Consider the following 72089-nt stretch of genomic DNA (forward strand, 5'->3'; position numbering starts at 1 on the left):
CTGAATCGATTTATCGCAGGCACAAACTTGTTTCCTGATGAAGCCCCCTTAGAGTGAAACGGGGCCCGTTGAACAGATAGTGAAGCAGTGTGAAGTGGTGCTTACGAGTGCTGTTTCCAACTCAATGTTCGTTTGAGTGACTTCAAGAGCACTTTACCAGTCTTTAGCTTCCTTTTGAGATAAGTGCTGTTTTTTTGCTAATCTGATGTGTTAAGCCTCAGCAGCTTTGAGCATTTGCACTTTACGGTTTTTCTAATGTGCAATATTTTTCAACTTAGGCATTCAGCACTTTACTTTGGAGCACCTTAAACTGAAGCACTTTCATCTACAGCACTCAAGCACTTTAATTGTGTGTTCACAGACGTTTCCATAAATGCAAAGAGGCAGATAAGTAACTTTTCCTGCACTTTATTAAGTCTTTTTAGAAAAATTTAATGTTATTAGTAAGTCTCATTCCACTTTTTGGGTTAAAGATTAAAAGATAAAAAAACGATATAAAAATTAAAAATATTAGTACTTTTCACAGGAGGTTTTTGATCAATGAAAGAAACCATATGCCACAATATTATAAGGAGAAAACATATATGTTCCCTATGTGGTAAATCTGAGATCTTTTCTTCCTTTAAGGTAGTTTTCTTATTATCAACTTGTTGTAGTTCATGAGCTAGATTCCCCATTAGCCTGTGGCCGATAGCATGTGAGCCCCTAATGCCACCTGTTTTGTAGGCAGTAAGGGCTCATGTACTAGCCATGTTGCAATTGGTTAGTATGTGGCAAAGCAGATGCGCTAACAGGTTAGTGCAGAACATGCCTATTCCCTGTCCTCAGGCCTGACCCTAGTGCAAAAAAATAAATTCTATTTTTTTAGCATGTTGGTAGTGCACGCCAGTCCCCAAACTATCATGGGATGCCTGAGCACATCCCGCTGTAGTGCTTTTTAGCCTGCGGTAAGAACATGTTAGTGTTCCTTTGTTTCCAAAACTTTTTTTTTTTTTAAACAGCTTTGGCTGGTGCTCCCCTCAAACAGGTTTGAGAACTATCCTAGTCTGTTAATTTTCTCATATTATGTCGAGTTCAGCTTGGGACTGATATGAATAGTAGTTGCATGGAAAGCATTGCAGAATTAGCTTAAAGACATGGAAAGAGGATGTGGAAATGGCTCTGAGCTGCATATGGGTATACAGTATCTTTTTAAGAACCAGAAGACTTGATGGACCAATTTGATCATTTTCTGCTGTTAACATAAGAACATAAGCAGTGCCTCCGCCGGGTCAGACCATAGGTCCATCATGCCCAGCAGTCTGCTCCCGCGGCGGCCCAAACAGGTCACCTGTCTGAATCATCAGAAGGGGCCCCCTTGCCACCCTGGTTTCCCATTGAAGTCCTATCTTCCCATCGAAGTCCTAACCCTCCGGTTTTGCACATGCACGACCTGGTCGGGTTTCTATACTTATTTCCTGGATACTTCTCTCAGTATCCCACGATCCCTTTATCCCTCAGGAATCCGTCCAATCCCTGTTTGAATCCCTGTACCGTACTCTGCCCGACCACCTCCTCCGGCAGCGCATTCCAAGTGTCCACGACCCTCTGGGTGAAAAAAAACTTCCTTGCATTTGTTTTGAACCTATCTCCCTTCAGTTTCTCCGAGTGCCCCCTCGTACCTGTTGTCCCCTTCAGTCTGAAGAATCTGTCCCTATCCACCCTCTCTATGCCCCTCATGATCTTGAAGGTCTCTATCATATCTCCCCTGAGCCTCCTTTTTTCCAGGGAGAAGAGCCCCAGCTTATCCAACCTCTCGGCGTATGGGCAGTGTTCCAGCCCTCTTACCAGTTTCGTCGCTCTCCTCTGGACTCTCTCAAGCACCGCCATGTCCTTCTTGAGGTATGGCGACCAATACTGCACGCAGTATTCCAGATGCGGACGCACCATCGCTCGATACAATGGCATGATGACTTCCCGCGTCCTGGTTGTGATGCCCCTCTTTATGATGCCCAGCATCCTGTTGGCTTTTTTCGAGGCTGCTGCGCACTGTGCAGATGGCTTCAGTGATGCATCCACTGAAGCCATCTGCACAGTGCGCAGCAGCCTCGAAAAAAGCCAACAGGATGCTGGGCATCATAAAGAGGGGCATCACAACCACTTGTTATGTCATAAGAATTGGAGACATCAAATTTCAGAGATTTGAAGAACTTAGGTATCTTAGGAACTGCTAATACATATAAATCAATCTCCACTGGAGAGATCAGAGTGAGCACTATAGGGAAATGGCTAACAGAGAGGGGCATAACTGGTGTTCCCTGTAATAAGAGCATCTTAACAAGGATAAAAAGAAAGATGCGAGATGGTAATTGGATCAGTACTAGTCATGGAGAAGAGTGTTGAATATGAGAAAGAGTGAAGAGCAGGGAATGGGTGGCAGCTGTTCTTGATACTTGGGGTGACATGTAGTGCAAGATTAGTAATGAAGATTTTAGCAAAATGTAGACGGAGGCTGTTGCTAAAGAAAAGAAGGAAGAAAGAACACTGGTGTGGTTTAGACACAGAGAAAGAAGAGATTAAAATTCCATGAGCATGAATATACCGGAAATTCAGAGGGAAAGACCCAGAGGAAAGTGAAAAAAGAATGGGGACCCATACTATGTATCGAAGTATTGAAGTCTGGCTCAGGCATAAGAACTGTGCTTGACCAGATAACATAGTGGAGGGTGGCTGGAACCGCAGACCCACAGGAGTGAGAAATAACAAAGTGTAGAAAAACAAATGAATTAAAACTTTTGCTAGTTAAACAACACAGGATAGAGTAGTACCTGGGAAAAATGACTCAGCCATATTAATTGAGGTATTTGAAGGGTTTGTCTAGCTAACCTATGAAGTTAGGTCCAGATACACTAAAGTCAGCAATCATCGCTAAACCAGTTTTGACTGCTTTTGCCGACCCGGTGCACAAAACGTCTCACCACATGTTTTTCTCCTCAATTGCCCATTTTCCAATCCAGCCATGCAAATTAGCTAAAACTCTATGCAAACTAGCTAAGCAATTGATGCACTAACATTGCTTGGCTATGCACAAAAAACCCCCAGGGGTTTTGCAATCCAAAAAAATGCAACAGGTCAAAACCAATCGCTTACAAGTCTAACCATAGTGTAGCAGATGCTGTGCGTGTTTCAAACACACAATATCTGTCCCATTTTTAAGAAAAAAAAGCCACCCCACCTCCCTCGCCAACGATGACCCTCTCCGATGTCCCCCTAACGAACCGGCACCGGCATGTGTGGCAGGGCAGGAATGGAGGGGGGACAGGGTGCAGAGCCTGGCAGGGCAGGGCACTTGAATATAAACTCCCTGGTTTATATTCAACTGTTTTTCCTCCTTTTGAGGAGGAAAAAAGTTACCTTGGTTTATATCCAGGTCAGTTTATATTTGAGTATTAGCCTAAAAGTAAGGAAATAGGAAATGTCAAAGCCTTAGCACCTTCCTTGTATTGACCTCTTTCTGGCAGATGAAAATCTCTTCTGTGTAGCTTTGTAAAGTACATACTGTAAATTGTATCTGACATCTCTGTGGCTCCTTCAATGGGGAACAATGGAGAGCTGATAAGAGTGAGGGATATTTCCAAATCCAGATGCCTTAGGGGTCAAGTCAATGTCCTTTGGATCGAGATGACATTTCAAAGTGAAGTTTTGAAGAATAGTAGTGAGATAGAGAAACAGCTGCATCCGAGCCAGACCCTCTCCTAGGCAAATTCTTTTCCCTAAGAAAGTGTAAAAAGTCATAGAAGGTCAGTGGGTTTTTTTTTTTCCTTTCAGTTATGATTAAAATAATACAAATTTACAACTCATTCTAAACCCTAGGTTTTGCTCTAGTGGATTAATGGAAGGCTGCTATACCATTGGTAGCCTCAAGGAGTCATTGTTACCAGTTTGTCATTTTCATAGTAACATAGCATATGGTATGATGCAATATTCCATATGCATACTTGACCTTGTTTTGTCCTTGCCATTTTCAGGTCATAGACCATATAAGTCTGACTTGCACTGGTGCCTTGATCCCCAACTACTGGAGCTGCCATCAAAGCCCTACTCCAGCCCATACAGGTCAGTCCAGCCACGCAGGGAACAGACCATAGAAGTCTGCCTGCTACTGACATTATTTCTGAATTATTGGAATTCCCATCTAAGCACTGCCCAATTTGTTTGGTTCTATTCTTTTCCCATACAGGATGCTTGTGGGTTTATCCCATGCATTTTTGAATTCCATAACTGTTTTCATCTCCACCACTTCCCGGGGGAGGGCATTCCAGGTATCAACCACTCGCTCCAGCACTCATATTACTATTCTCCATTCTGAAAAAAAATCTTTCACACTGCATATTGATTTTGAGGCTTTTCTGCTAATCAGATAAAAAGAGAGCCATATAAAGAAAGAGTTACTAAGTGGAAGAAATTAACATATTATTGCCCATGTTTTCATGTTCTAGCTTATCTGATCACTGCTTCATTTACTGTGAATACTGACAACCTTGTGCAAGCTGTCTCGTAATTTGAGCACAATAGAGGTGGTACCTACCTGCAGAAAATGGCATGAATGCATCATTCTTCTTAATGCCACCATTCTCATCCAAGAAATGTCCAGGGTTGAAGCTGTCTGGCTTGCTAAATTGTGTAGGGTCCCTTAGCACCGAAGTTAACATGGGGAACACATTTGTACCCTGAAACAGATAAGCAGCAGACATCGGTAGTGCTATCTTCGAGACTCTATTTTCTTGTGTGCCACGATTGATGGTATCTACTACTACTTCTAATACTACTTATCACTTATATAGCGCTGAAAGGCGTACGCAGTGCTGGACATTTTGACATTTATAGACGGTCCCTGCTCGGAAGAGCTTACAATCTAACTTGTACAGACAAGACATGACATAGAGGGTAGGGGATGCAGGTGAGAGGAGTTAGGAGTCGAAAGCACTCTCAAAGAGATGGGCTTTTAAATGGGCCTTGAACACTGCCAGAGATGGAGCCCACCGTAGGGATTCGGGCAGCTTGTTCCAAGCATATAGTGCAGCAAGGCAGAAGGGACGGAGTCTGGAGTTGGCAGTTGAAGAGAAGAGCACGGATAGGACAGACTTACCAGCAGAGTGGTGCTCACGGGGGAGGGGGGATCATGGGGGAAATAAATGAAGAGAGATAGTGAGGGACAGTTGAGTGAGTGCATTTGTAGGTCAGTAAGAGGAGTTTGAATTGTATTGGTAACTTCAGCCTACCAGTTAAACGCTGCTGTTGGGAAAAGCTGTAATGAGGGCTGTCAACACATACTGGCTCATCAGTGTTCACCAGTCTTCATTTTGATGCTGTCACCCAAGGAGATGTAAAAGCTACAGTGCTAAATATGCACTTATATTCCCAGAAGTCCAATGTTGGAGAACATTGATGTCTTGCTCTTGGGAGAACAGAACACTGTTAGCACTCAAAAACTCAATTGTGGACTTAAAGTTTCTGCTCCTTTCAACTTCCAGATTAATCAGAACCAGGGCCAATATGCTTGTTGCAAGAGCTTTCACTGAAAAGTACACTGAAAGATATTTTTTCACTATTTTATGAGCTCTCTTTATTGCAGTGGCAGTGCATTAAGCACTAGGGTTCAGTATAGAATGCTGTAATCATAGTGGCTGAATTCAGCCAGTAGATGTCACCCTTGGGTGTTGACCATGTCTCCTATGTCAGACACTGTGTGAATGGAGCCTTGGCCTCAAAACAGAAATTTTCCAAATGATAGGGCATAGTGTTTGACACCAGAGTCACCAAGCCAGACTCAGAATTCACTTCTTGATACAAATTGTTTTTCAGTGTTTGATCTTCAAGTTGGGTTTTCTGCTTCTCAGATCAGGACTAAAAGTACAATCTGAAGAACCACTGGGGGGAGGAAGGCATTGTCATTGCTAAAGGATGACACCCAGTGGCTTAATTTATGGGCCATGATTGCAGGATTCCGGAAAAAGTCCTGGTGCTTTGTTCACGACCCTGGACTATGACCACAATGACCAGGCTAGCTATGTTGGAAGAGGGGTAGTGATGTAAAATAAGCTGTAGTTTTGCAAATAAAAGCTTGACTTGAGGCACCTATTTCTAACCCTTGTTCTAGCTGTGCTGGGAGCTGGATATATACTTCTTCTTTTTTTTTCTTTTTTACTTGAAATGAATAGCCACATATATTGCGAACAGGTACCTTAGGAATGGTGTATCCCCTGAAATGGGTGTCTCGAATCACTGAGTGGCAAATATTCAGTGGAAGAAGGTTACTGAATCGCTGGAGCTCATGGACCACAGCATCCGTGTAAGGCATCTTGCTTCTGTCCTCCATGGCTGGGCTGCGGTTTTGACCAATCACATGGTCAATCTCCTCATGCATCTTTCCTGTCAAAAACATTTTGGGAAAAAGGGTTGTAAGAAAAGTCATTAGCCATATTTCTGAACCCCTGCCACTGTCACAAGATTTCAGCATGGCTCTGAGTTTGTGATTCCCAGATAATATTTGAATATTATGAATTAAATAAAATATATATATTTGATGTTATATTAGAAAGAAATTCAAGTGATGTATTTAATTTCAAATGTTTTATTATTTGTACACTTGATGTAAGATTAAAAATGAATAAAGAATTAAAAAAAATTTTTTTTTTTAAATAGCTAGGATAAAATTGAATTTAAACTTCCTTTAAAATATACTTTAAAAGTAGAATGCAAAGAAGACTAGTAAACTGACAACCCCCCCTCCCCCCACCCACAGAACAGTCACAAAAACATCCAAAGAGAATTGGGACTGACCAACTCAAATGCAAATAGTATGGTACCAAGCTCAAAGGGTGCTTTGTTGGGCATGTTCTGCTACTCATGTGGGTTTCTGCCAGGTCCTCGTGACTTGGATTGACCACTGTTGGAAACAGGATATTGGGCTAGATGGACCATTGGTCTGACCCAGTATGGCTCTTCTTATGTCCTTAGTTTATAGAATGTTATAAATTATGCACTTAGACTCACTAACTTATACCTGCCATTGACATGGCATACAAAGGGCACACCTAAATATGGCCTTGGCAATGGCAATGTACGCTAGTATTCCATAATGAAAATGTGGTGCCAAGATGTAATTATAGAATTAAGCCCTGGTTCTAATAAAGGTGCTGCAAGTTAAGCAACTGTAGGCACTCTTCTGCCACCTAACAATGGTTTTAATTGATTTAATTGGTGCAGGAATTGACTGCACTGATTAAAAACCAATTAAAACACTGTGTGCGACAGCCTCAAAGAAAGCGAACAGAATGCTGGGTATTATTAAAAAGGGTATCACAACCAGGACGAAGGAAGTCATCATGCCGCTGTATCGTGCAATGGTGCACCTACATCTGGAGTACTGTGTCCAGTACTGGTCACCGTACCTCAAGAAGGACATGGCAGTACTTGAGAGGGTCCAGAGAAGAGCGACTAAACTGATAAAAGGTATGGAAAACTTTTTATACGCTGACAGGTTGAAAATGCTGGGGCTGTTCTCCCTGGAAAAGCGGAGACTTAGAGGAGACATGATAGAAACCTTCAAAACCCTGAAGGACATAGAGAAGGTGGACAGGGACAGATTCTTCAGACTGTGGGGAACCACAAGTACAAGGGGTCACTCGGAGAAATTGAGAGGGGACAGGTTTAGAACAAATGCGAGGAAGTTCTTTTTTACCCAGAGGGTGGTTGACACATGGAACGCGCTTCCGGAGGTTGTGATAGGCCAGAGCACATTACAGGGGTTCAAGGAAGGTTTAGATAGGTTCCTAAAGGATAAGGGGATTGAGGGGTACAGATAGAAGTAGAGGTAGGTTATAGAAATGGGCAGGAACCACTTCACAGGTCATAGACCTGATGGGCCGCCGCGGGAGCGGACCACTGGGCGCGATGGACCTCTGGTCTGACCCAGTGGAGGCAACTTCTTATGTTCTTAAAAAAATTTGAGACACCCATAGGTGCCTCCAAAAATGGTGCCATTGTCCCAACTAAGTAAGCGCCTTGTGGCACCTAAGGCCACTGTAGGCGTGATTAATGCCAGAAGTGAACTTAGGCACCTCTGTAGACATGATTCTCATTGAAAGTAAGGCCTTTAAAACCCTGGCCTACATTTCCAGCGCCTGCCTTTCACATAGCCATGATTCTCCAAACGGTGCCGTTGCATGATTGACTTTGGAGAATCTGGCCCCTAATGTATCTTATTACTTACTTATAATTATATCTCATTTTAAATTGTTTGTATCTTCCCACTGTAAGCTTCTAACTTTGCTGAAATTTTAGATGATTTCAATTTTAAATATTTATTTGTACTGTATGTATAATGATTGATTGATGTGAACCGCCTAGAACTCCCGGGTATGATGGTATATAAAAATAAACTATTATTATTATTAGTGCAAAGTGTGTCTACATTGAAGCACCAAATTACAAAATTGACACTATGGGACTCATATTCAAAACTTAAACACATCTAAAAACCCACCCAAGTCGGCACTTGGATGACCTAAAAGACCATGTCGTCCAAGTGCCAATATTCAAACCGACTTTCTGGACATGGTGGACTTATTATGCCTCTGAATGCCACTGTGCACCCAGAGCTGAAAGGGGCATATTTGGAGGAGTGGTTAGGGCAGGATGTGGGCCGACATAGACTTAGTCGTCCTGCAAGGATAATCGAATGTTTTACTAGACGAAACTTAAACGTTGTGAGTTAGACGATGTAAAACCACTCCTTCCAGCTATCGCCCAATAGCTAACATTCCTCTCCTGACCAAGATGCTAGAGTCCATCATAGCCACCCAACTCTCATCCTATCTTGAGAGATTCTCCATTCTCCTACCCTACCAACATGGCTTCAGACCCAACTTCAGCACCGAATCCCTTTTAGCCTCTTTAATTTCAAAGGTCCAACAACTTCATTCCTGCAACAAGTTTGCTGTCCTTCTTCAATTTGACCTTTCTGCAGCTTTCGACATTGTCCATCATGACATACTAATCCTCCAACTTTCTGAAATTGTCATAAACTCCACAGTCTTAGATTGGTTCTCAAAATTCTTACGTTCCCGCACCTACTTCGTTAACATGAAATGCACCTCATCCTCCCCTTGGAAACCGATCTGCAGAGTTCCTCAGGGTTTACCTCTATCCCCGATTCTTTTCAATGTTTATATGTCCTCCCTGAAACTCCTCCAACTATCCACCTCGGAGACACTTTACACCTACGCCGACGACATCCTTGTCCTCCTCGAGACCGACTCTAACCTCACCAACCTCTCTGATAACATCTCTTCTTGTATAACAAATCTCCAATCCTGGGCTCTCACCGTTCAAATGAAACTAAATGAGACCAAAACAAAACTACTTTGGCTCGGCCCAAAATTAGATCAGCTACCCACCCTCATCCCACTATCCTCTGGCACCAATCTTCAGCTTGAGCACTCTAGCAAAGTTCTGGGAATCATCATTGACTCTACACTGTCCTTCAACGACCACATCAACTCCCTAGTAAAAAAATGCTTTTTCAATCTTCACATACTAAGAAAAGTCAGATCCTGCTTCCACCAACAACATTTCGCTGTCCTCGTTCAATCCATTATTCTATCCAGACTAGATTACTGCAACTCCATCTACTTAAGCCTAACAAAGAAAAGTCTTCTCAGACTTCAGCGGATTCAGAACACCGCAGCTAAACTAATCTTCGCAAAAAGCAAATTCGACCATGTCTCCCCGCTTCTGTCTAAGCTTCACTGGCTCCCAGTCATCCTCAGGGTTCACTACAAATGCGCATGTCTAGCCTTCAAATCCCTTCACGGCATCCTTCCTCCCCTCTTTCCACTATCTTGGCTCTCCTCGAATCCTAACTCCACCAGATCCACTCAAAAATTCAAACTATCCTTCCCCTCTTTAAAAGGCATATCCCATACAGGAAAACTTGGAACATCCCTCCTCTTCAGGATCACCGAGCTGTGGAACAGCTTTACTGCCCATCTTCGGAGTTCGACCTTCCTCCAACGCTTCAGAAAACATTTGAAAACTTGGCTTTTCTCCAAAATGTAACTACTCCCTCCCTCTCCATTATACTAAGTCCCCTCTTTCCTTCCTTTTTACCAAGCCCTTCTTCTTTCCATTGGAGTTCCTTTCTTTATTAATTCCTGTAAACCGTGTCGAGCTCCACTTCTGTGGAGATGATGCGGCATATAAACTTAAGGTTTAGTTTAGTTTAGTTTAGTATAAGTGTTGAAAGGTATCCAAAGTGACTGCAGAGACAAAGTAAAGACTCCCTCACACCCCCACAAAGATAAGTGTTGTTGCTCTTGTATTAAGCAAATATTTAGAATGACACATAATTGAAAGAAAAACTGTACTCCCCATTGATTTAGTTAGTTATAGATTTTTCATATCTTTCATTTTTATTAATAAATTAACAATAAAGACTTTAGGGTAGGAAGGAGGTTTTGAAGTAGATGATTACATCACATGCATTTAGAATGAAGACTTGAAATAACATCCAGGTTATAAGAGGTCTCTTTACTGAGAATCATGCATATCTAAGATACTTCAACCTCATTATTAATTATAGGGATGAGTCCTATTTTTAAAATCAGGTGATGGTTCATATGTTTAAAATAAATGAATCAAAATATTAAATCTTGAACAATTTAAAGCACTATATGTGCAAAAGTAAAATTGTTGAATATAGGTATTTATAAGTTATCCTCTAAAAGCCCCCTATTTGGTTAGTTTATATACATTTAAGTGTGGTTTGGATAATCTATAAATTGATCCGTGTATTTAGTTTGATGTATAATTGCTATAGCTTGCAACTGCAAGTGGATGTAGATTAGTGCTGCCCGATTCGCCGATTCACTTTGGTGAATTGATTCAAATCGATTTGCTTTGTAGAAAAATCAGACTCACCAATTCAGTGAGTCCTGACTTTTTTCCAGGCCTCTTAAAGCAACAGCAGCGGTGATGGTGGTCGGTGGGAAAAGGCAGCACTTCAAACAGGCAGCTTTTGGCCTGCCCTGCTAGAGCTTCCCTCTTCCATGTCACTGATGACATCACTGATGATGCGGCAGGAGGAAGCCCAGAAGCTGTCTGTTTGGAATGCTGCCTTTTCCCGGCAGCCACTGTCACCGCTGCTGCTGCTTTTTTGGGAGGCTCGAATGGGGTGAGGGTGGGGGGTTAGTCAGTCAGTGCTGCTCAGGAGTATAGGAGGGAGGAAAGCTGCTGCACAGGTGGATGGGAGGAAAGAATGAAAAGCTGAACAGGGGGATAGGAGGGAGGAAAGCTGCTGCACATGGGGGGACAGACTGCAGAGGAGAGAAGAAGAATTGTTGGACATGGGGTGGAGGAGAGGAAGGGAGAGATGCAACAGATATGGAAAGGGGTGAGAGGGAGAAATGCTGCATATGGTGGAGGGGAGGGAGAAGTGCATGGAGAAGAGAGAGGGAGAAATGTTGGACATAGGGTGGAGGGTAGGGAAAGATGGTGCATGGGGAGAGAGAAAGAAATGTTGCATGTGATATAGGAGGGGGAGGAAGAGAGATGAGGGAAATAGAAAGGTTTGATCCAGGGTACAAGACAGAGGGGGAGAGAGAGAGAGATGGTAGACAGTGGGAAAGAGATGTTGGATATGGCACTGGAAGGGAAGGTACAGAGATAGAAAATGGATGGTGAGCACAAAGAAAGAAGAAAATGTCAAATGGGCAGGAGACCCTGGTGAGTGAGTTAACAGAAGACAAACAGAAACCAAAGCCTGGGACCAACATGATCTGAATAATACAATGACCAGACAACAAAAGGTAGAAAAAATAATTTTATTTTCTATTTTGTGATTACTATATGTCAGATTTGAAATGTGTATCCTGTCAGAGCTGGTATTAGATAGAGAGCATGAACTAGGACTTAACAGTGAGAGGAAAAGTCTTTTTTTGTGTATTTTGTTTACACCACAGCACCGGTGTGGGGTTGGAGAGGGCAAAGGGGGGTGAGGTGTTAAAAAAGCTACAAAATAAACGTGCCAGGATGTTTGAAAAAAATGCCCAGTTGGGTGGGAAAAGTGAATTGAATCGAAAAATCAATTCAATGGGCCAAATCAAATTGAATTTTTAAAAATTTCCTGAATTGGATAGCACTAATGTAGATGTGGGTGGATTATGGGTGAGGCATGGGTAGACAATGGGCAGAATATGGGTAGAGAACAGGTAGAGTATGGGTGGAGCATGAGCGGGGCATGGGTGGGGACTGCAAGTTACATAGTGTGGTATTCAGCATATGCCTGCTAGGTCTGTCCCCAGAGCAGTGCACAGATCAAGAGAAGATGCACTACAAACAGCTAAATTTAAACCCCAAACTGAACATTTTGGGGACTTTTCTTCTTTGGTCTCTAGAGGGAGCAGGAGAGCAGATTTGCCTGTTCTACAACCCCCCCACAACTCTAGTTTAGTTCCCAGCAGTCACCTGCAGGCTGGAAGCAGAACCAGCCGGAAAGCCTTTTCACCTGAGAGTTTTTTGGCATGGCTGCAGGCTATTACATCAGAGAGCAGAACAGTTAGAGAGGGAAAAGGAAAAGCAGGAGCAAAAGAGAAGGCAGGGAGACTCAGGGTTGAGAGCTCTGGATGGCAGTAAACAGCCTGAATGTATGGAGCTGACAGAGGCTGGTCTGGAGCCACCAAACTTAATGCCTCAGGATTTTCAGATCATGGAGCTGGAGCCATATGCTGAACCACTGAATGGAACCCTGCCAATGGAAGTTTGCTGGACTGAAGGCAAGTAAATTAAACTGCCTAAATGTTTAACCTGGACACTGTTTGGCTAAGCTTACTAAATGCCTTTTGTGGAGTAACCCTGCAGAAGGTGTGGTGCTTGGAGGCACCTCAAAGAACTTTAAAGAACTGTTTTTGGATTTTGTGGGGGGTTTTCTTCCCTCTGGGGGGGAAGGGCTGTTACCAGTCCTAGGAAGTGAGGACTGCTCTGCGCTTTCTGTGGTGGGTTTGAGGGCATATTATTTGCAAATTGTGACCACCCAGAGCACACTCCCTGGCCAGCAAGTCGCACTAGCGCAGGCTGAAGTAGTGATATCAGCTCAAAAGACTGTTGTTGAAATATTTGAAAGTTTGAACCATTAATCGGCTGGAGAACCAGCGGCAGCTTTGAAAATCCTGAATTATGATTGTTTTGGAACTTAATTAGATGGCACTAATCCAGAGACTGTTTGGAATTACAGTTTGTTTGATTTGGACTATACTTTATATTTTTGAACATCTTGACAAGATTGATTTTCTTTCTTTCAATATGGAACTGAGCTCTGAGAAAGCAGGCTGGTTTTAATGTTTTTGTTTTGTGAATAAACCCAGAACTTGCTTGATATAATACACTTACCTGGTGTTGTGGTGTTCCCTTATAGTGGCCTTTTTTTCTTTCCTTGTGCAGCCCGTAGCAGCTCACAAGAGTTTTCTTTTGTTACTGGTGCCCTAGGACCCATTGCCCAGAGGCTGCCGGTGACAATATGTAACTTACAGAATGCTGTGCATTACTTGCTTCCTTGTAACTGAAGGTAAACTGTAAGGTGTGCTAATACTGGGTTAAACTAGGGTTCTATGACAGCATCTTGGTGCCTAGGTGCTGTTATAGAATAGTGATTTACTGTGCGGCATCAGGGTGCCTAAAAAGAGATGCACACTTATAGAATGGCCACCATAGTGTGAGCAGAACATATATAAGCCCCAATGTTCAGCGGCACCTATCCAGACAGGAATGGCTCTTTCTACTACTACTGCTACTAATTATTTCTATAGCACTGATAGACATAAGAACATAAGAAGTTGCCTCCGCTGAGGCAGACCAGAGGTCCATCTCGCCCAGCGGTCCGCTCACGCGGCGGCCCATCAGGCCCACTGCCTGAGCAGTGGTCCCTGACTAGCTCTATAACCTATCTCTACTCCTATTCCTATACTTACCTCTACTCCTATCCCTACAACCCATATCTACACCTATCTACACCCATACCTCTACTCCTATCCCTACAACCCATATCTACACCTATCTATACCCCTCAATCCCATTGTCCTCTAGGAACCTATCCAAACCTTCTTTGAAGCCCTGTACAGTGCTCCTGTCTACCATGGCCTCTGGAAGCACATTCCATGTATCCACCACCCTCTGGGTGAAAAAGAACTTCCTAGCGTTTGTTCTAAACCTGTCCCCTTTCAATTTCTCCGAGTGCCCCCTTGTACTTGTGGTTCCCCTTAGATTGAAAAATCTGTCCCTGTCTACTTTCTCTATGCCTTTCAGGATCTTGAAGGTTTCTATCATGTCTCCCCTAAGTCTCCGCTTCTCCAGGGAGAACAGTCCTAACTGTTTCAATCTGTCAGTATATGAGAGATTTTCCATACCCTTTATCAGCTTTGTTGCTCTTCTCTGGACTCTCTCAAGTACTGCCATGTCCTTCTTGAGGTACGGCGACCAGTACTGGACACAGTATTCAAGATGCGGCCGCACCATTGCACGATACAGTGGCAGGATGACTTCCTTCGACCTGGTCGTGATACCCTTTTTAATGATACCCATCATTTTATTTGCTTTCCTTGAGGCTGTGGCGCACTGCGCCGACGCCTTCAGTGTTGTGTCTACCATCACTCCCAGGTCTCTTTCCAGGTTACTTACCTCTAGTAGTGCTCCCCCCATTTTGTAGCTGAACATCGGGTTCTTTTTCTCCACATGCATGACCTTGCATTTCCCTATGTTGAAGCTCATTTGCCACTTTTTGGCCCACTCTTCCAGTGTCGTTAGATCCTTTTGGAGATCTTCGCAGTCTTCCATGGTTTTAACCCTGCTGTATAGTTTGGTGTCATCCGCAAATTTAATGACCTCACATTTTGTTCCCACCTCTAGGTCGTTTATGTAGATATTGAACTGGAGCGGTCCCAGCACTGACCCCTGTGGTACTCCGCTTGTGACCCATTTCCAGTCTGAGTAATGTCCCTTTATTCCAACCCTCTGCTTCCTGTCCGCCAGCCAGTTTTTGATCCATCAGTGGACCTCCCCTTGCACCCCGTGGTTCCATATCTTCTTAAGCAGTCTTTCGTGTGGTACCTTGTCGAAGGCTTTCTGGAAGTCTAGGTAAACGATGTCTATAGATTCCCCTTTATCTACCTGGCTGTTTACCCCCTCAAAGAAGTACAATAAGTTTGTAAGGCATGACCTACCCTTACAGAAGCCATGCTGACTCGACCCTAGCTGCCCATTGTTTTCAATGTGTTCACAGATGCTGTCCTTAACCAGCGTTTCCATCATCTTTCCTGGGACCAAGGTCAAGCTCACCGGCCTGTAGTTTCCTGGGTCACCCCTTGAACCCTTCTTGAAGATGGGCATGACATTTGCTATTTTCCAGTCCTCCGGGATCTCTCCAGTTTTTAAGGATAGGTTGCATATTTGTCGAAGTGGCTCTGCTATTTCGTTCCGTAGTTCCTTGAGTACCCTTGGGTGAATGCCGTCTGGACCCGGCGATTTGTCACTCTTTAGCCTGTCTATCTGCCTGAGGACATCCTCTTGGCTTACCTCTAATTTGACCAGCTTAACGTCTTGGTCTCCATTTACGATCTCCTCAGGTTCCGGAATGTTGGTTGTGTCTTCTCTCGTGAAGACTGACGTGAAAAACTCATTTAACTTGTCCGCTATCTCTTTTTCATCTTTTACCACTCCCTTTCTGTCTCCATCATCTAAGGGTCCCACTTCCTCCCTTGCCGGTTGCTTCCCCTTAACGTACCTGAAGAATGATTTGAAGTTTTTTGCTTCCCCCGCCAGTCTCTCTTCGTATTCTCTTTTTGCTTTTCTAACCCCTCGGTGACACTCTCTGGTGTTCTTTGTGCTCCTTTTGGCTTTCCTTTGTTCGGTCTCTTTTCCATTTGTTGAACGATGTTTTCTTGTCACTTATCGCCTTCTTCACTGCATGTGTTATCCACACTGGGTTTTTAGTTCTATTTTTTTTTGCACCCTTTCCAGCACTGTACATAGAAACATTCAAGGGACAGTCTCTGCTCAGTAGAGTCTATAATCCAATCAAACAGGCAAACAGGACAAGTAGGGGCTAGGGAGTTTCTCAGGCATTGGTACTTTAGAAGCAAGTGGGGGTTAGGAGTTAAAAGCAACCACGAAAAAGTGGGCTTTTAGCCTGCATATGAATACTACCAGGGATGGACCTTGACATACTAACTCAGGCAGTCTTTTCCTGGTATACAGTATGGTGCTGCAACAGAGAAGGAATCTGGAGTTGGCAGCAGAAGAGAAGAATACAGATAAGAGAGACTTGCTTGATGAATGGAGTTCCTAGGGAGGAGTATAGGGAGAGATAAGAGGAGAGATATTGAGGAACTGCAGAGTAAATACACTTGTAAGTGAATACATAGTAATGTGATAACATAGTAGATGACGGCAGATAAAGACCCGAATGGTCCATCCAGTCTGCCCAACCTGATTCAATTAAAAAATATATATATTTTTCTTCTTAGCTATTTCTGGGCAAGAATCCAAAGCTCTGCCCAGTACTGTTCTTAGGTTCCAACTGCTGAAGTCTCCGTCAAAGTTCACTCCAGCCCATCTACACCCTCCCAGCCACTGAAGCCCTCCCCAACCCATCCTCCCCCAAACGGCCATATACAGACATAGACCGTGCAAGTCTGCCCAGAACTGGCCTTAGTTCTTCAATATTTACTATTATTTTCTGATTCTAGATTCTCTGTGTTCATCGCACGCTTCTTTGAACTCGGTCACTGTTTTCCTCTCCGCCACCTCAGAGGAATCCTTGCTTTCAGCACAAAAACCTGATATAAAGACTATACAGTCTATACAGCTGTATAGTATGATTTAGTCAGCACAGATACAATTGAGGAAGGGAATTTTCATCTAGAATTTTTTATCTGAGGGAGTGCAACCTTCACAGAATGCATCTTGGAATAGGAAGGTTTTGAGTTTGGACTTGAATAGGGATAGGGATGATTCTTGTCTGAGTGTGTTAGGCATTGCGTTCCATAGTGTTAGAGCCGTGACAGGGAATATTGATACCAACCCACACGCTAGTTGTAACAGCTGACCACACATTTGATCTGTCCATATCACTCCCAATTTCCTACCCTCATGTGTATTAAGCAGCTAATATGGGTATGTTATTCACATGAGTAGGTAATATGTCATTTAGTGAACACTATTTCACACAGCAGGTATTATTTCATTTAGCACATGTTATTTTGATGTGAATTTGTATTGTTTGTTTTAATTATGTATGTTCGTTGTAATCCACTTTGTCATAAGGAGGAATAGAAATTATAAATTATAAACTATACATGGTAGATGTTAGGGTGGATCCATGCTTACATCTAACATGTATAAAGCCCACACTAACTATTTAATGCAGCTTAGTAAAAGAGCCCCATAATTTCACATTAGCTGGTACTATTTCATTTAGCATACACTATTTCACATTGGCAGGTATTATTTCATTTTTCATATGCAATTTCATATTAGCATGTACTATTTCATGTAGCACACTCTCACATTAGAAAATGCTACTTCATATTAGCATGTGCTATTTCATTTAGGGCACACTCTCACATTTGCAGTTGCTATTTCATTTAGCAAATACTATCTCATATTGGCAGGTGTTATTTCATTTAGCAAATACTATCTCATATTGGCAGGTGTTATTTCATTTACCACCTGCAATTTCATATTAGCATGTGCTATTTCATTTAGTGCATGCTATTTCATATTAGCAAGTGCTATTTCATTTAGAGCATACTCACATTTGGAGTTGCTTATTCATTTAGCAGATGCTATTTCATATTAGCAAGTGCTATTTCATTTAGAGCATACTCACATTTGGAGTTGCTAATTCATTTAGCAGATGCTATTTCATATTAGCAGGTATTATTTCATTTAGAGCATACTCACATTTGGAGTTGCTAATTCATTTAGCAGATGCTATTTCATATTAGCAGGTATTATTTCATTTAGAGCATACTCACATTTGGAGTTGCTAATTCATTTAGCACATGCTATTTCATATTAGCAGGTATTATTTCATTTAGCACCTGCAATTTCACATTAGCATGTACGATTTAATTTAAGGCACTGTTTTGTTCAGCACATGTTACAGTATTTCACTTAAGAATGTACCAAAATGAGAAAGCACACACTGAAATGGAACAAAACAAAAGAATTGAAAAGTAAAATGGAATCTTTTGTCCTCTATACTCTGACATATTTTACCCGAGTTAATTTGTTATGTGCATGGGCCATTTTAAGTCAAAAAGTTACCTTCAATGTCTGGGTGCTTTAAAAGAATCAGGAGTCCATATCTCAGGGTGGTACTGATGGTCTCTGTTCCTCCAAAGAACACACTGAGAGCAGTTATAACCAGATCCTTTATGTTTATTTCACACAAGGGATTTTGTTTTTCCTATGGAGAAATAAAGGGGAAAATGTATTCCCATTACCAAATCTTACTTACTTTTTGTAACAAATGAAGAAGGGTCTAAAGAAAAGTAAGAAAGCGCTTTTTTTACTGAAAGATGATGGATTTATTGGTTTTGGGTTCTTCCTGATTTAAATTGTAAGGACCTGATATTCAAACAAAGCTGCTCCTAAATTAATGCTCCTAAAATTAATGCTCCTATGTTAGCCTCTTAAATTTGAGCCCTATTCAGCTGAAAAGTCATCTTAATCTAGGAGGTTAAATGTTATGCTTATGAGGTTCATTTTCAAAAGGGTTGAACTTTGCTGAGCTAGCCAGTCCTCGATATTCAGCGAGTTAACCAAGTAATGCCACTGAATATCCTCGTTAACTAGCCATCCCCTAACTGGCTAGGTTAGGGGTGGGCTAGGAGTGGAGTGTGGTAGGAGCATCAACTCAGCTTGTTAGCGGTGATCTTCAGTTTGCTAACTGGCTCAGTAACTGCAAAGTGATAGGACAGCAAAATAGGCACTGGTCTGAATATCAGCCGGTGCCCAATTAACTTCCGTGGCAGTGGACATACCTGAACATTCAATACCAGGAGCTGTGCATGCCCCAGTATTGAATATCCAGAGCTAGCTCAGCCCATGGCTTGGCGTGAGAGCCCAAATGTGGCAAGGATGAACATAACTCGCTGTATTATGTAAATTGCATAGTGTCTGGCAGCCTCTCTCATGCTCTACCCATATAAACACCTGCTTTGCATTTATGCGGTATGCCACTTATGTAAACCATTACAGAATATTGCTTAAAGCCCAGATTCTCGAACTGGCGCTGATATCGGCGGCCGCTTTAAAAGCGACCGCCGATCGCATTTCAATCAAGCATCGACGCCGGTTTGGGAATTTTTAAAAAAAATTATTTTATTATTTATATACCATTTATATCCTAAGTGGTTTACATTCAGGTACTTTATCATATTTCCCGGTGAATTCAAACTCTAACTAGTTTACCTGAGGCAATGAGGGGATTAAGTGATTTGCCCAGGGTCACAAGGAGCGGCAAGGGATTTGAACCCACATGCACCCACGTGAAAGATAGGCACTGGAAATGTAGGCCAGGGTTTTCCAGGCCTACATTTCCAGTGCCTATCTTCAAGTGAATAGTGCCTACGTATTTTATTTATTTATTTATTTGTTCATTTTTATAGCCCATCCTCCCCAGAAGCTCAGAACGGGTTACAATAAAATAAAAATAAAAATTAGGTACTTGGAAGTTCCCTAACTGTCCCGAAGGCTCATAATCTAGCTAAAGTACCTGAGAACACAATTATTAAATAGTAAAGATATAATAATTCAAACAATAAAAATAAAATCCATTAAACATATTCAGATAGGAAAGATAGAGATAGAGACAAGATAGGTATATCCCAACAAGTATTCAGTGAGTAAATTAAATTAAAATTAAACTTAGACTTAAAAAATGAAATATAGAAAATAAAGTAAATTCCAGTCAGACAATAGTATCTGCTATTAGAAGTTTGAAAGATGACATGCCAAGGAGCAAAAGCTGGTATGCTCATTAAGCCCTGAAATATGAAGTCACCACACAATGTGTCAGCCATGAGGTTTCCCAGGATGTAGTCTTGAGTGCCAAAATGCAGGCATGTCATTTAGATCAGATGCACTCCGCATCAGCCGGACAACCGCCACTATCATCCCGGTGCATCAGCTGCCTCAAAACGGCCACCCATCACCATCACCAGACCCGACGTAGGTACTTTAGGTCGCCTAACTGCATTGTTAATGCAGGCATGTGCGCCCACCGGTGCCTAGAAAATTGGTGCCAGTTCAAGAATCCGAGGCTAGGTGTTTTGCTACCAGTTACCCACAAAAGTGATAGTATTATATATGCTTAGATACTCAAATAGGCCCTGATTCTATAAACGGTGTCTAAAACATAGGCACCAAGGAACACGGCGCTGTTTAATGAATCACACCTAAATTGAAATTAAGCACCAGTAGGTGTCAAACCCCCCTTATTTATGTTAGGATTTTCTTGGCCTAAATACCAGTGCCTAAGTCTAATTTAGGTGCCTACATGCATAACATGCCCACGATCTGCCCTTACCCACTTCCACTTTCTGGTAGGCACTTTGGACTAGGCGCGTAGCTGAAAGTGGTAGGCACCTATCGAGTTAGGCGCCTAGAAAGCAATTAATTTTAATTTAATCCAATTATGAGTTGTTAATTGCTTGTTATCGGCACCGATTAAGCTTTTTAAATAATTTTAAAAAACCCTCCCCCCATGAGCATCAGAGCAGCGCACAGCATTCAGTGCACCTGCCAGTGCTAAAAACCGCTTTCTCGGTTTTGAAAAAGCGGGGGGGGGGAGGGGGGAGGGTAAGTTAGGAGCCTGGATCGACTAGGCATGCCAATCTAGGTGCCTAACTTTAGGCATCTTTTATAGAATCTGGGCATAGTATTTAACTGTAAGTATCCGAAGCAAGACTTTTGAGCACTGCCATTTGCGATTTGGGTTCCCCTGTTTGGGGTTTTATTAGATTTGAACTTCTATTTGACAACTGAGGAGCACTATGGTGTTAAAATTGCTTACAATAAATTGCTTTGGATAAGGGGCTTGAAACCTTATTTGTCATTTCAGACTATGACTAATGTGATTGTATCCTTTGTTTTACCTGTCTTGGATTATTATTGTAATGCAGTTTTGCTGAGCTGCCCCAAAATTTGATTAGACAAATTCAAACTGTAGAAAATGCAACAGGAAGATTTTTTTGTTGGCAAGCAAGTGCCTCCCCACCGCTAAAAGAGCTGAACTGGCTCTTGATTGTGTGTAGGGTGAAGGTGAGATCCTTCTACTGACCTTTAAGTCCTTACAGTCTCTTGATTAAAGAAATATGTGCCAAACTGGTCATTGAGTTCTATTCAACACTTTCTGTTGGAGATACCTTCTATTAAAGAAATTAGACATGAACATATTAGGCTCATATAATCTTTAAATTAGGCTGTATGTATTATAAAGTTGCCTTTGGTCAGACTTAGTCGATATATTCTCAATAGCTTCTCAAAGAAATAGTAGATCTCATGCCCTTTTCGTATTTCCCTCTGTCAAGGATTGTAAAAGAATGAAATATTATGATCATACGCTCTCATTTCAGGCAGCTCTCTACGATAAGGACTTCCGACGCTTGCTATTCACATCTCACTCTTATTCACATTTCAGAAAACAACTAAAAACTTATCTTTTCTCAAAATTCGTAGCTGATTAGATCCCCATGGTTCATTTCATTTGATATTATTTAATTTTTCGTAAACCGCATTGAACTTCAAGGTTATGCAGTCTAGAAATCCGATGTTATGCTATGTTAGGATAAAGATGTTCTCTGTATTGGCGCCCACTTGGTGAAATGCTCTATCCAAGGAACCAAGATTGGAATCAGATGTATGCCGGTTTAAAAGAAAGTTGAAGGCACTGGCAGCACCCAAAAATCATTCACCCGTAGGCACCCTATTATAGAATTACCTGTAATACACATAAGACCACCAGAAAAGCTGTCAAAGCACAAAGGGCATGATTTTCATAAATGGTACCTAACTGTGTTTAACTTAGAGGCGCTGGTCGGCGTGGTTCTAACCCACTAGGCAGTGCTTATTGAATCACGCTTAGTGGTGCTTAAGCATTGCTAAGCATCCCTGTGGTAAGCAACGGTATATTAAGCAGGGTTTTCCTGGCCTAATTTACCAGTGCCTGACACAGACACCTAGCAATGCCTAAGTAAACCATGCCTATTCTCTGCCCCTAACCACACCTACTTTTCAGATAGGTGTGACTTAGGTGTTGATAGTATTCCATGCACAAACCTAATTAACTAATTTTATCCTTTTATTTTAATAATTTTTTAATGGTGTGGTCAATTACCTTGCCAATCAAGAACATAAGAACTGCCGCTGTTGGGTCAGACCAGTGGTCCATCGTGCCCAGCAGTCCGCTCACACGGCGGCCCTCTGGTCAAAAACCAGCGCCTTAACTGAGAATAGCTCTACCTGCGTACATTCTGGTTCAGCAGGAACTTGTCTAACTTTGTCTTGAATCCCTGGAGGGTGTTTTCCCCCTATGACAGACTCCGGAAGAGCGTTCCAGTTTTGTACCACTCTCTGGGTGAAGAAGAACTTCTGTACGTTTGTATGGAATCTATCCCCTTTTAACTTTAGAGAGTGCCCTCTTGTTCTCTACCTTGGAGAGGGTGAACCTGTCTTTATCTACTAAGTCTATTCCCTTCAGTACCTTGAATGTTTCGAACATGTCCGCTTGTCTGTTCGAGGGAGACAAGAAAAAAAATTTGCACACATATTATAGTTAGGCATTGCTAGGCATCCATGATTAGGGCACCTAACGGCGCCTAACCTAGGCACCATCTATAGAATCGGGCCCTAAACGTATAGTCTTTTGAATACTGATCTCTATGTTATCATTTCTCTGACCCCATTGACTCTCAAGGACGAATGTACCTGTTCCATTCTGATCAGGAAGTAGTCCACAAAGTCCCGGGGATTATTGGGATCCAAAGTCTCTTGGTTCAGTACCACTCTCTTTGCAATGAACTCTGCAAGCTTCTCGAAACACGCAAATATTCGGTTGTGAGGCCCAGGCAGATGCTTTGCAATATTTGGAAATATATCATAGAGCTGCACAGAAGAAAGGTTGATTAGCAGTGTCTTGTTTCTAGTGCAAGAAATCTAGAGATCTCTAAGTCATATGTTCCTGACAGTTTTTAATCAAAATATAAAAATAATGTCCTGCATATATATAATCTTTAAGATCAGAAGAGAGACCACTCCTCCTAGTCCCCTCATTAAGAGTCATCTATTCTAGGAGAGACACAATCTTTTCCGTCACAGCCCCTCAAATCTGGAATTCGTTCCCAATTAATATAAGGGAAGAAAAATTACTTGGTAAGTTTAAAAGTCTCCTGAAAAGCTGGCTTTTTAAGGATGCTTTTAACTGAGTTATACTTATTTTATATCCTCAGGATACTTGTTAGAGTGATAGTAAGGTCGATAAGCGAAAATTGATCGGGTAACCTTCCCCCATCCTTTTGTTTCATCACCTTGCCCTTTTTGATTTGATTTACATATTGTATTTAATCCTTTTTTCATTTTTTCCTTCTGTGTTTGTCTGGGACACAGGTGTGTTAATTGTTTGTACCCCAATTTTACTAGTACTTGTAAATCACATTGAATTAAGATTTTGCGATCATAATCAAATTTGTATTAAACTTGGAAACTTGGATATTAGCCTTTTCTCTTTCCTTTCCATATGTAGCTTCTTTATTTCCTTTATTTATCCTATTTATAAACCAACCCTCTCAAAGGCTACAACTGTGTATCGCAAACTATGTGCCGTGGCACATTAGTGGGCCAAGGCAGATTCCATGTGTGCCACGAGATACCGGCGAGGAGGAGTGGTAGCGGCATCAGCTGACTGTTACAGGATGTGCCTCTCGCAATGAGAGGCACGTCCTGTAGGCAATCAGCTGACACCGGTGCCTCTCCTCTTTGCCGGCGCCTCTCCTCCGCACCTCTCTTTCTCCAGCACCCCCCAACCGGCGGTAACAGAAGGCTCAGGGATGCCACTGGAGGGCATCCGTGCATGCGCAGATGTCAACATGATGATGTCATCCTTGCGTATGACATCATCGCATCAACGTCCACGCATTTCTGGATGCCCTCCAGTCACGACCCCACATACAATGTACTGCGGCTTCATAAAGATTGCGGCACACTGGGCTACAGCATGGTTTACACCAATACACATAAAATATAGCAATATACATTGCATGAAACAATCAGCTAAAAAACTAAGCTACACAAAAGTTCGTAAACACCTTCGATTCAAAAGGGCCTTTTTATGAAATTGTCCTATCAGAAGTAATTCTAAATCACACTCCATCTATTATGACAGGGGTTGCCATACAACAAATTATGAAAAATTGGGATCGATTGAATTATAATTTCTGGTGGAATTCACTATGCCATGTTTTTTAAATAGAAAGATTACTAGCCATACAGCGAGGGCATTCCCAGAAATATAAGGATGTTTGGGAGCCATTAACAACTTATTGTGCAGAAAGGGTGTTTTCCCATTTGTATACACACGTCCAGGGTAGGGAGGGTGGATGGGGATATTTGATGTTTTCATATGTTCAAGAACAATGGTTAGGTATAAAGAGGGGGAGGGACAGTGGCGTACCTAGGGTATGTGGCACCCGGGGCCCATCATTTTTTGACACCCCCCCCCCCCCCCATGTAAAAAATTTTTTTTTTTTTTTTTTTTGCAATAACCATGAAATGGAATAAATGGTCAGAATAGAAACAGGCAGTGAAAATTTTCTTTTATTGAACCTCATATATGTAACCATTATTCCAAACATAACATAACATAAATTATGTCTAAATTGTCATGACATTAGAAGTACATATGGAGTAGTTGCAGGTGATGCTTGGGACAGTTCTGATTGTGTTAGTTCGGTTTTATGTGTTTTTTGAATAGAAGGGTTTTTATTTCTTTTTGAAGGTTTTGCAGTCTGTGGTTGATATCAATTGGTTGTAGAGTTGGGGGTCGAGTGTTGCAGCTCGAATGGCTAGGAGGTTGTCGAACAGTTTTTTTCTTTTGACGTTTTTGGTTGGAGGGTGTGTGAATGGTGCACAAGTTCTCCTATGTCTGTTTGAAGTGGATTGAATTATTTAGCTGAAGAAATTAGTTACCCCCCATTCCACACACATTAATTCTCTTCCATTTTTGTTCCCATTATAAAAAACACTGATAAGTTCCCAGAAAAAAAATACATTAAAATAAGAAGTGAAAACAAAGGCCCCTACAGATGAGAACATAACATAAGAATAGCCTAACTGGGTCAGACCAATGGTCCATCATGCCCAGTAGCCCATTCTCATGGTAGCCAATCCAGGACACTAATACCTGGTCAAAACCCAAAGAGTAGCAACATTCCATGCTACCGATCCAGGGCAAGCAGACACTTCCCCCATGTCTTAATAACAGATTATGGACTTTTCCTCCAGGAATTTGTCCAAATCTTTCTTAAAACCAGCTACACTATCTGCTTTTACCATAACTTCTGGCCACTTCATTTTTAAGTTTAGATCTTTCCTTTCAAACAGAGACCTTGCTAGATGTCAAATACAGCACAAGGTAACTTCACATGGACTTAGCTGTGCAGGAAATGTGAATCTCCTCATACACCCACCATATAGTGCAAAAATGTGCAAAGGTCTGTTTTTTTTCTTTCGATCACTACATAGCCTAATGCCACACAAGCAGCGCTGTTACAAACATATTCTGTAGGTCAATGCTAAGGATAACAAAGTTTCCTTCCTTGGACCAGAAGGAGATAAACCACTGGAAGAGATCCCAAAACAACACCCAAAGACCCACTCAGTGTGTGAATCAGTTGAGTGGAGTGGACTAACTGGGGGGTGGAAATGGGCCCGGAGTTTGCTCAGCAGAATTTCCCAGACCACCTCTTCCTCTCAACACATTGACACGCTGCCACCATCACCACTAGGAACACCTCACTGGGTAGGCCAGCTATGCTATAAACTTTATAAAACACATTATTATATTTTCTTATAAAGCACATATTTTAACTGACCTCTCTGACATCCTCAGCCTTTCCATTCACAAAAATAGAAGGAAGAAAAGTTCCCATTTCCTGCTGTCTCATGTCCCCGGCCTATACAATATTTTTTTTCTGCAGACCCTTCAAAAGTCTGACCAAATCCTCGTTTCACTTGCATTATAAAGTACTGAGGATGCCATCTCTCCCCAATCCCAGGTCCTAAAGTCTAAGACAGTAGCGCAAACTAATGCTGCCAGATACAGGAAAAAAAAATTTTGATTCGATTCAGCCCTATTGAATTGGTTTTTCAATTCGATTTTCCTGCCCAGTTGGGTGATTTTTTTCAAAACTCCTGGTGGGTTTTATAGCTTTTTCACCCCCTTTGGCTTCTCCTAACCACACTGGCACTGTGGTTTAAATAAAATAAAGAAACAAAAAGGACTTTTCCTCTTTCTGTTAAATCCTAGCTCACGTTTGCAGTCCAACACCAGCTCTGGCAGGATACACATTTCAAATCTGACATATTATAATCACAAAACAGAAAATAAAATTAATTTTTCTACCTTTTGTTGTCTGGTTATATTTCAAATCTTGTTGGTCCAAGGCTCTGGTTTTCTTCTGATAACTTGCTTGCCAGGGTCTCCTTCTTTCTGCATGCTAACCATCCATCTGCCAACTCTGTCCTCCCTTTCCATTTCCCTTCCCTTCCCAGGAAGTCTGGTATCTTTCCTTTTTTTCATCTCCCTCCACAGATCCACCTTTTCTTAAATACCCTTTCATCCGGCATCTCTCCCTCCTTCCCCACCATCCCAGAGTCCACCATCTCTCCGTTTCTTTTCCTAATTACCCTCCTATCCAGTATCTCTATCCCTCCTCCACACCATCCCTTGTGTCCAATTTCTCTCCCTTTCTGTTCCTTCCCTCCCTAAATCCCATGGTCAATCATCTCTCTCCCTCTCCTCTATTTTCAGACCCATTATTTCTTCCCCCCCCCCAAAGTTTGGCATATGCATGTCTCTTTGAACACCCCCTTCCCTCCGTGTACTTCTAAATCATGGTCCCCCCCCAAAGGCCTGTCCCCCCTTAAAGGTCTGCCTGTCCCACCTTGAAGGCCTGCACCCCCCTTGAAGGCCTGTCCCTTCCCCTTGTAGGCCTGTCCCCCCCTTGAAGGCCTGCCTGCCTGTCCCCCCCTTGAAGGTCTGCACCCCCCGAAGGCCTGCACCCCCCCGAAGGCCTGTCCCCCACTTGAAGGCCTGTCCCACCCCCTTGTAGCTTCTCCCCCCCCCTTGTAGGCCTGTCCCCCCTTGAAGGCCTGCCTGCCTGCCTTTCCCCCCTTGAAGGCCTGTCCCCCCTTGAAGGCCTGCACCCCCTTGAAGGCCTGCACCACCCCCCTCGAAGGCCTGCACGCCCTTGAAGGTCTGCACCCCCCCCCGAAGGCCTGTCCCCCACTTGAAGGCTTGTACCACCCCCTTGTAGCTTCTCCCCCCCTTGTAGGCCTGCCTGCCTGCCTTTCCCCCCCTTGAAGGCCTGCACCCCCTTGAAGGACTGCACCCCCCTCGAAGGCCTGCACTCCCTTGAAGGTCTGCACCCCCCCCCGAAGGCCTGTCCCCCCCTTGAAGGCCTGTCCCCCCCCCTTGTAGGCCTGTCCCCCCCTTGTAGGCATGTCCCCCCTTTAAGGCCTGCCTGCCTGCCTTTCCCCCCCTTGAAGGCCTGTCTCCCCCTTGAAGGCCTGCACCCCCCTTGAAGGCCTGCACCCCCCCTTGAAGGCCTGTCCCCCCCCCCTTGTAGGCCTGTCCCCCCCCCTTGTAGGCCTGTCCCCCCCTTGAAGGCCTGCCTGCCTTTCCCCCCTTGAAGGCCTGTTCCCCCCCTTGAAGGCCTGCACCCCCTTGAAGGTCTGCACCCCCCCAAAGGCCTACACCCCCCCCACGAAGGCCTGCACCCCCCTGAAGGCCTGCCTGCCCCCCTTGAAGGCCTGCACCCCTTGAAGGTCTGCACCCCCCCCCCCGAAGGCCTGTCCCCCCTTGAAGGCCTGCCTGCCTGTCACCCCCCTCCCCCTTGAAAGCCTGCTTGCCTGCCCGCCCGCCCCACCCTGAAGGCCTGATGCCCCGACCCACCCCGAAGGACCGCTCGCCCCCCTGGCCTCCCCGCACCACCTATGAACAGCCGCAGCAGGATTGCGAAGTCAGCGTCAGCGATCCCTGCGCTGCTTCCTGCGCCACGGTCCCGCCCCTCCTCTGACGTCAGAGGAGGGGCGGGATCGCGGCACAGGAAGCAGCGCAGGGATGCTGACGCTGACTTCGCGATCCTGCTGCGGGCTGCTTCACAGGTGGTGCAGGAAGATCAGTGGGGCGAGCGGTCCTTCGGGGGTGGCGGGGGACTGAACGGCAAGGCCGGGAACACCCCCTTAGGGCTGGTACCCGGGGCGGCCCGCCCCCCCCCCGCCCCCCCCCTAGGTACGCCACTGGGGAGGGATATAAGATGTGAAATATATGTTGTTGGAAATATTAAGTGAGGCTAAAGTGTAAAGTGATTGTAATGTATTTTGCACTTATTGAAAGTTTTTAAATGAATAAAGATATTTTTTTTAAAAAAGAATAAAGCCCTTATTTGACATCCTTAAACTACAAGCACAGGTAAGAAGGAACTGTCTTTTGATTTATCAAGTTTCAAGTTTAATAAGTATTTGATTAATCGCTTACTCAAATATCTAAGCGATGAACAAATCATTCAATTTACAGATAATACAGGGGTTATAAAAGACAGATGGACACTGAACAAAACATATTAAATAAACAGAAAAGGAAAACAAAGGGAAAGGCAGGGTAATGAAATACAATAATAATGATTGAAAGAAGGACGATTATGGTAAAAAAACAATAGGAGGGAAATAAAAGAAGTAGCACGATTTTGGCTGAGTTAGTTCTTTTATTTCAGTCATTATGCCTGAAGTGCAGCATTCATTGTGGCTACCCGCCCTATCATTCGTCTGCCCCATGTTCCAATCAGTAAATCCTATGCACTTCATTGGGCTCCTATTATTATTTTGCAAATGATCAGTTTTCTTTTCTTTGACATCAGCATCATGTTGCCTCGTTATAGCATTACACCATGCATACCTGTCCCCAGAATGAACTCATGAGCTGGAAGTTCTCGTCAATCATGCTAACTAGACCAAGAAACTCCTTATCTTCACCGTTCAGCTGGTTTCCAAACAAAATGCTGCACATGACCTTGCAGACACCGTGGCATAAGATAAATGTCGGGTCAAAGGGTAACTCTAGTGGACAGAGAAAAAGATACATATTATATCTTTAAGCACTATATTGGCTGGACAAAACTTTAAACCCCAAATTCTGAATGTACTGTAGTGCCATTAAGTTGTGCACACAAATTGGTGCACACAGCTAATTTGCATGCATTTAATTGTTTAAGAAACCTAATCAGTGCAGACACTAATTAGAAGACATTAATTAGAAGTTACATGCACAACATGGAAAGTACAATTTTATAAAATAAACGCACTAGTTCTAGTACAGGAATCTGAAAAGAAGAGATGGCTGCGGGAGGAGCACAGGTGGTTTGTGGGTGTTCCTAGAATTTATATGAATAGTTATAGATTCAGTGGTTCTCAATCCTCTCCTGGGGGACCCCCCCAGCCAGTCGGGTTTTCAGGAGATCCTTAATGAAGATTCTTGAGAGGGATTTGCATGCATTGGAGGCAGTACATGCAAATCTCTGTTATGAATATCCATTGTGGATATCCTGACTGACTGGGGGTCCCCCAGGACAGGTTTGAGAACCACTGCAGAATATGCCCGATGTGCACACAAGTTAGGCGCAGCTATTTAGGTCTGGTTTTCCCTGGCCTATATGGTGTGCCTAAATGTTAAGTAATACACTGGCACTTAGCATGATTCTAGAACAGGGGTGGGCAACTCCGGTCCTTGAGTGTCGGAATCCAGTCGGGTTTTCAGGATTTCCCCAATGAATATGCATTGAAAGCAGTGCATGCAAATAGATCTCATGCATAGTCATTGGGGAAATCCTGAAAACCCGACTGGATTGCGGCTCTCAAGGAGGGACTTTGAGACCCCTGGCTTAGAACAACATACCCAAATCAATATTTTTTTATTTACTACATTTAGAAACTGCCTACAATTAAGCGACATACAAAAATTTTTACATGCACAATAAATTCAACAATACTAAAAGAAAAAACCCAACATCTTTCCACTCTAGCTGTCAATACCATCCAAAGGGTCTTTCCCCCTAAATTAAGAAAGCCTGCTTAAACAAATATGTGTTCAATTTTTTTTTTCTTAAATTGCTGAAAGTTTAAGTAGCCCCGCAATGTACTTGGGAGCTTTGGGCCTACAATTGAAAAAGCACCATTATCTTCATCCATGGAGTGACCTCATTTTTAATGATTCACAAATTGTACTTACAAGCTTTAACCAGGCAACTGATTCTCCAAAATAGAAAAAAAAAAATTTCCAATGTCATGCAGGGTTAAATTACAATTATAACTAAAATATGGGTAATAAGGCAATCATATTGGCTGGAAGTAACCTCTTGAAAAACTTGTATGAGCTGCAATGTGTGCATTAGCAAAATAAAGATGTACCTGGTGCCTTCATTGTGAGTTCATTTCAAAAATGGGTGTTTTAGCCCCCCTTTTATCAAGCTGCGTTAGGGTTTTTTTTTATTGCCAGCCGCTGCGGTAAAAACTCGGATGCTCATAGGAATTCTACGAACGTCGGAGCTTTTACCACAGCAGCCGGCATTAAAAAACCCTTGCGCAGCCTGATAAGAGGGCCTTAATTTGTAAAGCTCTTTTTATTAATGAACCAGAGTTACTTACTGTAGCTAACTCATTGGTTCCTTATGAATCATCTCATCTCTGATTGTTGGGGCAGATCTTCCTGTGCTAACTCATAATCAAGTTTGATCTATTGCTGGACTAAGATTGTGGAATTCTGTACCTATTACTGCTAGAACAGAAAGGGGTTATTTACTATTCAGAAAAAAAAAGCATAAGAATTTTGCTAGGTGATTGTATAATTTTTATATTTTGATTATTGCTTTTTGATGAGTTGTCATCTCTGATTGTCTGTTATCTCATGCAATATTTTATGTTTTAAGTTCTGCTCTCTGCATAAATTATTTTTGTATGTGCAGAATATGTTGTAAAGTTGACAAGCAAAAATAAAATAACTATTGGCCCGGTATATGGATTTGATATGAGTTTAAAGGTCACACGACTTCTTTGGATATAACTGAATATTTATGAACTACATGTTTCTTTTTAGCCCAATAAAAGGATTGGCCTGAAATTTTCTGGTTTTCTGCAAGACCAGTTCAGCCACGTGAATTCTTTGGATACCACAAACAGTAACAATTGTTACTTATAACTACATAGAAATGATGTTAAGCAAACAAATGATGTGTTCATTTTTCTACTGAAGAAATGGACTTTTGTCCTTGGAAACTCAAGACTTAATGTATTGGTTAGTCCACAAAGTGGGAGTATGTGTTGCAGTGGTTAGAGCTACAGCCGCGGCACCCTAAGGTTGTAGGTTCAAATTCCACACTGCTCCTTGTGACCCTGGGCAAATCACTTAATCCTCTTGCCCCAGGCATCTGGAGTACTGCGTCCAATATTGGTCGCCATACCTTAAGAAGGACATTGCGTTACTTGAGAGGGTTCAGAGGAGAGCAACGCGTCTGATAAAGGGGATGGAAAACCTTTCATACGCTGAGAGATTGGAGAAACTGGGTCTCTTTTCCTTGGAGAAGAGGAGACTTAGAGGGGATATGATAGAGACTTACAAGATCATGAAGGGCATAGAGTAGAGAGGGACAGATTCTTCAAACTTTCGAATAATAAAAGAACAAGAGGGCATTCAGAAAAGTTGAAAGGGGACAGATTCAAAACAAATGCTAGGAAGTAGAGAATGACACGGTGACAAAATTCATCACCGTTCCCGTCCCCGCGGATAACCGCAGGAAATAATCCCATGTCATTTTTTTGTGTCTATCTCAATCTCAGTCCTTCTACACCAGCGTTCTTCAAAGCAAAGCTTGCAGGTCAGTGGTTGTGGTCATTCGTACTCTGATTCTTCCCTCTCTCCTTAAAGAATGACATGAAGATTGTTTACCGCGGTTATCTGCGGGGACGGGAACGGTGATGAATTTTGTCACCGTGTCATTCTCTACTAGGAAGTTCTTCTTTACCCAACATGTGGTGGACACCTGGAATGCGCTTCCAGAGAGCGTAATAGGGCAGAGTACGGTACTGGGGTTCAAGAAAGGATTGGACAATTTCCTGCTGGAAAAGGGGATAGAGGGGTATAGATAGAGGATTACTGCACAGGTCCTGGACTGCTGGGCATGATGGACCTCAGGTCTGACCCAGCAGAGGCATTACTTATGTTCTTATGTAAAAAGAGTGGGAGCCTACCAAGATAGTTTGGGAAAAATGCTTGAGTACCTGAATAATTTGTAAGCCACTTAGAATTGTAGGATATGCAGAATATAAATTATAATTTTTTTTTTTTAAAAGTGCCACCAGCCTATTTTTCTTTTTCACTACATCTGTGACTAGCTTCAAAAGCTAAGCTTCCTTCATTAGGTCAGCAACTAGTTATGACTTTAAACATAACTCTTTTAGATACTAAGGGCTTCTTTTACGAAGGTGCGCTAGCGTTTTTAGCGCACGCACCAGATTAGCACGTGCTATAGCGTGTGCTAGCCAAAAAACTACCGCCTGCTCAAGAGGACGCGGCAGCAGCTAGCGCGCGGGGCATTTTAGCATGCGCTATTCTGCGCGTTAAGGCCCTAACGTGCTTTTGTAAAAGGAGCCCTAAAATACCTTGAAGGCATTGGCTAAACTTCTGTCAAGTCCTGGATCTTTACAGTAATATAACTAGAAAATTCACAAACCATTGGTTTTCCTGAGTTCTTCCACCAGGCACTGGGCTTCTTCCTGGATATGCTCCTCAAGGCTCTTTTTCCCCATCCCTAAATTCCTCAAGGCCTTGAGGGAGAATTGCCGGAGCTGCTTCCAGCGCTCCCCATTGCTGAAGACAACCCCTGGAATGCAAATTGGACACGGCAAATAAAAACTGATATTTGATCCAGAGCAAACATGTACTTCACCATCAACCAAAGACCTTATCAGGAAGCACTTCAAAGATACTCATATATAACCTCACCCCTCTCCTAGGCGGATGCTGGTTGCATGTAGTCATAGTGCTGCCCGATTCAGGAAAAACAATTTGATTCGATTCAGCCTATTGAATCGATTTTCCTGCCCAAGTGGATGTTTTTTCAAATATCCTGGTGGGTTTATTTTATAGCCTCTTCACCCCCCCCCCCCCTCTCCTGGCACTGTGGTGTAAACAAAATAAACAAACAAAAAACACTTTTCCTCTCTCTCTTAAATCCTAGCTCACATTCGTGGTCTAACACCATAAAATAAAAAATAAAATTATTTTTTCTACCTTTTGTTTTCTGATCATTATTCAGATTTTATCAGTCCCAGGCTCCGGTTGTCTTCTGATAATTTGCTTGCCAGGGTCTCTCCTTTTTTCTTTCTCTGAGCTAACCATCTATCTTCTGTCTCTGTCATCCCCTTCTGTTTCCCTCCCTTCCCCCGGAGGTCTGGTATCTTTCCTTTTTTTTGTCTCCATCCACAGATCCACCTTTTCTGAAATACCCTTTCATCCAGCATCTCTCCCTCCTTTCCCACCACCCCAGGGTCCACCATCTCTCCCTTTCTCTTCCCAACTACCCTCCTTTCCAGTATCTCTATCCCCCCTCCACACCATCCTTTGTGACCAACTTCTCTCCCTTTTTGTTCCTGTCCTCTCTAAATCCCATTGTCCACCATCTATCTCCCTCTCCTGTTTTAAGATCCTTATTTCTTCTATCCTTCCCCCATCTCCCCTCTCCATGATCTCCCCCCTCCACCAAGTTCATTTCTCCCATCTATCTTCTCACCATCTCTCCTCCAGTCCACCAACTCCCCATCTAACCTCTCCCTCCATCTACCTTTTTTAATTTTTTTATGGCACTCCTAAGCCCCCACCACCACCACACCCCCGCCCCTTTCCCAAAGAGAATCCGGAAGAGGTCTACCGGTGGCCACGGTGCTCTAGACTAGTAGGATCGTAGCAACAGGGGCAGGCAGATGAAATAAGCTGTTTCCCCAGCAGCCGTGGCATTTGGTTCTGTGTGCTGGCCACAAGGGTGAAGAGAGAAAGTGTGCACCTTTTTGGAGCATGTGTGGCCTTCCATGCATGTTGTGCAGTAAAGAAATCCAGGCCAGGAAAGGTAAAGAGCAGCCTAATGGCATGGGAGCTCACTGAAGAATAAAGGGGGGGGGGGCTGGGAAGATCAGAGAGGAACTTCTTGTTACGTTCTTGGCTTCTGTTCCTTCCTGCTGCTGCTTCTGACATGGGACCACTCTGTCAAGGTGCCACTATTGGCTGTGCCAGTCCTCTGCCCCCTCTGATGTCAATTCCTTTTCTGAGGCAGAGGACTGGCACAGCCAATAGTGCATGAATCTTACTATTGCTGAAAAAAAGTGGACAAAAGAAGAAAAATGAAAAAACTGCCTGGATCCCCGCTAGAGCCCTCAAAAGGAGGACATGTCTGGGGGAACTCGGACATCTAAGGTGCCTAAGAAGTGGTAGAAATAGAGAGCACTTCACAAGTAAACACAATAAAGCATAAAAATGCACTTACCAAAATCCTGAGTAACCTTATTAAATGTTGGTAACTCTCCTCTGCCACTGAAGGCCTCCCCTTGGTCCACTAGGGCTTCCTTCACAGCTTCATACCCACACAGTACAACCACTCGTCGGGAGCCCAAGTAAACAGTGAATACGGGGCCATACGTCTTACTCAACTGTGGTAGAAAGTTGGAAAAGTGTAAAATGAGCAAATAAGTCCACGTCTTAAGGGACAAAATTGTCACTAATATCTTTATCTTTATTTTTAGATTTGGAGAAATATAATCTAAGTGGTATATAAATAATTAAAAGATAAATAACTAAAATATAATAGTGGTGCCAGCATTTTACTGCATACAATTTTAATGTTAAAAAAAACCCCCAGCATTAAATCGCCGTTCTAATGACATCATAATGCTAACAGACGATAACATTATAGACATTATTAGGACGTCTATGCAATGCCTAAATGGTGATTCTGCAAAGGGACTAGTACAGAGGTCATCCCCCCCCCCTTCCTTTTAAAACGATTTTTCTCCATTTTTGGTCCGTACATCAAAGACCTAGTCAATTCAAGTTTATCATCCGGATCTCTGCCTAAGATTTGGAAACAATTGATTATTTATCCAATTATTAAGGATCAAAACATTAGTACTCAGGACTTATCTAATTACCGTCCCTTAGCAAACATACCATTCATGGCAAAACTTACTGAAATATAGTCTTCCATCAAATCTCCGACTTCGTTGAGAAAACTAACATACTTCATCCTAATCAAACAGAACTTTCTTTGCTAGGACTTACTACTAAAATACTATACCATCTTGATCACCATCAATCAGTACTGCTTATTTCCCTAGACCTCTCCTCTGCTTTCGATACTATAGATCAGTGGTTCCCAAACCTGTCCTGGGGGACCCCCACCAGATATCCCTAATGAATATGCATGAGAGAGATTTGCATCTAATGGAAGTGACAGGTATGCAAATCTCTCTCATGCATATTCATTAGGGATATCTTGAAAACCTGACTGGCTGGGGGTCCCCCAGGACAGGTTTGGGAACCAGTGCTATAGATCATAGCCTGCTTTTAATGCGACTTCACGAAATTGGTTTGTCTGACCAGGTCATGGACTGATTTGTTTCCTACTTCGCTGATAGATCATCGAAGGTCATTTTTAATGGCACATCGTCTGAATCTTTTCCCACTAAACATGGAATACCACAGGGATCCATTCTGTCACCATTGCTTTTCAATATCTTCCTGTCGCCCCTTCTAACGGTGGGCCAATCCATAGGCTTTACCACGTTTGCTTACGCGGACGATGTGCAACTAATCCATCCTATTGATCTCAACAATACGGAAGAGGTAGCTTCCATTAACCATAAATTAAGAAAAATCAAATCATGGTTAGACTCGAATAAACTGTCTCTTAATATCAATAAATCAAAACTCATGATTTTTCCTTTTAAAGAAGGAACAACACTTGAGGCTCCCCTGAAGCTCGAATCGTTCCCCATCAAAATTGTTCCTACTTTAAAACTACTAGGAGTTACTTTTGACAATAAATTTTCTTATCATTTTCACATTAGCACAGTCGTTCAGAAATGCTTCTATCGACTCAGAATGATATGTTCCCTTGCTAAGTTACTTGAACTGGCCTCCTTGAACACATTGATCCACTCTCTAGTAATCTCTTGTATAGACTACTGCAATGCCCTGTATAAGGGCATTACAAAAAAGGAAATTAGACGGCTTCAGATTGTACAAAACACAGCTATTAAGATCATTTGTGGCGCAAAGAAATACGATCACGTTTCACCCCTTTTGATTAGCGCACATTGGTTACCAGTTGAATACAGAATCAGTTATAAAATCCTACTTTTAACATTCACAACAAAATCAAACAACCAGATTTTATCAACAGACTTTTAATTCTCTATAATACATTAAAATCTCTTCGTTCAACGTCTCAGAATCTTCTCGTTATACCTTCTTTAAAATTGAATAATACGTTGCGCTCCAATAATTTTGCCGTCACTGCCCCTACTCTCCGGAATTCACTGCCTAACCACTTGCATGGTGAATCTGATTTAAAACAATTTAAAGTAAAATTAAAAATATTCTTATTCCAGGACGCCTTTGGATAACAACTGTCCTTTTTAGAATAAAATTAAAGTAAACTGTTACTTTTTACCCTAACCTATTGTACTTTCCTTTTTTTTTTTTTTGTATACTCATTTTTATTGAGCAAAAAGGATACAACATATCATACAGTATGACATTCAAGCAAAATACAGAACCAATAACAGTCAAGGCACGGTCGAGAAATACAGTCCTCTGTACGCATTACAAAGGGTACAAGAAGATTCATCGTGTGCTGACATAACTGTAGAGCATAATTGCAATGCCATGCCCAAGTGCAGCCAACCAGGCATTATACAGTGAACAGATATAAGACTTATGAACAACACGTGACTTTTCTATAATGATTGCAGTTCTTCCCCACTTTCCTATTGTTTGAAGTAGGTCCAAACATTTTATCTGTGCTTTATTATGACACTTGGATTTTATCTAGTATCCCTTGTTTTTATATGTTTTTACGTTTTAATATGTTTTTATGTAATTTTATATTGTACACCACTTAGAAACCCGATTAAGCGGTTTAAAAAATCTTTTAATAAACTTGAAGCTTGATGTCTAACAATATAGATGCGCTTAGATTCGCTCAGCACCACTGACCGCGATTCTCTATAGGGGAGAGTGTGGTGCAGTGGTTAAAGCTACAGCCTCAGCACCCGGGGGTTGTGGGTTCAAACCCATACTGCTCCTTGTGACCCTGGGCAAGTCACTTAATCCTCCCATTGCCCCAGGTACATTAGATAGATTGTGAGCCCACCAGGACAGGGAAAATACTTGAGTACCTGAATAAACACGTGAACCGTTCTGAGCTCTCCTGGGAGAACGGTATAGAAAATTGCAAGCAGATGTCTGGAGTAGGGTGGTGGGTGGTGTGAACCATAGAGAGGGGGGATCCTGGCCCATATCAAATACTACCTGCTGCATTTAAGGTTGAAAGTAGAGAATGACACAGTGGCGGTTTACCCGCGGCCACCGCATTTTAGCCGCGGGTCACCCGCCGAAAACGGGGAAGAAAACTAGCAGTCGCTGCGGCGACGGGGACAAGGCCATTCACCGCCCGCGGGGCGGTGAATGGTCTTGTCCCCGCAGTGAGGCATGAAGGATCGCGCGGTCCCCGCAGCTCACACCCGCCTGCCCAATCGATTCTAGTGTTTAGCCAGCTCTCTCCCTTCTCCTCACCTTAGTTTGTAGATTTTCTTTTTCGGCGACCCGCACGCTATCAGAGAGCCACGCACCCGCCGCTGCTCAGTTTCGATCTTCTGCTCTGACGCAACCGGAAACAGGAAGTTGCAGCAGAGCAGAAGATTGAACACTGAGCAGCCGCGCGTGTGCGGCTCTTTGGGAAAGCGTGCAGGTCGCTGAAAAAGAAAGCCTGCAAACTAAGGTGAGGAGAAGGGAGAGAGCTGGCTAATCACTACGATCGATTGGGCAGGCGGGTGGGGGCTGCGAGGACCGTGCGATCACCCGTGTTCCCGGCTCAGACTGTAAGGAGGGAGTGAAAGGGAAAAGGATTCTGGGCCAAGGGGATGAAAACGGAAAATGGATGCAGCGGGGACGGTGACGGGGCGGTGAAAGGGATGGCGGTGACGGTGACGGGGCGGTGAAGGAAACGGCGGTGACGGGGCGGTGCAGAGGATGGTGGGCCGGTGACGGGGCGGTGACGGGGACAGATTTTTTCCCCGTGTCATTCTCTAGTTGAAAGTGTAAGCCCACTAAAACCCACCCCAAAACTACTGTGCTGCCATATAGGTTACACCTGCAGCCATAAGAATTATTTGAGTGGCAGACAGGTGGATATAGGAGGATTTGGGGGAGTTTTGGAGGGCTCCCCATACACTAAAAGGGGGTTCTGATGACAAATGTACTTTGCACCTTTTATGTGAAGGTCATAGCAGTGCATCCTAAGTGCCTCACTGCCCTGTTGGCATGTCAATGTGGCCAGTCCATTAAGATGCTGGTCCCTCCAATGTCCAAATGGCCTTGATTTGGATGTTTTGAAATTGGACATTTTTGTATTTGAAAAAGGCCAAAAAGGTTAGACAACCTAAGGGCCAAGTCGTCTAAACTTTTTGGGATATTTAGCAGTTTCGAAAATGGACGTTTCCTCGCCCCAGCATTTGGATGTCTTGCGGGAAACATCCAAAGTCAGACTTAGATGCAAGCTCCTAACTATGTATAAGAATTTATTTTTTTATTCAATTTTCTATACTGTTCTCCCACAGGAGCTCAGAACGATTTACATGTATTTATTCAGGTACTCAAGCAGTTTTCCCTGTCTGTCCCAGTAGGCTCACAATCTATCTAATGTACCTGGGGCAATGGGGGGATTAAGTGACTTGCCCAGGGTCACAAGGTCAGAGTGTTGAGGCTGTAGCTTTAACCATTGCGCCACACTCTCCCTTTGACTTAATAAATATCAGTCTAAGAGCTGCTACAATTACAGGTCAAAAAATATTCACTTCTTTAGAGTTCATATAAATAATTCTGAGCCAAAGGAGTAGTTCCTCATTTTTTGAATGCGACTTGCTGAGAATGAAGCTGTAACCACTGCCCTTGAAACAATAGTATTGCGAAACAGGCCCACTGTCGGGCTGGATGGAAAATTGCTGTTTAACAAATAAATCAGCTGGATTTTTAGTGTTGAGTTTGATTTTGGAATTTGTGCTCCTGAGAACATTAAGATAAGTGTTCATTATTATTTTTTTTGTAAACACCAAGAACATATACCTTTAGAGATAAGCATTTTGACTATATCCCATATGCAATGATTGGGTGGGTGGTCTTGCTATAGGGGCTTCAGTCCTTGGCATAGCTACACATCTCTGAGCAAATGCTATAATTAGCGGTCAGTTCAATACAAGATACTAAGGAAATACTGAGAAGTTGAACGGAGATCATTTGCTTTTTATGTATATCCATCAGCTGGCAAGCTAAGACTTAGCAGCCAAAGATAGACCTGCTTTTAGGCGGGTCTATCTGGCTGTTGAACTTGGTCAGTGAGCCAATGAATACTGGCACTGATCGGCTATGTCATGTGACATAGCCAGTCACCGGCCAATCCTACTAACGGGATATTCAACAGAAGATAATCAGTCATCTCCCACTGAATAATAGCAGATAGCCGGGTCTATGTTATTTGGCTGACTAGGAGCCATTCCTGGCCGGCCAAATAGGGAATGGGACTTGCATACTGCCTTTTTGTGATTACACATTCAAAGTGGTTTACAAATATACAGGTAATTATTTGTACCTGGGGCAATGGGGAATTAAGTGATTTGCCTCAAGTCACAAGGAAAATGTTACCAAATTTTCCATCTGGAAAATCTGGACCCCCCTAGACCCGCCCAGTTCCACCCATCCCCGCCATGCCACACACCGGTCTCACCCCCTAATCCTGTCCTAGCCCCACCCCCGCTGCCTGCTCTCGTCAGAAAGAACATCTGCACATGCGCGAATGCCCTCCTGCCCAATGCGATGTGGAAGAAAGCTTTTCAAAACCCGGACAAAGTGCCAGGTTTTGAAAAGCCATCCAGACCTGTCCTCAAAAGGAGGTCATGTCTGCTGAAATCCGGATGTCAGGTAACCCTACACAAGGAGCAACACTGGGATTTGACCCCACAATCTCTGGGTGCAGAGGCAGGAGCTCTACCACTAGGCCACTCCTCACTCAATATTGGTGGAGTATGTTTATTTACCCACTGTCTGCTTGCTGAAACTAGTGCCTGAAGCTTCTAGTCTGGGTTTTTCTCTAAGAAAACCTTGAAGCAGTGACAAAATTGTTTTTTTTTCAACCAGGTTTGGAACTTTTGTATTCCTCAGCCCTGTTCCATCTCTCCACTGCAGATCTGGGGATAGATATTCAGCCAGTGGTACTCAGCATTTTGCTGACCACTGCCGATGTTAGCCCTGGAAATTCAATGCCGGGTCACATCTGGGCTCCAGCATTGAATATCTGGGTTTATTCATCTGTCTATCACTTATGTAGTTAAGTACATATGCAGCACTTAACCACATAAGTGACATCTCATAGGACTGACTTTTATGTGGTCTGATTTAACCGATAAACTTAGATGGTTGAGTGCTAAATATCGGCACTTAACCGAATTGCTGATTCTGCCCTTGGACCCACACAATAGCCTGCTTTGAGGTTAGTGGTCTGTGGTGAGATTCAGTGGCATTAACCTGTTAAGTGCCACTGAATATCAGCAAATCACCCTAAACAAGTGATTAAGGGGCTCATTTTCAAAGCACTTAGACAACGGTTAGACACTTAGTTAGACACAATTCCAGAACTTGGAGGCTGGATAGTGACTGGCTGACAGTTGAGCTCCCTCCTTTTAAACAACAATTCTTCATCTATTTAATTATAAAATCCTCTAAAAGGACATCAACCAAGCAAAAGAAGCATATGGTATATGCGTTATGAGAAAAGACCAGCTGTAAATTCTAAACATCAGCAGATACTATGAGCCGTTTGCCTGTTCCTGCCTTTTGTCCTGCTCTCACCATAACTGACATCTCCAGGGCTCCCAGGCCACCTCTGTTCCTCCGGGGCTCGGCGTGTGAACGAGCTCAGCCCCCCCAGAAGCAGCCGGGAACCCTCCTGAACTGCGGCAATTGAGCCGTTCGCCTGCTCCTGCCTTTTGCCTGCTCGCACCGCAGCTGACATCTCCAGAGCTCCCAGGCCACCTCTCTTCCTCCGGGGCTTGGCGTGTGATCGAGTGCCGCCCCCCAGAAGCAGCCGGGAACCCTCCTGAACTGCGGCAGTTAAGCCGTTCACCTGCTCCTGCCTATTCCCTGCTCGCACCGCAACTGACACCTCCGGGACTCACAGGCCACCTCTCTTCCTCTGAGGCTCGGCGTGTGAGCAAGCTCCGCCCCCCATAAGCAGCCAGGAACCCTCCTGAACTGTGGCAGTTGAGCCGTTCGCCTGCTCCTGCCTTTTGCCTGCTCGCACCGCGGCTGGCACCTCCAGGGCTCCCAGGCCACCTCTCTTCCTCCGGGGCTCGGCGTGTGAGCAAGCTCCGCCCCCCAGTAGCGGCCGGGAACACTCCTGATCTGCGGCAGTTGAGCCGTTCGCCTGCTCCTGCCTTTTGCCTGCTTGCACCGCAACTGACATCTCCAGAGCTCCCAGGCCACCTCTCTTCCTCCAAGGGGGAGGCGGCGCCCAACCGTCATTACCCTTCGAGTGCTGCAACAGACGGCACGGCATTTGTGTTGTTTTTATCGGGCATTGTTGGGGCAGGTCGCATCGGTGAGGATTGCTGAGTTGGAGCTGAAGTATGCGGGCAAGGAGATGCCTCCGGCGTAATCGCTCACCCAGCCCCTTCATCCCATCATCGCCGTCACCCCTGTCGCCGAGAAGCTGGCAGCCAACCCGGCGCTCGCCCGCCGCTAGAGGCACCTGGCCCTGACGCCAGCCTGGGCCTGCTGAGCAGCGTCGACTCAGAGAAGGTGCTGCAGCCACTAGCTTCGGCCATGATGAGGAGCAACCCCCACGACCACCACCGCCACCACGAGGGGGAGGTCATGGTTGGCGCCGCAAACGGTCAGAGAGACGCGAGTGGTGCCTGTCCTGAAAGGAGACAGATTCAGCGAATTTGACATGCATGAGGAGAGAGTGAATATCTTGACGAGTTGATGACCAGAGACACTGGATTTGGGGCTTCCGGTTTGCTGACAAGGATCGGATGACATCTGGAGAAGTTTTGCAGCCAAAGCAGTGAAGTCATTTCAAGCTGGACTTCAGTCTTGACTGTTTGTTTTTATTTTTTCACTTTCTTTTTTAGTTTATGATATTTTATTTTTAAACCTCATTCATTGTTTTGCCACTTGGTTTTTGTTTCCTACTTTATTATTTAAATTTCATTTAAATTTCCCAAGAATTCTATAGTTTCAACGGTTCTCCCTTCTGCTTCTATTTCCTATCTCCCCTCTTTTTTCAACCTTTCAAAGTCCTTTAGACCATTGTAGTCTTATTAGAATGTTTATTTTCTTATTTTTTCTTATCTATCTCTTTTATTTTTTCATTACTCTACTAATTGTCATTTTTCTAGGTACTTTAGTTAGATTGTGAGCCTTCGGGACAGTAAGGGAATATCTAAGTACCTATTTTACTTATAATTTTAATGTACCCTATTGTCTACTTTTTCTGTAAACCGCTTAGAATCCTAACGGAGTTTAGCGGTATATAAGAAATAAATTACATTACATTACATTGGCATAGATTACTGTGTGTGTCTTGTGACCAGTCAGACTCTGTGCCTGACGTGTTCCCAGCTAGAAACTCCAGGAGAGGCAGAGACAGGGCTAGGAAAGTTATTCCCAAGTCCCGCAAAGCTCAGCAGCCTAGATTCCAGGAGTACACTAGGGAGGAATCTGCTGAGGATGAGGTCCTATCTGATTATTCAGAAGCTGAGGACATGGTAACTCAGCCCAGCTTTGCTAGGTTTGCTCCTAAGCCTGTGAATATTAGGTTTAGACAGGACACTCCTGTAAGAAAACCCTGCAGTTACCACAATATCCACAGGGGGAGCCCAAGAGAGCCTCAGAACAGCAAAGGCACACTGAGAGAAGGGCATGGCTTTCCCCCTGAAAAGCCAGCTGCTTTGCCTTCAGAATCAGAGAGGCCAAGGAAGGGAAAAGGGCCTCTCTCCTGGGCTCAGCAGCCAGCCAGACCAGAGCAAGTGGATAGCCTAGAGCCAATGGAAGTGGAGAATGTAGCTTCTTGGCAGGAAGCTGAGACAACACTGCAAGTGGAACAAATGGAGGTTTGTGAGCAGTTAGTGCCAGAACATGAAGCCATGGAAATTGGTATAGCTTGCAAGGTTAGCAACTGAAAAACTTTTTTTTTATGTGAAGTTTTTCCAGTGAGCCACTGTTTTGAATGCTGGTTTGTAGTTTTGCTTCGACAATTATCAAGTTTGCATTGCAGCCTGCAGCTTAGAAAAGAAGAGGTTCTTTTTCTGCTACCTGGGCTCACAGCTCTAGTGAGATCCAATGCAAGGCCCCAGGTGGGAGCAGGACTCTGTGGCTGGGATGTTATAAAGGACTGTTGCTTTTACAGTTTGTTCCACTGAAGAAATGTTTTGGGGTTGTTGTTTTGTTTTTTGTTTTTAACTGCATTGCTTGTGGGTCCAGATGCAGTAACATACAGGGACTGAGAGCTGTTTCAATGAGGGAGAAGTTTGTCAAGACCTGGGGTGGGAATATTTGAATAGTTGAACATTTGTGTGAAGACAAACTTGGCAGTTCTCCTGCCCCAGCTCAGGAGCAGAGAGCTGAGGTCCTCCCAAACTTTTCTTTTTTTGAATTTGTGTGTTTGGTGAAAATAATGCAGTGAAGGTTATTGCACCGTGCTTGGTGAGATTAACTCTCGCCAAAGTAAAGCCTAGGCCCAGGTGAGGCCTAGTTCAGGAAGCTATGCTACTCTTGCTATAGCACATGCTTTGAGTTTTTCCTTTTTGTTTCTTGTTTGCCATTCTGAATTTGTTTTGGTAGAATAAAGAACCCTGGATAGAATTTAACTAATTACCTGGTTTTCCTTGTGACTGTTTGTTTTATTTGATATTTTGCCTGTGGGGACTGTTGAGCAGCACGCCAGCGCAGTTTTTCTGTAGTCCACTCAGGGTGCTATCAGCCTAGTCCAGGGCCCGGTGACCACAGTCTAAGTGAAAATGAGCCCCTTACCAGCCAGAAGCCTTTTATTGTCATTGTTTCTGTTATTTGTATATGGTTACAGCTTGAAGATGTCAATCTATAAACAGTCAAACCTCGGTTTGCAAGTAATGAGGTTTGTGAATGTTTTGCAAGACAAGCAAATTCTCACAAATCTCAATTTGCGAGCACCCCCCTCACACACACTAGAACCGGCATCGCTCCCCACCCCGCTCGCGAACGACTCCCCCATGAACCAGCACCCCCCGCCCGAACAGCATTCAGTCTTACCCCCCATCTGGCACCGGCACGCAGCCCACAGGACGTGCTAGAACCGGTGAAAGAAGTTCCTGCCTCTTGCCTGGGCCTTGAGCATCTGCGCATGCTCAATGCCTTCTAGTTCTCGCTCTCTCAGAGAATCTTAGAGAATCTCGGAGAGAGCGAGAACAAGAAGGACTTGAGCATGCACAGATGCTGAAGATCCAGGCAAAAGGCAGGAACATCTTACACCGGCACGTCCTGTGGGCTATGTGCCAGTGCCAGATGGGGGGCAAGACTAAATGCTGTTCAGGTGGGGAGGCCGGCTCGAGTGGGGGGGCGTTCACAAGCGGGAGGAGTGAGGCCGGTTCTCGGGGGGGGGGAGCAGCGCTGCTGACCTCGGGGCGAGGGAGGGTGGGAACGTATAAAGCGACTTACCCTTACTTCCTATGGGGAAACTCGCTTTGATATACGAGTAATTTGGTTTATGAGCATGCTTCTGGAAAGAATTATGCTCGTAAACCAAGGTTCCACTGTATATAAAATTAGATGTATCTGTGTATGTATGTACAGTATGTATGTATGTTCCAGCATAACTCTGAAACGCATGATGAGATGTGAACCAAACTTGGTACACATATGACTTACTATCTGGGGTAAAATACTGTGGGATGGGAAGGGGGTGACATATAAAAATGATCAAAAACAACAGATTTTAGTGTCTACCCCAAAGTTTTCGGGTTCGCTGAGATGAATACTCAGCATAACTCTGAAACGCATGGAGAGATTTCAACCAAACTTGGTACACATATGACTTACTATCTGGGGAAAAATACTGTGGGTGGGAAGATGGTGATGTAAAAATTATCAAAACGACAAATATTACTGTCTAATCCATAAATGCATGGAGAGATTTCAACCAAACTTGGTATACATATGACTTACTATCTGGGAAAAAATACTGTGGGGGTGGGAAGTGGGTGACATGTAAAAATTGATCCGATACCGGAAGGTTTGGATAAATAAATATCCGATACCGGAAGGTTTGGATAAATAAATATCCGGGCAACGCCGGGTGATCAGCTAGTAACATATATTTGAAAAAAAGGAAACAGAAGAGAAATGGGACTAATGCATATCTAGTACTAGGGTTAAACATAAGAACATAAGCAATGCCTCCGCTGGGTCAGACCTGAAGTCCATCGTGTCCAGCAGTCCACTCACGTGGCGGCCCAACAGGTCCAGTACCTGTGCAGTAATCCTCTATTTATACCCCTCTATCCCCTTTTCCAGCAGGAAATTGTCCAATCCTTTTCTTGAACCTCAGTACCGTACTATGCCCTATTACGCCCTCTGGAAGCGCATTCCAGGTGTCCACCACACGTTGGGTAAAGAATAACCTCCTAGCATTCGTTTTGGATCTGTCTTCTTTCAACTTTTCCATGTGCCCTCTTGTTCTATTATTTTTCGAAAGTTTGAAGAATCTGTCCCTCTCTACTCTCTCTATGCCCTTCATCATCTTGTAAGTCTCTATCATTTCCCCTCTAAGTCTCCTCTTCTCCAGGGAAAAGAGTCCCAGTTTCTCCAATCTCTCAGTGTATGAAAGGTTTTCCATACTTTTATCAGACGTGTCGCTCTCCTCTGAACCCTCTTGAGTATCGCCATATCCTTCTTAAAAGTACGGCGACCAATATTGAACGCAGTACTCCAGATGCAGACGCACCATCGCCGATACAACGGCAGGATAACTTCTTTTGTTCTGGTAGTAATACTCTTCTTGATTATACCTAGCATTCTATTCGCTCTCTTAGCGGCCACTGCGCACTGTGCCGTCGGCTTCATTGTCATGTCCACCATTACCCCCATCGTATAGCTGTACCTCGGGTTTCTGCTTCCAACATGAAGTACTTTACATTTCTCAATGTTGAACTTCATCTGCCATCTCGTCACCCGTTTCCCTAGTTTGTTCAAGTCCCTTTGCAATTCTTCGCAGTCCTCTTTAGTCCGAGCTCCACTAAATATTTTGGTGTCATCCGCGAATTTTATTATCTCACACTTCATTCCTGTTTCTAGATCATTTATAAATATATTAAATAGCAGCGGCCCGAGCACCGAACCCTGCGGGACACCACTCGTGACCCTCCTCCAGTCCGAGTAGTGGCCCTTCACTCCTACCCTCTGTTTCCTGCCCACCAACCAGTTTCTGATCCATCTATGTGCATCTCCTTCCACCCCATGGTTCTTCAGTTTCCGAAGTAGGCGTTCATGGGGTACCTTGTCAAAGGCTTTTTGGAAATCTAGATATATGATGTCTATGGGGTCTCCTCTGTCCATCCGTTTAATTCCTTCGAAGAAGTGCAGTAAGTTCGTTAGGTACGATCTCCCCTTGCAGAAACCATGTTGGCTGGTTATCAGAAGTTTGTTTCTTTCAAAATGTTCATCAATGTTGTCTTTTATCAGTGCTTCCGCCATTTTCCCCGGAACCAAGGTCAGACTCGCCGGTCTGTAGTTTTCTGGGTCACCTCTTGAACCTTTTTAAAGATGGGCCTAACGTTGGTTATCTTCCAATCCTCCGGGATTACGCCTGTTTTGAGGGATAGATTGCAAATTTTCTGCAGTAGTTCCGCTATCTCCTCCTTTAGCTCCTTCAGAACCCTTGGATGGATTCCGTCCGGACCCGGGGATTTGTCAGTTTTTAATTTTTCTAGCTGCCTGCGTACGTCTTCAAGGCTCACTTCCATGGATGTTAATTTTTCTGCTTGATCTCCATTGAAGATTTGCTCAGGTTCTGATATGTTGGATGTGGCTTCATTTGTAAATACAGATGAAAAGAACACGTTAAGTCATTCTGCTACTCCTTTCTCCTCCTTCACCACTCCCTTCCTGTCTCCATCGTCCAGCGGTCCCACTTCCTAGCCGGCTGCTTCCCTTTAACATATCTAAAGAATTGTTTGAAATTTCGTGCTTCCCTGGCTAGCCTCTCTTCATACTCTCTTATGGCTTTTCGAACCACACGGTGACATTCTTTTTGATACTTCTTGTGCTCTTTCCAGTTCCCCTCAGTTTTGTCTTTTTTCCATTTCTGAATGAATTTTTCTTATTTCCTATCGCTTCCTTCACTGTTTTAGTTATCCACACCGGGTCCTTTGTTCGACTCTTTTTGCACCCCTTTCTGAATCTGGGGATATACTGATTTTGCGCCTCGCTCACTGTGTCCTTGAAAAAAAGACCAGCCATGTTCTACCATTTGCCATTTCTTGGAAGTGTTCCTAAGTTTCTTCCTTACCATTTCCCTCATTGCTTCGTAGTTTCCTTTTCTGAATTTGAAAGTTGTAAGAAGAGCTGCTGGGAGGGGAGAAAGCCACTACTGGAGTCTGGGAAGCTGCTGGGCAAGGGAAAAAAAAGGGACAGCTGCTACTGGAGAGGGAGAAGGAGAAATGCTGCTGGGAGGGGAGGAAGGGAAGAGAGTTACTGCTGGACAGGAGGAGGACGGAAGGGAGAAGGAAAAAAGGAAGGAAACAGCTGGCAGGGAGATTAGAGGAGGGGAAGGGGAGAGACAGGCATGAGAAAGTAGAGAAATTGATGATGGGAATGGGTCAGCAGAGAAATAAACAGAGAGGGACAATGATGCTAGATCTGGTGTAGGAGAGATAAAAATGAAGAGAGCAGTGAAGCTGGAATGAATCATGTAAAAAGGAGAGAGGGGGCACAGGCTGGATGGAAAGGGGAGAGGGGCATAGAAAGAAGACAGATACCATATGGAAGGGGGAGAGGACAGACAATGGATGGAAGGGGCAGATGCTGGATTGAAGAGACAGAGAGGGCAGACGCTGGAGGGAAGAGAGTGAAAAGAAGATGAAAGCAGAAACCAGAGACGAAAAAAGGTAGAAAAAAATAATTTTATTTCTATTTTGTGATTAGAATATATTAGATTTGAAATATATATCTTGCTAGAGCTGGTGTTAGACATAACTGGGGACTGCAAAGCCCAGGCAGTGCTTCTTTAGCTTCCAGCTGGCTTAGGGTGCTCTCTGACCAGTGGGCAGTTGCCCTAGTTCAGGGGTGCCCAATACGTCGATCGCGATCGACCAGTAGCTCAGGAAGGCAATGTGAGTCGATCGCTAGACTCGTGTTACCGTCCTGATCTACCGGGCCAATCAGCCTTCTTCTGTATTCTCCCTAGGGCCCAGCTGTCATCTGCTGCTACCGCCACTGCTGAAAATTTTTTTTAAAAACCCGACTTGGAGATTTCAGCCCGTAGCGAACTTATGCTCCGGGCTCTAACGTGCCGGCTTCTCTTCTCTTCCCTCTGAAACCGGAAGTTATGTCTGGGGGGGGAGAAGGGAAGCCGGCACGCACATGTTGAGAGCCCTGAAGCAAGCACTCGCTACGGGCTAAGGCGGGAGACAGATTAATGAAGTATTTCCTCTTCTTGCTGCCGGGTCCTGCCTACTTTCTGTTTCTGCGAAGGCAGGACCCGGCAGCATTTCCCCCAATAGGTCGATCGCGATGCTGGTCGGCTGAAGCAGGGAGAGCTTGGGGCGGCGGCGGCTTTCGGGCCTGTTATTGGTGGCGGTTTGGGTCTTGGTCCCTGATGGCAGTTTGGGTCCTGGTCCCCGATGGAGTGGCAGTGGCTTGGGAGAGGGCAGGGAGAAAGAAAGAAAAAAGGCAGGCAGGGAGACAGAAAGAAAAAAGAGAAACAGAAAAAAAGAAAGGGGGCATGAAGAGAGAAAGAAGAAAGTGCAACCAGAGACTCATGAAATCACTAGACAAGGTAGGAAAAATGATTTTAATTTAAATTTAGTGATCAAAATGTGTCTGAATTTATATCTGCTCTCTATATTTTACACTAAGGACCCCTTTTACTAAACCGCAATAGAGTTTTTAGCGCAGGGAGCCTATGAGCGTCGAGAGCAGCGCTGGGCATTCAGCGCAGCTCCCTGAGCTAAAAACTGCTATCGTGGTTTAGTAAAAAGGGAGGGGGGTATATTTGTCTATTTTTGTATGGTTGTTACTGAGGTGATAGTGCATAGAGTCATCTGCTTTGACCTCTTTGAAAACCCTGGAATAGGAATGATAATTAACATTTTCTCAGCGTACAGTGTGCTTTGTGTTTTTTTAAAATGTTATTGTTGGTAGATCATTTTGATTTGGTCATTTTAAAAGTAGCTCGCAAGCCCAAAAAGTGTGGGCACCCCTGCCCTAGTTGCATTCCCCTAACACTATTCCTGTCATGTATGACTGAAGTATTCTGTTAGCATGATATTTCTGTGTAGCATTCTGTAATAATTTGGCTTGTTCAGTTTTCTTGATAGTAGAGGGCCGTTGGAAATAGAACGGGCACATAGAATCCCTTCAAAGAGATCAGCAAACCAAGTTAGCCCTAGACCCTTGATTTTCAAAGTTTTAAGGTTTCAGCAAGCTTTGGAAATTTTAAAAGTAGCAAAAACTAATAAAAATTTAAACTACAAGGGCTCTAAATTGATGCTGGTCCCGGATTTTGCAAAACCAACTGCAAATATAAGAAAGCAGTTTCTTATTCTGAGACAGCAGTTGAAAGAGAAGGGCTACACTTATGGATTGTATTATCCATCAAGAGTGAGAGTGTCTAATGGAAATAAGTCATTGTATTTCCAGGATCCCATTAAACTTAAAGAGTTCCTGTCACAAGAAGAACCAATGTCTACATGAAGGACTTTATTTTGAAGGGATAAGAAAGGAATGAGAAGACTCACTTTTTTGAATTTATGGAGTGGAGTTCACACTCAAGATTTTGGGAAAATGAATTTATGAATGAGTTTTACTTTTGCAAATAGACCATATTAATGAAAAGGTTTTTTATTCATTGAGGAAAAGTTTTAGTTTATGAAATTTTTAGTTTGTTGTTGTAGTCAAAAATGTAATTTTTTCTGATTTAATTACATATATGTGGAAAGCTTTATGAGATTAGTGGTAATGGGTTATTATATCTTTAATGAAATTTAATGTTTTTATGATATTTCTTCTTGATTTAATAAAATTTTTTAATATATACCTTAGTATAAAATTTTTAAGGTCAGTTTTATGGTTTAAGAATAATTATATTGTTTTTTTGGGAAATATAGATTATAATAATGAATTTGGGGAGGATAAACGTGGGGTTTTTTTGGGGGGGATATATTACAATCTTTTAGGGAATTATTTTAATTAGGAGTTTTATTATTACTACACATTTTGCAGATATTAATTGAGATGAATGATAAAGCAATGTTACTTACCGTAACAGTTGTTATCCAGGGACAGCAGGCAGCTATTCTCACTAGTGGGTGATGTCATCAGACAGAGCCCCGGTACGGACGTCTCACAAGCACGTGTTGCTTGTAGAAACTTAAAGTTTCTAGATGCCCGCACCGCGCATGCGCCGGTGCCTTCCTGCCCGGAGATCCGGGCGTGTCTCCTCAGTTCAGGTAGCTAGCCTGAGAAGCCAACCCAGGGGAGGTGGGTGGGACGTGAGAATAGCTGCCTGCTGTCCCTGGATAACAACTGTTACGGTAAGTAACATTGCTTTATCCCAGGACAAGCAGGCAGGTATTCTCACTAGTGGGTGACCTCCAAGCTAACCTCAGTGGGATGGAGGGGGAGTTGGCGACTTAAGAGAATAAATTTTTCAATACTGTTTGGCCAAACTGTCCATCCCGTCTGGAGAGAGTATCCAGACAATAATGTGAGGTGAATGTGTGAACCGAGGACCAGGTGGCAGCCTTACAAATTTCCTCGATTGGTGTTGATCTGAGGAATGCTACTGAGGCTGCCATTGCTCTGACCTTATGGGCTGTGACCTTACAAGGAAGTGATAATCCAGCCTGGGCATAGCAGAAAGAGATACAAGCCGCCATCCAATTAGAGATGGTGCGCTTTGATACGGGTCTTCCCAACTTGTTAGGATCGAAGGAGACAAAAAGTTGAGGAGTGGTTCTGTGTGGCTTGGTGCGATCCAGGTAGAAAGCCAAGGCACGTTTACAGTCTAGAGTGTGAAGGGCCGATTCTCCGTGGTGAGAATGGGGCTTAGGGAAGAATACTGGAAGTACAATGGATTGGTTGAGATGAAATTCGGAGACCACCTTAGGCAGGAATTTCGGGTGAGTGCGGAGGACCACCTTGTCATGATGGAATACTGTGAATGGTGGATCCGCCATCAATGCCTGGAGTTCGCTGACTCTGCGAGCGGACGTAAGGGCTACAAGAAAAAGCACTTTCCAGGTGAGATACTTAAGAGGGGCCCTGTTGAGTGGTTCAAACGGGGGCTTCATGAGACGGGAAAGGACTACATTGAGGTCCCAAACTACTGGGGGTGGTTTGAGAGGAGGGTTAACATGGAAGAGTCCTTTCATAAATCTGGCGACCACCGGATGGGCCGAGAGGGGTTTCCCTTGTAGGGGCTGGTGGAACGCCGCAATAGCGCTCAGGTGGACTCGTATGGATGTGGACTTGAGCCCAGATTGAGATAGGTGTAGGAGATAGTCCAGCACGGAGGATAAGGAAGCTCGCTGAGGTTCCTTTGATTTAGAAACACACCATGAGGAGAATCTGGTCCATTTCTGGGAGTAGCATTGTCGAGTGGCGGGCTTCCTGGAAGCTTCCAAGACCTCCCTCACTTCTTGTGAGAATTGGTGAGGGGTTACGTTGAGAGGAACCAAGCTGTCAGGTGGAGAGACTGCAGGTTGGGATGAAGCAGTGATCCTTGATGTTGAGTAAGTAGTGAAGGAAACACTGGAAGTGGTACTGGTTCCCTGCTGCTGAGTTGAAGTAGGAGGGAGAACCAAGGTTGTCTGGGCCACCGAGGGGCTATTAGAATCATGGTAGCCCGTTCAAGTTTCAGCTTGACCAGAGTCTTCTGGATCAGCGGGAATGGAGGGAACGCATATAGAAATCGTTTCCCCCAGTTCAGTAGAAAAGCATCTGCCTCGAGGCGATGAGGAGTGTAGATCCTGGAGCAAAACTGAGGCAGTTTGGAGTTGTGGGGAGCCGCAAAGAGGTCTATCTGAGGCGTCCCCCATTGCGTGAAGATTTGGTGAAGGGGGCTGGAATGGAGAGTCCATTCGTGCGGTTGTAGCAGACGGCTTAGTTTGTCTGCTAAGACGTTGTTCTCCCCCTGAATGTATACTGCTCTGAGTAGGGCGTTGTGGCGCACCGCCCAGTCCCAGACTCGTAGAGCTTCCTGGCAAAGGAGGGCCGAGCCCGTGCCTCCTTGCTTGTTGATATAATACATGGCGGCCTGATTGTCTGTGCGAATGAGGATTACCATGTCGTGAAGTAGGTGTTGGAAAGCTTGGAGCGCATTGAAGATGGCTCTGAGTTCCAGTAGATTGATTTGGTGTAGTCTTTCCGCACTGGTCCAGAATCCTTGGGTGCGGAGACCATCCAGGTGGGCCCCCCATGCATAATTCGATGAATCGGTTGTGAGAACTTTCTGATGGGGGGGAGAGTGCATCAGCAAACCTCTGGATAGATTCGAAGAGGTCATCCACCAAAGTAGAGACTGCCGAAGAGCAGGTGTGACTGAGATGTGTTTGGATAGTGGATCGGACGCCTGATTCCACTGTGATGCCAGGGTCCACAGGGGGATCCTGAGGTGGAGTCTGGCAAAGGGTGTCACATGTACTGTGGAGGCCATATGGCCCAGGAGCACCATCAGTTGTCTCGCCGGTAGGGTTTGGCGGGTAGACACTGACTGGCAGAGATGAAGAAGAGACTCCATGCGTTGCAGAGGTAGGAATGCTCGGAGTCGGGTGGTGTCCAGGACCGCTCCGATGAAGGGGAGGGACTGGGTGGGTTGTAGATGAGACTTGGAAAAGTTGATCTCGAAGCCCAGAGGAAGTAGGTTGTAGCCAAGGCCGCCGAAGTGACCTCTGGGGCTGACGGGGCCTTGATGAGCCAGTCGTCGAGGTATGGGAACACCTGTAGACCCCTGTCCCGGAGTGCTGCGGCCACTACCACCAGGCACTTTGTGAAGACTCTGGGGGACGAAGATAGGCCGAATGGTAGCACTCGATACTGTAGGTGCAGATTTCCCACCCGAAATCTGAGGAACTTTCGGGAGGCCGGGTGAATGGGGATGTGAGTGTAGGCCTCCTTGAGATCCAGGGAGCATAACCAGTCGTTCTGCTCGAGGAGGGGGTATAGAGAAGCCAAAGTCAACATGCGAAACTTCTCTTTGACCAGAAACTTGTTGAGGGCCCGAAGGTCTAAAATGGGTCGCAGGTCGCCCGTTTTCTTCGGGACGAGGAAGTACCGGGAGTAAAACCCTCGGTTCAATTGGTCTGACGGGACCGGCTCGACAGCCCGAAGCTGAAGTAAGGTTTGGACTTCCTGAAGAAGAAGGGCGGTCTGCGTCGAGCTTGAAGGATACTCTCTTGGAGGATGGTCCGGGGGGACCCGATGGAATTGAAGAGAGTATCCTTCTCTTATGATGGTAAGGACCCATAGGTCCGTGGTTATGGCCTCCCATCGATGGTAAAAAAGATGGAGGCGGCCCCCTATGGGAGAGGCTGAGTGCAGAACGGTGTCGGTTATGCTCCCGGGGGGGGGGAGTCAAAAGGGCTGGGTAGCCTTAGGTGCAGCCGGTGGCTGAGGTTTTTGCTGAGACTTCTGGGGAGGTTGTCTCTTCGCAGGTTGTCTCGCAGCAGGCGTTTGGCTGGGCATGTAACGCCGCTGGTAAATCAGGGGTGGCCTGGAAGGTCGAGACTGTTGAGGTTTGGGTTTGGGCCGCAGGATGGATTGAAAAGATTTTTCATGATCCGACAGCTTCTTGGTAACAGTTTCGATAGACTCATCGAACAGGTCAGCTCCAGCACATGGTACGTTGGCGAGTCTGTCCTGGAGGTTGGGATCCATATCGATTGTACGGAGCCATGCCAGGCGACGCATGGCTACCGCGCTTGCGGCAGCACGTGCCGAGAGTTCGAATGCATCGAAGGAGGATTGCATCAGCTGGAGGCGTAATTGGGAGAGGGAGGCTACCACTTCCTCGAACTCGAATCGAGCTTGGTTGTCTATGAACGGAGTGAACTTGCGGAGCACCGGCAAGAAGAACTCCAGATAGGAAGAGAAAAAGAAATTGTAGTTCAGCACCCGTGACGCCATCATGGAGTTTTGATAGAATTTTCTACCAAATTTGTCCATCGTTCTCCCCTCTCGGCCCGGCGGTACAGAGGCGTAGACCTGGGAGGGATGAGAGCGTTTAAGAGAGGACTCGACCAGTAGGGATTGGTGGGAGAGTTGAGGGCCCTCAAATCCTTTATGGTGCACGATGCGGTATCGAGCATCGAGTTTGCTGGGGATCGCCGGTATGGAGTACGGTGTTTCGAAACACTGCATGAAGGTCTGGTCCAGCAATTTATGCAGGGGGAGCCGAAGCGACTCCGTTGGAGGGTTAGGTAAATGCATGGTGTCCAGATACTCTTTGGAGTATCGGGAGCCCGTGTCAAGGGTCACATCCAGATCATCCGTTTGTCGGAGGAATGATGAGAAGGACAATTGATCCGCCAGCGTCGGCCTGTGGGACGGGCTGGAGGCGGAGGAGGCCTCCAGGTCCATGGACATCGGGGAGTGGCAAGGAGAATCGGGCACCGGTGTCTCCTCGTACTCCGGGCCCCCCGGAGGGGACACCTCTGATGAGGAGTATCCCCTACGTTGCAGTTTTTTCTGCGGTGACACCTCCGAATGGCGTGAAGAGTGCCAGGATGAGTGTCTCGATCGGTGCCCGTCTCGGTGGCGGGACGGGGATCGGGATCGTCTGTGCATCGCATGGTCTCCCGAGGCCCCCAAGTGGTGGATAGGGCTGGAAGCGGTGGATCGCAACTGGGGTTGCGATGCGGGTTCTTGCGATGCTACCCAAGTCTGGTAAGGAGTACGGAAGAACTCTTCCTGACTATGCCCAGGGCTTTGAGTATCGATCGGAGGTCTGGTCCCATGTTGGCGCGGAGGCGTAATGGGTTCTAATGGCGGCATATCGGTAAGCGAGGCTTGCCGCGTGGGCATCGCCGCCCTCCCCCGTTCGTCCTCGTCGGTTTTCGAAGTCGAACGGGGAGGAGGGGGAGGGGGCGGACCGCCCCTTTGGACCGGTACCGGGAGGTCACCCTGTATGGCAGCGATGAGCCCGGGTCCGATGGTCTGCATGAGCTCAACGAATTGAGCTTCCAGCACGGACCGTAGCGAAGCCGATAAGGAGGGATCCGCACCGAAAGGGGGTCCTCCTGCACGGACATCGCGCTCCTTCGAGGCCGAGTGCTTCTGCTTAGTAGCTTTCGGCACTTTGATGACCACTGGTGGCACTGTGGAAGGAAGAGGTACCTGAACCGAGGAGACCGGGGCAGGCACCGACGTCGAGCTCGTGGATGGTGTCGGGGTGAACGATGCCGGTTTCACCACACTCGATGCAGGAGGGGTCGATACCGGTTTCGCCCGAACCGGGGAGGTATCAGATGAAGTGGAGGCTGAGGGATCCTTAGCTGCGTCCATCTTGAACATCGATTCCCACAATAGGCAACGCCGCTTGAATGAGCGTGCCGTAAGGGTAGAGCAAGGCCTGCACGATTTCGGGATGTGGTCAGGGCCCAAACACTGCAAACAGCGCCAGTGAGGGTCCGTGAGTGAAATCGCGCGTTGGCACTTGCTGCACTTTTTAAACCCGGTGATTGGCCGGGACATAGGCCGGAAAATCTCCGCCGCGAGGTCGAAGCCAGTGGGCCTGAGCCACGTGGCCGGCCCGTTCGACCCGCCGGAGGAAATAATCTTCTTTTTTTTTTTTTTTTTTTTTACTGAAAAAGAAAAGTACTGTTAACTGTAATTAAAAGAAAGCGAAAACGCGGACAAGAAAGGCAAATTTAACTGAATTCAGCTAGCGCATGATGAAGTTGAACTTCTCAGCTCCGCGGAAAAGAAAGAACTGAGGAGACACGCCCGGATCTCCGGGCAGGAAGGCACCGGCGCATGCGCGGTGCGGGCATCTAGAAACTTTAAGTTTCTACAAGCAACACGTGCTTGTGAGACGTCCGTACCGGGGCTCTGTCTGATGACATCACCCACTAGTGAGAATACCTGCCTGCTTGTCCTGGGATAATACTTGTTATATATTTTTCTCCTCTATCTTATTTTTCTCCTCTATCTCTATTTTCTTTCTTTATTACTCTTCTAATTGTCATTTTTCCTGGTACTTTAGTTAGATTGTGAGCCTTCGGGACAGTAAGGGAATTTCTAAGTACCTATCTTACTTATAAAATGACAATTGTATAGAATATTGTTTCTCTTTATACTTTAATAAAATACATTCAATATAAAATCATAACTGAGGCTTGTACGGATGAGATCAGATGATTTGCGGAGATGGGGCAGAAACGGGGTTTTAAAATTTTAGTCCTAGTAGTTTGCCGGTCCACAAAATAATTCTTTTATTTCTGCCGGTCCACAGGTGTAAAAAGGTTGAAAAGCACTTCATTAGAGAATGACACAGGGACAAATTTTTCCCCGTCCCCACGGGAACTCATTTTCCTGTCCCATCCTGCAAGTTCTTTTCCTGTCCCGCCCCATTCCTGCAAGCTCCGTCCTCGTCTGCACAAGCCTCAGACACTTTAAAATCATAAGTAGCAACATTCTAGAGTTCAGTTTGTGATGACATAGTGTCTCATTCCACCAACGCCTTAACGCCGTCCTCGTCTGCACAAGCCTCAAACGCTTTAAAATCTTAAGTGTTCGAGGCCTGCGCAGTTAAGGCAAAGCTTACAGGAATAGGACAGTTACAGTGACAAAATGCATGGAGGCGGGACGGGGCAATTGAGTTCCTGCGGGGATGGGGACAAATTTGTCTCCATGTCATTCTCTATTATGCATTAATTTAATCCTGACTACAGTCATGTTGAAAGAGCTCTGGTCTCTGCCTGCCTGCCTGTAGGTATTCTCTATTCTTTGTCTCCAGGCTGCTCCTCAGTTTGCTGACGAAAGGCACACTTTTGTCTTTCATAAGACAAAGGAAAGGAATTATCGATCCTATGGTCTGCTAATCTGTGGCCTGATTGTTTTGGGTAACGTCTGAATGATGACAATGCCAGCATTTTGGTAGAATCCAGGGGCGCTTTGTATTCAATCTGCAGTGAGGACCAGAATAGTGACTTACCTTCATAAGTGAGTTGACCATGTCTCCAGTCTTGACTTGGAGTATGTTTCCTACTATTGGAAGAGGAGTTGGCCCAGGAGGTAGATTGCCCCTGTTGCCCATTGCTTTCCAGGCAGAAATGAGAAATAGAAACGAGATACAGAGAACCAAGAGGAGAATTACAGCTCCAGCAAGCTCCATGGCAGATCGTTCTGGTCCCGACCTGCCCTGACTGTGAGCTGACTTGCCTTTGGCTACGGCGTGCAAGAGGCACAATTACTCTCAGGAACTCTCCTCTGATTTGTCTGTGCTGGAGTTGGTTGCATTGCTGTGATTACACATGAGCAAAGGTCATTGGGTCGGCAGCGTTTATCACAGCTAGCCATGCTTTCTTATTCATGCAGTTTATATGTCACAAAAATGTAGACTATGGTGGCTTTGAGAAATTGCGGTCATGCATGGGTTTGTGAGATTAAATTGTGTTCACTTTCCATTCTGCTAGGGTGCAGGGTGCCTGCAGTTGCTCAAAATAAGGAAGAAGGTGTGGCAGTTAGTAGCTATCAGCTTGTGAGGAGGTGCAGAGGGAGCAGAGCGTGGCACACTTACAAAAAAAGGACACAGTTTTACATAGGCAGAAACAGTTCATTTAGGATCAGGACTGAACACTGTGAGATAAATTTCAGCCTTTTGGGGAACTGGTATTACAGCGGAGACCTAAAAATTCCACTGTCAGTTATCTGGACATAACATGACATGAACTTTTATTTATATACCACAATACAATAAGTTCGATGCAGTTTACAGGATTATGCAAAGGTTGGACATGACCTGCGTAATGTTACAAATTTAAGAGGGTGAATACCAAACAAAACAAAAGGCAGACACTAAAAACGTTTAAAACCTTAAATTGACAGAGGTGCTCAAAATCATATTTTTTGGTGCAATGATAGACTTTGGAAAGCGCATTTAGGGGCCTGTCCCCGTTTGTGATTTTCTTACCACCTCTGTTGGTTCTGAGCACCTCTGTCAGTTTAAGGTTTTAAACGTTTTTAGTGTCTGCCTTTTGGTTTGTTTGGTATTCACCCTTTCTTCGGACACTTTTTATTTGAATACTTAATACCCAGTAGTGTGATTGGGAATACAAATCTAAGAGGAACAAGGAGCCAAGAACCGAGCATGTTTTATCTCAGGACAAGCAGGCAGCATATTCTCACATGTGGGTGACGTCATCCACGGAGCCCGGATGAGGACAGCTTTACAAGCAGATTTGCTTGTAGAACTTAAGAAAGTTCGCGACTGCCGCACCACACATGCGTAAGTGCCTTCCCGCCCAGCGTAGGGTGCGTCTATCTTCAGTTCTCAGTTTTCCGCGGAGCGAGAAGTCCTATTTCGATGCTCTGCGCTAGACTCAGTTCTACGTCGTGCCTTCTCTCACCACGGCTCGTGTTTTATTTCTTTTCAGGGTCGCTGTGTATTTCTTACGCGTTTCATTTTAAAAAAAACTTATTTTACTTTTTTCTTTCAGTCACGGCGGGGTCTGCCTTGCGGCCTCAGCCGGCGGGTTTCGACTTAGCTGCGGCTATCTTCCTGTTTATGTCCCAGCCAGCCACAGGCTTCAAGAAGTGTAGCCGGTGCCAGCGCGCGATCTCCCTCACTGACCCACATCGGTGGTGTATTCAGTGTTTGGAACCTGACCATCATCCTGAGTCATGTGTTTGCTGAGCTACCCTTCAACCTCATGCCCGCAAATATCGTCGAGTTCAGGTGGAAAAACTCTTCGGAGGAATGGATCCACTTTCCCCGGTCTCGACCTCGAATCCGGTCAAGCATACAGGAGTTCCACCTTCTGCCTCGACCTCAGCTTCAACTTTAATCAAGCCATCCTTGTTTGGCGCATCCTCGAGTAAATCTGCTAAGTCTTCTCCTTACGAGATGCTTGCCTTGCTGCCTTCCTCAGGTCAGGTGCCAGCAGTAGTTATCAAGATACCCAAGAAGCATGTCTCCAAGTCGAAGGGTCATTCTTCCTCCTCTTCCCTTGAGACTATAGCCACACCAAATGTACCAGGTCCTCAAGCCTCGGTGTCACATTTGGAGGCTATGATCCAGACCATCTTGGATTGTCAGTTTGGTAATATGCTTGCCAAACATGCTCCTACCTTGACTCTGCTTCCTGCAGTCCATCCTGAGCACTTAGCAGTATCACAAGGAGTTGTGTCCTTGGTTGTACCTCGAGCTGATCCTCCTCACTCTGTACAAGGAGTCGAGTCCTTGGGAGTGCATCGAGAAAACTCTTCACACTCTATGCAAGGAGTCGAGTTTTTGCGAGTGTCTCATCTGGAGCAAAAGCACGCTACTCAAGGAGTTGAGTCCTTGTCAGTGCCTCGAGATGCCTCGACACCAGGTGTTCAATCCCTTATGATGCCTCGATCTCCAGCCTCCAGCCCTCCCTCCTTGCATCGCCCTTCCCGAGGCATAGGGCAAAGACTCCTCAACTTTCTCGAGACCTGCCTGGTTCGAGGCACAGTTCTCCACACCAATCGAGGCACAGGTCCTCTTCTCGAGACAAGACTTGTCTCTCCAGGCCTCGAGACTCTTCGAGGCAACTCCGAAGTCGAGGACACCACCTCCAGATACTGCTGCTTCTTCTCCTAAGAGGGATTCTATCCACTCTCTCAGTGAGTCATCTATACCTGCATATTCAGGCCTCAGGTATCAAAATTCACCCTGGTTCTCTGCCTTACATTTCACCTCGAGATCACCTTCTTCTCCTCGAGGTCAACAATCCTTGGAGCAGATATCTTTTTCGTCTTTCTTACGTCAAAGAGTAAGGAACTCAATATTACTCTGGATTCTGATTCCAAATACTCTCAGGAGTATTTAGAAGAAATGGGTATGTATCGTCCTCCTGCGGAGTCTCTCAAATTACCCATTAATAGACTTCTTTCTCAAACCTTCAAGAGAAACCTCGAGACACCTTATTCCATTCCTGCTGTCCCAGGAAAGCTGGAGTCTCGTTACAGGATGGTCCACTGCAAGGTCTGCGAGAAATCTCAGTTATCCCATCAGTCCCTTCTTGTGGAGTCTTCTCTGAAAAAGACCAATCCTGCCAAAATTTATGCCACTGTCCCTCCTGGAAGAGAGGGCAAGACCATGGACAAATTTGGTCACCGGTTGTATCAAAATTCTCTCATGGCAACTAGAGTTTTGAATTACAACTTTGTTTTCATTTCGTATTTCAAGCATTTGGTTGACACTCTGCATGAATATTTCAAATATATTCCTCAACATCATCTTACAGGTTTTCAGCAGACAATCACCACTCTGACTCAACTCCGCATGCATCTTCTTCAATCTTCCTATGATGCATTTGAACTTTCCTCAAAGGTCATTGCCTTTTCAGTAGCGATGTGCAGGCTTGCCTGGCTCTGCACTATAGACATGGACCCTAATCTTCAAGATTGTCTGGCCAACATTCCTTGTCAAGGAAATGAATTGTTTGATGACTCCATCGAGGCAGCTACTAAACGATTGTCTGAACATGAAAAATCGTTTGCTTCCATTACTCATCCTAAGCCTAAGGCTTCCACTTCTAAAGGTTTCAGACTCGTCCATCTTATCAGAGGTGTTTTCCACAGAGACAAGCTCCTTATACAAGAGCACCTCCTAAGAACCAACCACAACAGCAGCAGAGGCAACAGAAACCTCAGACTCCTGCTGCACCTAAGGTTTCTCAGCCTTTGGTCATCTAATACAGAGCATAACCTCCATAGTTCTGCCTCTGTCCTCTCCCCTTCCCATTGGAGGTTGTCTCCATCATTTTTTACCACCGCTGGGAGATCATTACATCAGATCTCTTGGTGCTGTCCATCATTAGGGAAGGATACTCTCTTCATTTCATCCAGGTTCCTCCAGATCTGCCTCCAAGAGAGTATCCTTCCAATCCATCCCAGACCACTCTGCTTCATCTCCGTGCTATCAAGGAGGTTCTCTCTGCCACCTTCCCTGCAGTGCGAGCCCGCAGGTGCGCAGCCCCATTTTAAACCTGTGGGCTCGTGCTGCAGGGAAGGCGGCAGAGATCCAGAGCCTGGGGCAGAAAGCAGGGCTGGAAGATCGGGGCAGAGAGCAGGGCTGGAAGATTGGGGCAGAGTACAGGGCGGCGACAGAGCAGAAGAGTCGGCAGAGACGTGTGTGACTGGTCCCCAGGAGTCACTTTATCTGTTGATTGGCCAGCCTAGTTGGTGTCCCAGATTTGTTTAGTGAATCGCATTTATCCTACTTTGCATGCTGTTTCCCCTCATTTGGCATGCACGGATCGGAGGAGAGGTTAGTGAATTGGGTTGGAGGGATATCGGGTTGCAAAGGGGTCGCAAACCGATTGGTACACGATCGGTTTGCTTAGTGAATCTAGTCCTATCTCCTGGACCCTACATATAGTGCCCAGATTTGTGTGCCCAAATTAATTAACAAACTTAACTATCAATCATTGGGTGCTAACAACCAGTATTGATGTTAATTAGCACACATTAAAATTTGCGCGTACATCTAGTTGCATGCTATTCTACTGTATAAGGCATGGCATCTAGCTCTACTGTTCTTAGAGTATACACTATCTCCTGGTTCCTACATATGGGGGGCAGAGAGGAGAGGCACTGACATCCCCTGAAAAGACAGTGCCTGGGACGGTCCATACCCCCCGCTTACCACGCCAGAATAGCGTGCAATTTTGCATCTGAAAATGTGTGCACCATTTATAGAATCCAGGAGTAAAGAAATACTAGTACAGGTAAATAAATCTAAGGGCTTATAGGGTCATGTTAAAAACAACTGGGTGAGCAAGCCATCCAGCCTCTGCTCATTCAGCTATGATAACATATTTTTCAGATGGTAAATGAGAGCTATTACCAGAATGCTAGAAAAGCAAAGAAGGACTCCTGGGAACTCAAATTCTCTGAACACTGTTCTTTTCAGGGTCAGCCATGGCGTAGGCAGGCATCTTGAAGAAAGTATGAACCTTTCACCTCAAAAAGCTCACAGAAATAGAGAGCATATTTACCCAAGAGAGAACAAACTTTAGAGCGCATTCCAGTACACTGCTATTTGCCAGAGCCACTCACCTGTTTATTCAGTGAGATATCAGACTTTTGACGTGTTGATTATCTGCTGAGTTTTTCAGATACTAAGGGAGAGGTACAAAATTCCAGTGTAGTAGGGAACAGCGCTGGAAAATACAGGCGGAACAGCGAATCTAAATTACCGATTGATGCCTAACACTAACATACAAATTTTATGCATGCTTTTAATGTTGACCATTGAATGTTAAAGGAAGAGGAACGTTCCTTGCACATACCCACAAGATTGTAATAGGCACAGCTCATGTGCACATAACGGGCATTGCAAATGTTGGGCTCAGAGCTTCTCCGAGGTCCGGGTCCTCCTGGCACACCTAGTACAGGAAGAATTTGGACTCCCGGCACAGTCTGTTTGGTGGGTTGAAAGGGGTTTTGCGGGGATGGCATCGAGCTGTGTCAGACTTGGCAGGTGAGGCACGGGTTGGGAGGCTCACTGCAGAAGCTGCAGTGATAGAGCTCGGACTAGGAGCAAGCATAAGGTGACCATGCGTCCCGTTTTGAATGGAACAGTCCCTTTTTCACATCCCCTGTTCCATTGTCCCCACTCACAGCTTCGGGACGCCCGAAATGTCCCGTTTTCAGAGAGGGCATCCAAAGCTATGAGTGAGGACAACGGGACAGGGGATCACAGCCCGGATTCAGGCCCCGCTGACCCTCCTATCTCTCCCTCCCGACCCTCCCAGCGAGTTGACAACCTCCCTCCAGTAGCGTCGGCAGCCGCAGCAAGCTAAACAGGCTGCTTCGTAGCTTTCTCCTGCCGGTGAAGCGTCACTGATGACATCATCGGTGACGCAGCAAAGGGATTCGCGGGCAGGAGAAAGCCGCGAAGCAGCCTGTTTAGCTTGCTGCGGCTGCCGACGCTACTGGAGGGAGGTTGTCAACTCGCTGGGAGGGTCGGAAGGGAGAGATAGGAGGGTCAGCGGGGGTTCGACTGGGAGGGGGGAGAAGCGGTTTGCCTCGGTGCTCCATTACCTTCTTCGGGCAGCAGCAGCGTTTACAATTCGCTGCTGTTGCCGGCTTCAGGCCTTCCTCTCTGCCAGGTCCTGCCTACTTCCTGTTTTCATGAAGACAGGACCCAATAGAGAGGAAGGCCTGAAGTGAATTGTGAATGCTGCTGCTGCCTGATGAAGTTCAGGACACCAGGCCTTGGGTGACAAGGAGGAAAGGGAGCAGAGGGGGAGAGAATTGGGGAGAGTGTTGAAGGAAGATGAGAGAGGGAATGAAAGGAAATGCCAGGGCTTGGAGGGAAGGAGGAAGGTATGCCAGACCAAGGGAAAAGGAAGGAGGAGATGTCAGAGCTTGGAGGGGGAGGGAGAGATGGAAGAAAAGGAAAGGAGAAAAATGCCGGGAATCAGGGAAGGGATGATGCCAGACCATGGGGGAAGGAAAGAAAGGAGAAGAGAGAGATGCCAGAGCATAGGGGAGGGGGTGGTGACAGAGAGAGGAAAACAGAGAGGTGACAGAGCTGAAATCAATCATGTACAAAGGAGAGAAGGGGCACGGGATAGATAGTTTATGGAAGGAGCATAGAAAGAGGGAAGATGCCATATGGAAGAGAGAGAAAGAGAGAGAGGGCGGACACTGGATGGAAAGAGCACAGAGGGCAGTGAATGGAAGGGGCGAGATAGAGAGTGAGCAGTAGATGGAAGGGATAGAGAGAGGGAAACAGACACTGAATGGAAGTGTGGGGGAGAGGAGGGACAGCCGCTGAATGGAAGTGTGAGGGACAGGGGGAGCAGACACTGGAAGGAAGTGGGGAGGAGAAAGAAAAAAGGGCACATGCAGGATTGAGGGAAGAGGATAGAGTTAGTTACTGGAAGGGGTGAGGGAAAGAGGTGGCAAGCTATAGGTAGACACAGTGAAAGAGGAAAATTGAGGACTGAATAGTAAAAAAGAATTTAGAGAGAGGCAGAAAATATATTGAGAAGGAAGACCAGGGAAGAACAGGAGGAAGGGAGCGGTGAGAGAGATGCCAGAGCAGGGGGGAAGGAGAGGAGACAGATACCAGACCTGGGAGGAGGAAAAGAGGAAGGAGACAGATACTAGATCCGAGGGGAAAAAAGGAGGAGAGAGATATGCTAAAATCTGCTGGGAGGGAAGAAGGAAAGAAGGAGAGAAAGAGGCAGAGAAAGGGGGGGGGGTGTAAGCACATTAGAAAGACTACAGAGGAAAAGGCTTTGACGAAAGTGGAAAGACAGGAGGCAGATGCAGGACTTTTGGAGGTTCAAACAGAGGGGGAGAGAGAGGGAGACCTGGAACAAAGGTAGAAAGAAGAACTAACACTGAATCTGGGGAGGGTAACAGAGGGAAAAGAGAGAGAGACCTGGATCTAAAGGGGATGGGGCTGGATTCTGAAAGAAATGTTGAATGCAAAAGAAAGAAAGATTGGATGCACAGTCAGAAGGAAGTGCAACCAGAGACTCATGAAATCACCAGACAACAAAAGTAGGAAAAATGATTTTATTATCAATTTAGTGATCAAAATGTGTCTGTTTTGAGAATTTATATCTGCTGTCTATATTTTGCACTATATTTGTCTATTTTTCTATAGTTACTGAGGTGACATTGCATATTTTAAAGTAATCTGCCTTGACATCTTTGAAAAAACCCTGAAACTCATAAATGATAATTAATATTTTCTCTGCGTACAGTGTGCATTGTGGTTTTTTTTATATTTTATATTTACCATTATGAATTAATAAGATATTGTGTGTACAAGAAAATGAATGGAAGAAATTGCGGGCGGGACTGAATATTAATAGATGTCCCATTTTGTTGAAAAAAATAAATGGTCACATTAAGCAAGCAGCCTAGTATGACCTAGGAGTGGCCTAATGGGTAGAGCAGCTGGCTCAGCATCCTGAAGTTGTGAGTTTGATTCTCATTGCAGCTCCTTGTGACTATGGGCAAGTCACTTAAAACATCATTGCCCCAGACACAAAATAAGTACCTGTTTAAAATATGTAAACTGCTTTGATTGTAAACACACAGAAAAAGCAGTATTCAAGTCCCATCCCTCAGGATTCAAGAAACACTGCTAGACAACCTAAAAGTGACCCCCATCCCTCCCCTTAATGCTTGTTCGAGAGCTGTCAGAATTGTTAGCCATTAGGGCAGGGGGGTTTTGTGCACCGTTTCTCCAAGCAATGCAGGAAATAGTTAATGGGCTCATTTTAATACTAGCAAGCTTGTTTGCTTAGGACTTTCATTAGCTGCTTCTGTGCAGTCTAAATGAAACCTTGCAAGCCTGATTGCAGGCCTAAATTAGGCACTGCTAGGTGCCTAGATTGGGGACGCCTAGCCAAGTTCCGTGCAGAACTCAAAACTGAATAATGAACTTAATTGGTGTGGTAACTGATCACGCCACTAAAAGCTCATTAAAAGAAATTTAAAAACCATTAATTAAGAGTTCCGCGTAGAATTAGGAGCGACACCTACCGATGCCTAAGTTGAGGTGCCTATCAATGCCTACCTGGAAATGGGTGTGGTTAGGGGCAGAAAATAGATTTGGTATGACTTAGGATTTTGTGTTAGGCACCAGTAAATTAGGCCAGGAAAACCTTGGCCTAATATACTGGTGCATAACATTAGGACACCTAGTGATGCTTAACTCGAAATAGATGCTGCTAGGTGTGATTCTATACATGAAGCCTAGCAGTTGATTGACAACTGTGCCAAATGGTCCTAGGAGTAAGGTGCCACTTGGCACTGTTTAAAGAATCAGGCCCTGCAAGCCTGGTTTGCTTTGAGCATCAGGGCCTGGGTGAGTGGGTTGTTTCTTCCATGGGTTATATGCTTTTAAGCATGTCAATGTGTAATTAAACTGAAATTTGCTGCCAGGGAATGTGGTGAAAGCAGTTAGCTTAACAGGGTTTAAATAAAAGGTTTGGATAATTTCCTAAAAGAAAAGTCCATAAGCCCTTAATACAATGGACTTGGGAAAATCCATTGCTTATTCCTAGGATAAGCAGCATAAAAATCTGTGTTTTAGGCGGTGAATAACTAGAGATCCAAGATGGCCGCACGAGGAGTTGTTTGAGCTTCACTCTCCCTGAAGCTCCTTAAAATATCTTTGTCTACTGCAATTATTTACCTGGTTTACAATGCCGAAGAGGAGGGGACGCAGCGCTGCTGGAGCCTCGCAGCGCTCCAGAACGGCCGTCTTCGGAAACATCGAGGAGCTGATGAGGAGAATGCAGGGCACGCCGACAGCTTCGGGGAGTTCCCCGCGGGAGACGCATGGTGGAGGCGCATCTGTGTCGCTCTCCATGGGGCCGGAGACATCGTTGAGCCCCGAAGTAAGGGCACCTCCCCCACGCCCTCAGTCAACCAGTTCCCCGCGAGAGGAGGTACTTCCTGAGGTCGGAGTTCACCTCCTCCCAGAGGCTAAGGAGAACAACGGGGGAACTGTGTGGCAGGACTCCCTGCCGGTGCAGAGGAGACTGAGGAGGAAGCGGCGGGGGATGAGAGAATTCGACAGACTGCCGTAGGAGACACGCTGCCAGAGGGTGAGCTAACCAAATTAAAATTACAACCTTTTCAAATTGAGAAGCCCCGAGAGGTTACATTAGATTCTCTGTGGGATCTTGTGGTCAATTTGGCAAGATCTATAAATCCACAATTACAACAATTAGAAAAGAAACTTAATAACCATGAAATTGAGATTAAAAATTTAAAGATTGGACTTGAGGACTCAAAAACTTCAGTACAGAATGTCTGTCAAGAATTAAAAGTCTCCCAACAAATTACTGAGACATTAATTAAAGACAATACTAACCTAAGAAGGAAGATGGAGGCAATGGAAAATTTCTCTCGTAATAATAATCTCAGACTGATAAATTTCCCTAGGGTTTCTATGATAGCCCCAAGGGAAATGTTGAAACGTTATATGATGGAAGTATTGGAACTTTCTGAAGAGTCGTTACCACCATTTACGCAGGTCTATTACCTTCCAAATAAAACTCAAGACCAACAACAACAACAGAAAATGGGACCTGATTTAATGAACATATCTAATATTTTGGAAATGTCTGATAGAGAATTGGTGACCCCAGCCACTTTACTTTTGACAGTAGCTCTCGCACCAGATAAAAACTGGTTGCTGAGACTCTTCTTTAAAAATAAACAAAAAGAATTTTTAGGTTGTAAAATTCAGATGTTCCCAGATTTGGCTAGGGATACACAGAGAAGGAGGCGAGAATTTTTATTAAGGAAACCTGGTGTTATATCTCTGGGGGCGACCTTTTACTTGCGACATCCATGTAAATGTGTTATTAATTATCATTCTCATAAATATGTTTTCTTTGAGCCATCTCAACTGACAACCTTTCTCTCAACTGCATCTCTGGAGAAAGAAAGTGCTTAGTTTAAGAAAGGGTGCTTTAATCTCATTAAACTAGTTATTGCTTGGTTTAAATATAATTACTTTGATTCGCCTATTACCCCTCTTGGATCTGATTGAGGACTTGAGTAGAAATTTATGCTTATATTTGATATTCTTTTATATATCTTTTCAATTGTATTAATTTCATGCTGAATTTCCTTTCTGTACAAGTTTTATGCTTGATTATATTGAAAAATTCAATAAATATTAAATAATAAAAATCTGCTTTACTCTTTGGGATCTTGCCATATTTTTCATAGACCTTCGGCCTGTCCTAGTTTGGCAACTTTTATGTTCTCATGTTTTTATGATCTGCTTTCAAACGTGGAGTAACGTGCTCATACTGCCTAGGGTTGCGTATCAATTTAATAGATGTTGACGGACTAAGTTCTTCAGACCCTGGACCACACTCCAAACTAACAGTTCTAGCCCTGAGTTCCAGCCCTCGCCGGGACTGAGAAAAAGAAAAACTATTTCTTTACGTTTTGTTCTTACTTGTCTTTCTCAAACGAAGTTGTATAACTCTGTCAAGAGAAATATGTGGAAGGAGAAAGGAACAGAGTCGTTAAGTGCAAGCAATTGCATCCGAGTTTTGTTTATTCTTGTCAAAGAAAGAGAGAAATGGGGATTTTGCAATGGTATGTTGGCTCTCTTCAAGAATGTCTTTTATCAACACCTTATAAGCACTTGAATACTGATGAGTTTGCAAACAGAAATCAATCACAGAGAGAAAGCTTGTAAGATTAATTGAACCTGGGAACAGATGGCATACAATGATAGATCTGCTAATTATTGTATGTGATTCTAGTGTGTGGTTTGGTGCTGAACAATCTTGTATTCAATGGATTTTTTTTTTGTTTTATTTGCCAGGTTATTTCCTTCTGAGCATGTTCTGTTTTTCAAGTTCAAGTTGAATTTTTTTTTATATAACACCCGTATAGTTAAAATCTATTTGGTCAATTTTCAGCCTATGGCAGTCAGCTTTCTTTTAAACGCCAACAGCTGCAGCAAGAATTAGCCCTGGATATTCAAAGCTGGACCATGTCCAGCCACTGAGATACTAACCACTGGAGTCCCAGTTGATGGGGCTTTCATGCGGGTCTGGCTGAACATTGTCCGGGACTATGGTTACCAGATTTTCCGTTTGGAATATCTGGTCCCCCCTAGACCTATCCCCAGGTTCCACCCATCCCCGCCCCATTATGCCCCAGTCCCACCCCCAATCCCACCCTAGCCCTGCCCCCCGCTGTCTGCTCTCGGCGGGCAGGAGGGTATCCACACATGCGTGGATGCTCTCCTGCTCGACAGTGATTTGTTCCAAGCTTTTCAAAACCCAGACAAAGTGCTGGGTTTTGAAAAGCCGTCCGGACCCCTGGACATGTCCTCAAAAGGAGGACATGTCCAGGGAAACCCTATCCAGGATAACCCTTTTCGGGACCCACATAAATGTTCCCTATTCAAGATGTCTGCTCCCCCTCTGGAATCCAATGTAGGTTCCCCATAGGATCCCCTTGCCTCCTCCTCCCCCACTTCTACCCCATGGACCTGCAAGCCTCCCCTACAGTAGCGGCTTTACTTGTCTTTTGCCCTGGTGGTCCAGTGGGGTAATGGGCAGGAGTGATGATCATTGTAACAGATTCTCTATAATGGCTTTCACTAGTGGCAGTCTCACGGTACCACCATTGGGTTTTGGGAAAGCCAGCCGTAAGGGAATTACTATAATCTATTTTGGTGCTAACTAAGGCTAGAAGGAGAATATGGAATGATGAAGGTTCCAACAAAGCATACACTGCATAAATATCTTTCAAGATAAAGGAATTTTATGGCACTACATGTGTGACATACGTGCATAAGGTAAACCCTTTGGCAAAAATAATTTTCAAGTATTTTTAAGGAATCTTTAAATGGAATAGGGATTCCCTTAATAGCGATCTGTGGCACAGTGATCTGAGATGGCTTAGGTCATGGCTGGGATGAGAAGATTATGGCTTAAAAATTTTGTAGCGTTCAATTTCAGATCATTGTCAAAAAAGCAATCTGTTATCAGATTTAATTTCACCAAGAGGAAGAATAAGGGTCAAGAGTGAAAAGAAACCGAATATATGAAGAAAGTAAATTCCTTGATCTAGGGAGTAGGGCTAAAGGGGTAAGGAAAATGTTTAAAAGTATGGGGCCTTGGGAACATCTGATAGCAGCAGCTGGGAGATGACTGGAATGATGTACAACCAATGAGCGATTGGCGAAGTAAGAATGAAACTGAGCAACTGCATTGTAGAGATATTCAAGTCAGCTAGTCTCTGTAGGAGCTTGGTATGGTTTACCAGAGAAGAGAAAATGGTAAAACTAAAGGGCATAATTTGAGGTTGAAGGGAGGAAGACTTAGGAGCAATGTTAGGAAAAAAATGTTCACGGAGAGGGTGGTAGATGTCTGGAATGCCCTCCCGAGGGAAGTGGTGGAGAGGAAAACGGTGATGGAATTCAAAAAAGCGTGGGATAAACATAGAAGATTTCTAATTAGAAAACAAAGGGTGTAAATTTTAGAACTAAGGCCTGTATTGGACAGACTTGCACACTCTGTGTCCCATATGTGGTGATTTGGTGTAGGATGGGCTGGGGAGGGCATCAATGGAAACTCCACTAACTTGGAACATGAGGATGTTACTGGTCAGACTTTATGGCAGATAACCTGCAAATAGGACGGTTGGATAGGCTGGAGTGAGCTTGGACGGCAACTTCAGCATTTGGAACCTAGGATAATACCAGGTGGACTTTACAGTCTATGATCCAGAAATATAAATTAAGAGACAAGTTAATTTAATCATGTAATGGGTATAACGGGCAGACTGGATGGACCATTCAGATCTGTATCTGCTGTCATTTACTATGTTACTATGAAAAGCAACCAGAAGTACAAGTGAAATACTTTTAAAATCAATAGGAGGAAATATTTTTACATTCAGAGAATAATTAAGTTCTGGAACACGTTGCCAGAAGATGCAGTAACAGCAGTTAATGTAACTGATTTTAAAAAAGGTTTGGACAAGTTCTTGGAGGAAAAGTCCATAGTCTGCTATTAAGGTAGACATGGGGGAAGCAACTGTGTGCCCTGGATCGGTAGCACGGAATCTTGCAACTCTTTGGGGGATTCTGCATGGAATGTTGCTACTATTTGGGTTTCTACCAGGTACTTGTGACCTGGATTGGCCACTGTGGAAACAGGATACTGGGCTAGATGTACCATTGGTCTGACCCAGTATGGCTATTCTTATGTTCTTATGCATGATCAATTCAGTTGAATGGTATGAACGGAATCCAGTTTGCCAAGGATGCAAGGAGCTTGCTCACATAAACAGAGCTGTTACTATTTTATCTACAACCTTGGATTTTATATGTAGCAGACCTCTCAGATTAGTGGAGCTGAGGGATACCCTGAGATCAGTGTATAAAGAAAGATTAGGTTCTTACCTTAATAATCTTCCTTCTTGTAGATGCGTCTAATGGTCC

The 72089-nt window shown here is 44.6% G+C and overlaps 1 protein-coding gene across 2 annotated transcripts; it reads right to left on the reverse strand.

Moving 5' to 3' along the window:
• Window positions 1-2138: 2138 nt before the first annotated feature.
• On the reverse strand, window positions 2139-58291 carry LOC117365671 (cytochrome P450 2G1-like). Of its 2 annotated transcripts, none has more exons than XM_033956317.1 (9): window positions 58095-58291; window positions 34902-35064; window positions 33096-33245; window positions 29270-29430; window positions 23026-23202; window positions 18361-18502; window positions 6224-6411; window positions 4568-4709; window positions 2139-3752 (listed from the first exon to the last, which is right to left on the reverse strand). In XM_033956317.1, exons 1-9 carry the CDS (start codon window positions 58272-58274, stop codon window positions 3571-3573), a joined length of 1485 nt encoding a protein of 494 aa, XP_033812208.1. In that variant the 5' UTR covers window positions 58275-58291; the 3' UTR covers window positions 2139-3570. The 2 variants fall into 2 exon arrangements, 1 of the variants encoding a protein (XP_033812208.1); XR_004540434.1 differs by lacking the exon at window positions 2139-3752 and adding an exon at window positions 5262-5437 and having other exon boundaries at window positions 4574-4709.
• Window positions 58292-72089: the final 13798 nt, after the last annotated feature.

Source organism: Geotrypetes seraphini, chromosome 8, assembly GCF_902459505.1.
Source record: "Geotrypetes seraphini chromosome 8, aGeoSer1.1, whole genome shotgun sequence".
NCBI lineage: Eukaryota > Metazoa > Chordata > Amphibia > Gymnophiona > Dermophiidae > Geotrypetes > Geotrypetes seraphini.

Excerpts from the sequence above, each read along its gene's own strand:
- LOC117365671 (XM_033956317.1), bottom strand. The coding sequence starts at position 58,274 with ATGGAGCTTGCTGGAGCTGTAATTCTCCTCTTGGTTCTCTGTATCTCG. Across the intron at positions 4,710-6,223 it reads GGGGATACACCATTCCTAAG|GGTACAAATGTGTTCCCCAT; the intron begins GTACCTGTTCGC and ends TATCTGTTTCAG. Across the intron at positions 3,753-4,567 it reads ATTCATGCCATTTTCTGCAG|GGAAAAGAATTTGCCTAGGA; the intron begins GTAGGTACCACC and ends ACACTTTCTTAG.